Source organism: Rattus norvegicus, chromosome 1, assembly GCF_021556685.1.
Source record: "Rattus norvegicus strain SHRSP/BbbUtx chromosome 1, alternate assembly SHRSP_T2T, whole genome shotgun sequence".
In the NCBI taxonomy this organism is placed as follows: domain Eukaryota; kingdom Metazoa; phylum Chordata; class Mammalia; order Rodentia; family Muridae; genus Rattus; species Rattus norvegicus.
In genome coordinates this window covers 76,159,152-76,231,240 of record NC_141534.1, presented here as the reverse complement: position 1 = coordinate 76,231,240, position 72,089 = coordinate 76,159,152, and the positions used below count along the sequence as shown (strand labels likewise).

At 38.3% G+C, this 72,089-nt stretch overlaps 1 pseudogene; it reads left to right on the top strand.

Annotated features, from left to right (window-relative positions):
* Vom2r-ps41 (vomeronasal 2 receptor, pseudogene 41) lies at window positions 39,945-52,691 on the top strand (annotated as a pseudogene).

Below are 72,089 nucleotides of genomic sequence, written 5' to 3'. Positions count from 1 at the left end.
AGGTGTGTGGGTTCATTTCTGGGTCTTCAATTCTATTCCATTGGTCTATCTGTCTGTCTCTGTACCAATACCATGCAGTTTTTATCACTATTGCTCTGTAATACTGCTTGAGTTCAGGGATAGTGATTCCCCCTGAAGTCCTTTTATTGTTGAGGATAGCTTTAGCTATCCTGGGTTTTTTGTTATTCCAGATGAATTTGCAAATTGTTCTGTCTAACTCTTTGAAGAATTGGATTGGTATTTTGATGGGGATTGCATTGAATCTGTAGATTGCTTTTGGTAAAATGGCCATTTTTACTATATTAATCCTGCCAATCCATGAGCATGGGAGATCTTTCCATCTTCTGAGGTCTTCTTCAATTTCCTTCTTCAGTGTCTTGAAGTTCTTATTGTACAGATCTTTTACTTGCTTGGTTAAAGTCACACCGAGGTACTTTATATTATTTGGGTCTATTATGAAGGGTGTCGTTTCCCTAATTTCTTTCTCGGCTTGTTTCTCTTTTGTATAGAGGAAGGCAACTGATTTATTTGAGTTAATTTTATACCCAGCCATTTTGCTGAAGTTGTTTATCAGCTTTAGTAGTTCTCTGGTGGAACTTTTGGGATCACTTAAATATACTATCATGTCATCTGCAAATAGTGATATTTTGACCTTTTCTTTTCCAATCTGTATCCCTTTGATCTCCTTTTGTTGTCTGATTGCTCTGGCTAGAACTTCAAGAACTATATTGAATAAGTAGGGAGAGAGTGGGCAGCCTTGTCTAGTCCCTGATTTTAGTGGGATTGCTTCAAGTTTCTCTCCATTTAGTTTAATGTTAGCAACTGGTTTGCTGTATATGGCTTTTACTATGTTTAGGTATGGGCCTTGAATTCCTATTCTTTCCAGGACTTTTATCATGAAGGGGTGTTGAATTTTGTCAAATGCTTTCTCAGCATCTAATGAAATGATCATGTGGTTCTGTTCTTTCAATTTGTTTATATAATGGATCACGTTGATGGTTTTCCGTATATTAAACCATCCCTGCATGCCTGGGATGAAGCCTACTTGATCATGGTGGATGATTGTTTTGATGTGCTCTTGAATTCGGTTTGCCAGAATTTTATTGAGTATTTTTGCGTCGATATTCATAAGGGAAATTGGTCTGAAGTTCTCTTTTTTTGTTGTGTCTTTGTGTTGTTTAGGTATAAGAGTAATTGTGGCTTCATAGAAGGAATTCGGTAGGGCTCCATCTGTTTCAATTTTGTGGAATAGTTTGGATAATATTGGTATGAGGTCTTCTATGAAGGTTTGATAGAATTCTGCACTAAACCCGTCTGGACCTGGGCTCTTTTTGGTTGGGAGACCTTTAATGACTGCTTCTATTTCCTTAGGAGTTATGGGGTTGTTTAACTGGTTTATCTGTTCCTGATTTAACTTCGATACCTGGTATCTGTCTAGGAAATTGTCCATTTCCTGAAGATTTTCAAATTTTGTTGAATATAGGTTTTTATAGTAAGATCTGATGATTTTTTGAATTTCCTCCGAATCTGTAGTTATGTCTCCCTTTTCATTTCTGATTTTGTTAATTTGGACACACTCTCTGTGTCCTCTCGTTAGTCTGGCTAAGGGTTTATCTATCTTGTTGATTTTCTCAAAGAACCAACTTTTGGTTCTGTTGATTCTTTGTATGGTCCTTTTTGTTTCTACTTGGTTGATTTCAGCTCTGAGTTTGATTATTTCCTGCCTTCTACTCCTCCTGGGTGTATTTGCTTCTTTTTGTTCTAGAGCTTTTAGGTGTGCTGTCAAGCTGCTGACATATGCTCTTTCCTGTTTCTTTCTGCAGGCACTCAGCGCTATGAGTTTTCCTCTTAGCACAGCTTTCATTGTGTCCCATAAGTTTGGGTATGTTGTATCTTCATTTTCATTAAATTCTAAAAAGTTTTTAATTTCTTTCTTTATTTCTTCCTTGACCAGGTTATCATTGAGTAGAGCATTGTTCAATTTCCACGTATATGTGGGCATTCTTCCCTTATTGTTATTGAAGACCAGTTTTAGGCCGTGGTGGTCCGATAGCACGCATGGGATTATTTCTATCTTTCTGTACCTGTTGAGGCCCGTTTTTTGACCAATTATATGGTCAATTTTGGAGAAAGTACCATGAGGAGCTGAGAAGAAGGTATATCCTTTTGCTTTAGGATAGAATGTTCTATAAATATCCGTTAAGTCCATTTGGCTCATGACTTCTCTTAGTCTGTCGACATCACTGTTTAATTTCTGTTTCCATGATCTGTCCATTGATGACAGTGGGGTGTTGAAATCTCCCACTATTATTGTGTGAGGTGCAATGTGTGTTTTGAGCTTTAGTAAGGTTTCTTTTACGTATGTAGGTGCCCTTGTATTTGGGGCATAGATATTTAGGATTGAGAGTTCATCTTGGTTGATTTTTCCTTTGATGAATATGAAGTGTCCTTCCTTATCCTTTTTGATGACTTTTAATTGAAAATTGATTTTATTTGATATAAGAATGGCTACTCCAGCTTGCTTCTTCTGACCATTTGCTTGGAAAGTTGTTTTCCAGCCTTTCACTCTGAGGTAGTGTCTGTCTTTGTCTCTGAGGTGTGTTTCCTGTAGGCAGCAGAATGCAGGGTCCTCGTTGCGTATCCAGTTTGTTAATCTATGTCTTTTTATTGGGGAGTTGAGGCCATTGATATTGAGAGATATTAAGGAATAGTGATTATTGCTTCCTGTTATATTCATATTTGGATGTGAGGTTATGTTTGTGTGCTTTCATTCTCTTTGTTTTGTTGCCAAGACGATTAGTTTCTTGCTTCTTCTAGGGTATAGCTTGCCTCCTTATGTTGGGCTTTACCATTTATTATCCTTTGTAGTGCTGGATTTGTAGAAGGATATTGTGTAAATTTGGTTTTGTCATGGAATATCTTGGTTTCTCCATCAATGTTAATTGAGAGTTTTGCTGGATACAGTAACCTGGGCTGGCATTTGTGTTCTCTTAGGGTCTGTATAACATCAGTCCAGGATCTTCAGGCCTTCATAGTTTCTGGCGAGAAGTCTGGTGTGATTCTGATAGGTCTGCCTTTATATGTTACTTGACCTTTTTCCCTTACTGCTTTTAATATTCTTTCTTTATTTTGTGCGTTTGGTGTTTTGACAATTATGTGACGGGAGGTGTTTCTTTTCTGGTCCAATCTATTTGGAGTTCTGTAGGCTTCTTGTATGTCTATGGGTATCTCTTTTTTTAGGTTAGGGAAGTTTTCTTCTATGATTTTGTTGAAGATATTTACTGGTCCTTTGAGCTGGGAGTCTTCACTCTCTTCTATACCTATTATCCTTAGGTTTGATCTTCTCATTGAGTCCTGGATTTCCTGTATGTTTTGGACCAGTAGCTTTTTCCGCTTTACATTATCTTTGACAGTTGAGTCAATGATTTCTATGGAATCTTCTGCTCCTGAGATTCTCTCTTCCATCTCTTGTATTCTGTTGGTGAAGCTCGTATCTACAGCTCCTTGTCTCTTCTTTTGGTTTTCTATATCCAGGGTTGTTTCCATGTGTTCTTTCTTGATTGCTTCTATTTCCATTTTTAATTCCTTCAACTGTTTGATTGTGTTTTCCTGGAATTCTTTCAGGGATTTTTGCAATTCCTCTCTGTAGGCTTCTACTTGTTTATTAATGTTTTCCTGTGTTTCCCTAAGTGTATTCATGTCTTTCTTGAAGTCCTCCAGCATCATGATCAAATATGATTTTGAAACTAGCTCTTGCTTTTCTGGTGTGTTTGGATATTCCATGTTTGTTTTGGTGGGAGAATTGGGCTCCGATGATGGCATGTAGTCTTGGTTTCTGTTGCTTGGGTTCCTGCGCTTGCCTCTCGCCATCAGATTATCTCTAGTGTTACTTTGTTCTGCTATTTCTGACAGTGGCTAGACTGTCCTATAAGCCTGTGTGTCAGGAGTGAGGTAGATCTGTTTTCCTCTCTTTCAGTCAGTTATGGGGACAGAGTGTTCTGCTTTCGGGCGTGTAGTTTTTCCTCTCTACAGGTCTTCAGCTGTTCCTGTGGGCCTGTGTCTTGAGTTCACCAGGCAGCTTTCTTGCAGCGGAAAATTTGGTCTTACCTGTGGTCCCGAGGCTCAAGTTCGCTCGTGGGGTGCTCCCCACGGGCTCTCTGCAGCGGCAGCAACCAGGAAGACCTGTGCCGCCCCTTCCGGGAGCTTCAGTGCACCAGGGATCCAGATGGTCTTTGGCTTTTTCCTCTGGCGTCCGAGATGTGTGTGCAGGGAGCAGTCTCTTCTGGTTTCCCAGGCTTGTCTGCCTCTCTGAAGGTTTAGCTCTCCCTCCCACGGGATTTGGGTGCAGAGAACTGTTTATCCGGTCTGTTTCCTTCAGGGTCTGGCGGTGTCTCAGGCGCAGGGGTCCTGCCGCTCCTGGGCCCTCCCCCACGGGAGCCCAGAGGCCTTATACAGTTTCCTCTTGGGCCAGGGATGTGGGCAGTGGTGAGCAGTGTTGGTGGTCTCTTCCGCTCTGCAGCCTCAGGAGTGCCCACCTGACCAGGCGGTTGGGTCTCTCTCTCACCGGGTCTGGGAGCAGAGAGCTGCTGCGGGCCGGGCGCGTATCCAGTTTGTTAATCTATGTCTTTTTATTGGGGAGTTGAGGCCATTGATGTTGAGAGTTATTAAGGAATAGTGATTATTGCTTCCCGTTATATTCATATTTGGATGTGAGGTTATGTTTGTGTGCTTTCATTCTCTTTGTTTTGTTGCCAAGACGATTAGTTTCTTGCTTCTTGTAGGGTATAGCTTGCCTCCTTATATTGGGCTTTACCATTTATTATCCTTTGTATTGCTGGATTTGTAGAAAGATATTGTGTAAATTTGGTTTTGTCATGGAATATCTTGGTTTCTCCATCAATGTTAATTGAGAGTTTTGCAGGATACAGTAACCTGGGCTGGCATTTGTGTTCTCTTAGGGTCTATATGACATCAGTCCAGGATCTTCTGGCCTTCATAGTTTCTGGCGAGAAGTCTGGTGTGATTCTGATAGGTCTGCCTTTATATGTTACTTGACCTTTTTCCCTTACTGCTTTTAATATTCTTTCTTTATTTTGTGCGTTTGGTGTTTTGACTATTATGTGATGGGAGGTGTTTCTTTTCTGGTCCAATCTATTTGGAGTTCTGTAGGCTTCTTGTATGCCTATGGGTATCTCTTTTTTTAGATTAGGGAAGTTTTCTTCTATGATTTTTTTGAAGATATTTACTGGTCCTTTGAGCTGGGAGTCTTCACTCTCTTCTATACCTATTATCCTTAGGTTTGATCTTCTCATTGAGTCCTGGATTTCCTGTATGTTTTGGACCAGTAGCTTTTTCAGCTTTACATTATCTTTGACAGTTGAGTCAATGATTTCTATGGAATCTTCTGCTCCTGAGATTCTCTCTTCCATCTCTTGTATTCTGTTGGTGAAGCTTGTATCTACAGCTCCTTGTCTCTTCTTTTGGTTTTCTATATCCAGGGTTGTTTCCATGTGTTCTTTCTTGATTGCTTCTATTTCCATTTTTAATTCCTTCAACTGTTTGATTTTGTTTTCCTGGAATTCTTTCAGGGATTTTTGCGATTCTTTCAGGGATTTTTGCGATTCCTCTCTGTAGGCTTCTACTTGTTTATTAATGTTTTCCTGTGTTTCTCTAAGGGAGTTCTTCACGTCTTTCTTGAAGTCCTCCAGCACCATGATCAAATATGATTTTGAAACTAGATCATGCTTTTCTGGTGTGTTTGGATATTCCATGTTTGTTTTCGTGGGAGAATTGGGCTCCGATGATGCCATGTAGTCTTGGTTTCTGTTGCTTGGGTTCCTGCGCTTGTCTCTCGCCATCAGATTATCTCTAGTGTTACTTTGTTCTGCTATTTCTGACAGTGGCTAGACTGTCCTATAAGCCTGTGTGTCAGGAGTGCTGTAGACCTTTTTTTCTCTCTTTCAGTCAGTTATGGGGACAGAGTGTTCTGCTTTCGGGCGTGTAGTTTTTCCTCTCTACAGGTCTTCAGCTGTTCCTGTGGGCCTGTGTCTTAAGTTCACCAGGCAGCTTTCTTGCAGCAGACAAGTTGGTCTTACCTGTGGTTCCGAGGCTCAAGTTCGCTCGTGGGGTGCTGCCCACGGGCTCTCTGCAGCGGCAGCAACCAGGAAGACCTGTGCCGCCCCTTCCGGGAGCTTCAGTGCACCAGGGTTCCAGATGGTCTTTGGTGTTTTCCTCTGGCGTCCGAGATGTGTGTGCAGAGAGCAGTCTCTTCTGTTTTCCCAGGCTTGTCTGCCTCTCTGAAGGTTTAGCTCTCCCTCCCAGGGCATTTGGGTGCAGAGAACTGTTTATCCGGTCTGTTTCCTTCAGGTTCCCGCGGTGTCTCAGGCAGGGGTCCTGCCGCTCCTGGGCCCTCCCCCACCGGAGCCCAGAGGCCTTATACAGTTTCCTCTTGGGCCAGGGATGTGGGCAGGGGTGGGCAGTGTTGGTGGTCTCTTCCGCTCTGCAGCCTCAGGAGTGCCCACCTGACCAGGCGTTGAGGTCTCTTTCCCACGGGGTCTGGGAGCAGAGAGCTGCTTGAGTTTTATTTTTTATTCAGCCACTTTTGCAGTATTTGATTATAAGGATTAGGAATTCTTTGTTGGAATTTTTGGAATCTCTTAAGTATACTACCATATCTTCTACAAATAGTGGTATTTTGACTTCTTCCTTTCTAATTTGCATTCCTTTGACCCACTTTTGTTGTCTAATTGCTCTGGCTAGGACTGAAAGTATTATGCTGAATAGGTAGGGAGAGAGTGGGCAGTTTTGTTTAGTCCCTGATTTTAGTGGGATTGCTTCAAGTTTCTCTCCATTTAGTTTAAATTTGGCTACTGGTTTGCTGTATATTGATTTTACTACATTGAAGTATGAGGCTTGAATTCCTGATCTTTCCAAGACAATTAAGGGGTTTTGAATTTAATAAAATGCTTTCTCACCATCTAAGGAGATGATCATGTGGATGTTTTTCCTTTGAGTTTCTTTATGTAGGGGACTGTGTTGATGGATTTCTCAATATTGAGCCATCCTTGCATCTCTGGGATGAAGCCCACTTGATAATGGTGAATGACCATTTTGATGTGATTCATTTTGCCAGAATTTATTGAGTGGTTTTGCATTGATATTCATAAGGGAAATTGGACTGAAGTTCTTTTTCTTTGTATGATCTTTTGCAGTTTAGGTATAAATGTAATTGTGACTTCAAAGAATGAATTGGGTAGTGTTCCTTCTTTTTCTATATTGTGGAATAGTTTGAATACTATTGGTATTAGGTCTTCTTTAAAGGGGTGATATAGTTCTGCACCAAACCTATCTTTTCCTGTTTTTGTTTTTGTTTTTTTTTGTTGTTATTTTTGTTTTGTTTTGTTTGGGAAACTGTTTATGAGTGCTTCTATTTCTTTAGTATTACTTTGGGGATATGTGCCCTCGCCAGTGGGGACCCACTTATTCGTGAAGGTCGAGGGGGACCCATACCTGCCAGAGAATGGGCAAGAAAGAGGAGGAGAACAAGAGACCAAGCAGTGTCCTTGTCAAGGTCTGTTTATTGAGAGGAATGTACAGCATTTAAAGCTCTGAAGCAGGAATTGAAGCAGGAACTGAAGTGTAGGGCCAGGGGAATACTGGGAAGTGCCAAAGGACATAAGGTGAATCATTAAACCGCAAGATATTCTCCTTAGCTCCCAAACTCCGTGGGAGAGAGCACTCAATGCCTGGTCAGGTGGGCACTCCTGAGACTGCAGAGCGGAAGAGACCGCCAACACTGCCCACCCCTGCCCATATCCCTGGCCCAAGAGGAAACTGTATACGGCCTCTGGGTGCCCGTAGAGGAGGGCCCAGGAGCAGCAGGTCCGCTGCGTCTGAGACACCACCGGAACCTGAAGGGACCGACCAGATAAACAGTTCTCTGCACCCAAATCCCAAGGGAGGGAGAACTAAACCTTCAGAGAGGCAGACACTCCTGGGAAACCAGAAGAGACTGCACTCTGCACACATTACTGATTCCAGAGAAAAACACCAAACGCCACCTGGAACCCTGGTGCACGGAAGCTCCCGGAAAGGGTGGCGCAGATATTCTGGGTTGCTGCGGCCACGGAGAGCTCATAAGCAACACCCCATGAGCAAACTTGAGCCTCGGGACCACAGGTAAGACCAACTTTTCTGCTGCAAGCGACCTGCCTGGAGAACTCAAGACACAGGGCCACAGGAACAGCTGAAGACCTGTAGAGAGGAAAAACTACACGCCCGAAAGCAGAACACTCTGTCCCAATAACTGGGTGAAAGGAAACAGGAAAACAGGTCTACAGCACTCCTGAAACACAGGCTTATAGGAAAGTCTAGTCACTGTCAGACATAGCAGAACAAAGTAACACTAGAGATAATCTCATGGCGAGAGGCAAATGCAGGAACTCAAGCAACAGAAACCAAGACTACATGGCATCATCAGAGCCCAATTCTCCCACTAAAGCAAACATGGAATATCCAAACACACCAGAAAAGCAAGATCTAGTTTCTTTTTTCTTTTTTCCTCTTTTTTTTTTTCAGAGCTGGGAACCGAACCCAGGGCCTTGTGCTTGCTAGGCAAGCGCTCTACCACTGAGCTAAATCCCCAACCCAAGATCTAGTTTTAAAATCATATTTGATCATGATGCTGGAGGACTTCAAGAAAGACAGAAAGAACTCCCTTCGAGAACAAGTAGAAGCCTACAGAGACGAATCGCAAAAATCCCTAAAAGAATTCCAGGAAAACATAAATAAACAAGTAGAAGCCCATAGAGAGGAGACACAAAAATCCCTGAAAGAATTCCAGGTAAACACAATCAAACAGTTGAAGGAATTAAAAATGGAAATAGAAGCAATCAAGAAAGAACACATGGAAACAACCCTGGATATAGAAAACCAAAAGAAGAGACAAGGAGCTGTAGATACGAGCTTCACCAACAGAATACAAGAGATAGAAGAGAGAAACTCTGGAGCAGAAGATTCCATAGAAATCATCGACTCAACTGTCAATATAATGTAAAGCAGAAAAAGCTACTGGTCCAAAACATACAGGAAATCCAGGACTCAATGAGAAGATCAAACCTAAGGATAATAGGTATAGAAGAGAGTGAAGACTCCCAGCTCAAAGGACCAGTAAATATCTTCAAAAAAATCATAGAAGAAAACTTCCCTAACCTAAAGAAAGAGATACCCATAAGCATACAAGAAGCCTATAGAACTCCAAATAGATTGGACCAGAAAAGAAACTCCTCCCATCACATAATAGTCAAAACACCAAACGCACAAAATAAAGAAAGAATATTAAAAGCAGTAAGGGAAAAAGGTCAAGTAACATATAAAGGCAGACCTATCAGAATCACCCCAGACTTTTCGCCAGAAACTATGAAAGCCAGAAGATCCTGGACTGATGTCATATAGACCCTAAGAGAACACAAATGCCAGCCCAGGTTACTGTATCCTGCAAAACTCTCAATTAACATAGATGGAGAAACCAAAATATTCCATGACAAAACCAAATTGACACAATATCTTTCTACAAATCCAGCACTACAAAGGATAATAAATGGTAAAGCCCAACATAAGGAGGCAAGCTACACCCTACAAAAAGCAAGAAACTAATTGTCTTTGCAACAAAACAAAGAGAAGCACACAAACATAACCTCACATCCAAATATGAATATAACAGGAAGCAATAATCACTATTCCTTAATATCTCTCAACATCAATGGTCTCAACTCCCCAATAAAAAGACATAGATTAAGAAACTGGATAGGCATCGAGGACCCTGCATTCTGCTGCCTACAGGAAACACACCTCAGAGACAAAGACAGACACTACCTCAGAGTGAAAGGCTGGAAAACAAGTTTCCAAGCAAATGGTCGGAAGAAGCAAGCTGGAGTAGCCATTCTAATATCAAATAAAATCAATTTTCAACTAAAAGTCATCAAAAAAGATAAGGAAGTCACTTCATATTCATCAAAGGAAAAATCCACCAAGATGAACTCTCAATCATAAATATCTATGCCCCAAATACAAGGGCACCTACATACGTAAAAGAAACCTTACTAAAGCTCAAAACACATATTGCACCTCACACAATAATAGTAGGAGATTTCAACACCCCACTCTCATCAATGGACAGATCATGGAAACAGAAATTAAACAGAGACGTAGACAGACTAAGAGAAGTCATGAGCCAAATGGACTTAACAGATATTTATAGAACATTCTATCCTAAAGCAAAAGGATATACCTTCTTCTCAGCTCCTCATGGTACTTTCTCCAAAATTGACCATATAATTGGTCAAAAAACGGGCCTCAACAGGTACAGAAAGATCGAAATAATCCCATGTGTGCTATCAGACCACCACGACCTATAGCTGGTCTTCAATAACAATAAGGGAAGAACGCCCACATATACGTGGAAATTGAACAATGATAACCTGGTCAAGGAAGAAATAAAGAAAGAAATTAAAGACTTTTTAGAATTTAATGAAAATGATGGTACAACATACCCAAACTTATGGGACACAATGAAAGCTGTGCTTAGAGGAAAACTCATAGCGCTGAGTGCCTGCAGAAAGAAACAGGAAAGAGCATAAGTCAGCAGCTTGACAGCACACCTAAAAGCTCTAGAACAAAAAGAAGCAAATACACCGAGGAGGAGTGGAAGGCAGGAAATAATCAAACTCAGAGCTGAAATCAACCAAGTAGAAACAAAAAGGACCATAGAAAGAATCAACAGAACCAAAAGTTGGTTCTTTGAGAAAAGCAACAAGTTATATAAACCCTTAGCCAGACTAAGGAGAGGACACAGAGATTGTGTCCAAATTAACAAAATCAGAAATGAAAAGGGAGACATAACTACAGATTCAGAGGAAATTCAAAAAATCATCAGATCTTACTATAAAAGCCTATATTCAACAAAACTTGAAAATCTTCAGGAAATGGACAATTTCCAAGACAGATACCAGGTACCGAAGTTAACTCAGGAACAGATAAACCAGTTAAACAACCCCATAACTCCTAAGGAAATTGAAGCAGTCATTAAATGTCTTCCAACCAAAAAGAGCCCAGGTCCAGATGGGTTTAGTGCAGAATTCTATTAGACCTCCATAGAAGACCTCATACCAATATTATCCAAACTATTCCACAAAATTGAAACAGATGGAGCACTACCGAATTCCTTCTATGAAGCCACAATTACTCTTATACCTAAACCACACAAAGACACAACAAAGAAAAAGAACTTCAGACCAATTTCCCTTATGAATATTGACACAAAAATACTCAATAAACTTCTGGCAAACTGAATCCAAGAGCACATCAAAACAATCATCCACCATGATCAAGTAGGCTTCATCCCAGGCATGCAGCGATGGTTTAATATACGGAAAACCATCAACGTGGTCCATTATATAAACAAACTGAAAGAACAAAACCACATGATCATTTCATTAGATGCTGAGAAAGTATTTGACAAAATTCAACACCCCTTCATGATAAAAGTCCTGGAAAGAATAGGAATTCAAGGCCCATACCTAAACATAGTAAAAGCCATATACAGCAAACCAGTTGCTAACATTAAACTAAATGGAGAGAAACTTGAAGCAATCCCACTAAAATCAGGGACTAAACAAGGCTGCCCACTCTCTCCCTACTTATTCAATATAGTTCTTGAAGTTCTAGCCAGAGCAATCAGACAACAAAAGGAGGGCAAGGGGATTCAGAGCGGAAAAGAAGAAGTCAAAATATCACTATTTGCAGATGATATGATAGTATATTTAAGTGATCCCAAAAGTTCCACCAGAGAACTACTAAAGCTGATAAACAACTTCAGCAAAGAGGCTGGGTATAAAATTAACTCAAATAAATCATTAGCCTTCCTCTACACAAAAGAGAAACAAGCCAAGAAAGAAATTAGGGAAACGACACCCTTTTAATAGATCTAAATAATATAAAGTACCTTGGTGTCACTTTAACCAAGCAAGTAAAAGATCTGTACAATAAGAACTTCAAGCCTCTGAAGAAAGAAATTGAAGAAGACCTCAGAAGATGGAAAGATCTCTCTTGCTCATGGATTGGCGGGATTAATATAGTAAAAACGGACATTCTACCAAAAGCGATCTACAGATTCAATGCAATCCCCATCAAAATACCAATCCAATTCTTCAAAGAGTTAGACAGAACAATTTGCAAATTCATCTGGAATAACAAAAAACCCAGGATAGCTAAAACTATCCTCAACAATAAACGGACTTCAGGGGGAATCACTATCCTTGAATTCAAGCAGTATTACAGAGCAATAGTGATAAAAACTGCATGGTATTGGTACAAATACAGACACATAGACCAATGGAACAGAATTAGAGACCCTGAAATGAACCCACACACCTATGGGCACTTGATTTTTGACAAAGGAGCCAAAACCATCAAAGGGAAAAAAGATAGCATTTTTAGCAAATGGTGCTGGTTCAACTGGAGGTCAACCTGTAGAAGAATGCAAATAGATCCATGCTTATCACCCTGTACAAAGCTTAAGTCAAAGTGGATAAAGGACATCCACATCAAACCAGATACACTCAAACTAATAGAAGAAAAAGTAGGGAAGCATCTGGAACACATGGGCACTGGAAAAAATTTCCTGAACAAAACACCAATGGCTTATGCTCTAAGATCAAGAATCGACAAATGGGATCTCAGAAAACTGCAAAGCTTCTGTAAGGCAAAGGCCACTGGTTAGGACAAAATGGCAACCAACAGATTGGGAAAAGATCTTTACCAATCCTACAACAGATAGAGGTCTTATATCCAAAATATACAAAGAACTGAAGGAGTTAGACTGCAGGGAGACAAATAACCCTATTAAAAATGGGGTTCAGAGATAAACAAAGAATTCACAGCTGAGGAATGCCGAATGGCTGAGAAACACCTAAAGAAATGTTCACCATCTTTAGTCATAAGGGAAATGCAAATCAAAACAACCCTGAGATTTCACCTCACACCAGTGAGAATGGCCAAGATCAAAAACTCAGGTGACAGCAGATGCTGGTGAGGATGTGGAGAAAGAGGAACACTCCTCCATTGTTGGTGGGATTGCAGACTGGTACAACCATTCTGGAAATCAGTCTGGAGGATCCTCAGAAAATTGGACATTGAACTGCCTGAGGATCCAGCTATACCTCTCTTGGGCATATACCCAAAAGATGTCCCAACATATAAAAAAGACACATGCTCCACTATGTTCATCGCAGCCTTATTTATAATAGTCAGAAGCTGGAAAGAACCCAGATGCCCTTCAACAGAGGAATGGATACAGAAAATGTGTTACATCTACACAATGGAATATTACTCAGCTATCAAAAACAATGACTTCATGAAATTCATAGGCAAATGGTTGGAACTGGAAAATATCATCCGGAGTGATGTAACCCAATCACAGAAAAACACACATGGTATGCACTCATTGATAAATGGCTATTAGCCCAAATGCTTGAATTACCCTGGATGCCTAGAACAAATGAAACTCAAGACAGATGATCAAAATGTGAATGCTTCACTCCTTCTTTAAAGGGGGAACAAGAATACCCTTGGCAGGGAATAGAGAGGCAAAGATTAAAACAGACACAGAAGGAACACCCATGCAGAGCCTGCCCCACATGTGGCCCATACATATACAGCCACCCAATTAGATAAGATGGATGAAGCAAAGAAGTGCAGACCGACAGGAGCCGGATGTAGATCGCTCCTGAGAGACACAGCCAGAATACAGCAAATACAGAGGCGAATGCCAGCAGCAAACCACTGAACTCAGAACGGGACCCCTGTTGAACGAATCTGAGAAAGAACTGGAAGAGCTTGAAGGAGCTCGAGACCCCTTATGAACAACAATGCCAAGCAACCAGAGCTTCCAGGGACTAAGCCACTACCTAAAGACTATACATGGACTGACCCTGGACTCTGACCTCATAGGTAGCAATGAATATTCTAGTAAGATCACCAGTGGAAGGGGAAGCCCTTTGTCCTACTAAGACTGAACCCCCAGTGAAAGTGATTGTTGGGGGGAGGGTGGCAATGGGGGGAGGATGGGAAGGGGAACACCCATAAAGAAGGGGAGGGGGAGGGATTAGGGGGTGTTTGCTGGGAAACTGGGAAAGGGAATAATACTCGAAATGTAAATAAGAAATACTCAATTTAAAGAAAAAAAACCATGGGGCTGGGGATTTAGCTCAGTGGTAGAGCGCTTACCTAGGAAGCGCAAGGCCCTGGGTTTGGTCCCCAGCTCCGAAAAAAAGAACCAAAAAAAAAAAAAAAAGATATTCTCCTTAGACAATGAGGCAACAGTCTTCTGGGAACCTGTTCTTTCTTTGAAAAGGTCAAGCCCTTCTCAGCAAACTGCTCAGGGCAGGGCTCTAGCTTTGCCTAGTCTGGCAGTCTGTCCCTGACAGATATGGGATTATTTTGATGGTTTATCAAATTGTATTTTAACTTCTGTACGTGATATATGTTTAGAAAATTGTCCATTTCATCCAGATTCTCCTGTTTTGTTGAATATAGACTTGTTTTTGCATCTGATGATTTTTTGATTTCCTCAGTTTCTGTCGTTATTTCTCCCTTCTCTCATTTTGTTAATTTGGATACTGAGTCTGTGCTCTATGGCTGGTTTGGCTAAGGGTTTATCTATCTTTTTGCTTTTCTCAAAGAAGTAGCTCGTTTTGTCGATTCTTTGTATAGTCCTTTTTGCTTCTACTTGGTTGATTTCAGCCCTGAGTTTGATTATTTCCTGCCTTCTAATCCTCTTGGGTGCATTTGTTTCTTTTTGTTCTAGTGTTTTCAGATTTTCTCTCAAGCTGCTCGTGTACACTATTTCTAGTTTCTTTTTGGGGGCATTCAGAACTATGCATTTTGCTCTTAACTACTTCATCATATCCCAAATGTTTTTTGTATGTTTTGCCTTCATTTTCATTAAATTCCAAAGTCTTTAATTTCTTTCTTTACTTCTCTCTTGATCAAGTTGTCATTGAGTATAATATTTTTCAGCTTCCATGTATATGTGGGCTTTTATTGTATATGTTATTATTAAAGACCAGTCTTAACTCGTGGTGATCTTATGGGATGAAATGGATTATTTCAATGTTCTTGTATCTGTTGAGTTCTGTTTTGTGATCAATTATATAATCAGTTTAGAAGACGGAATCATGAGGTGCTGAGAAGAATGTATATTCTTTTGTTTTAGGGTGAAATGTTCCATAGACAGCTGTTCAATCCATCTAGTTCATAACTTCTGTTATTTTCATGTATATGTGTTTAGTTTCTGTTTCCATGATCTGTCCATTGATGAGAGTGCAGTGTTGAAGTTTCTCACTATTATTGTGTGAGGTGCAATGTGGGCTTTGGGTTTTAGTAGAGTTTCCTTTGTGAATGTGGGTGCCCTTGATGTTGGAGCATATATGTTCAGATTTGAAAGTTCATCTTGGTAGATTGTTCTTTGATGAGTATAAATTTTCCTTCTTTATCTTTCTCGATAGTTTTTGGTTGGAAGTCAATTTTACTTGACATTAGAATGACTGGTCCAGCTTGTTTCATTGGACTATTTGCTTGGAGGATTTTTCCAGCCTTTTACTCTGAGGTAGTATGTGTCTTTTTCATGGAGGTGTGTTTCCTTTATGCAGCAAACTGCTGAGAACAGTTGAAGTCTCCAGTCAGTTAGTCTATGTCTTTTTATTGGGGAATTGAGTTGATTGATGTTAAGTGATATTAAGGAACTGTGATTGTTTCTTTCTGTTATTTTTGTAGTTAGAGGTGGAGTTATGTTTGTGTGGCTATCTTCTTTTAGACTTGTTGAAAAAAAGATTACATTGTTGTTTTTCTTAGGGTGTAGTTTTTCTTCTTTTGTTGGAGTTTTCCATCTATTATCCTTTGTAGTGCTGGCTTAGTGTCAAGATATTGTGTAAATTTGTTTTTGTCATGGAATATCTGTTTCTCCATCTATGTTAATTGAAAGGTTTGCTGGGTATAGTTGCCTGTGTGGCATTTGAGTTTTCTTAGGGACTGTATGACATCTGCCCAGGGTCTTCTGGCTTTCATAATCTCTGGTGTGAAGTCTGGTGTTATTCTGAGAGGTTTGCCTTTATATGCTACTTGCCTTTATTCCCTTATGACTTTTAATATTCTTTCTTTGTTTTGTGCACTTGGTGTTTTGATTACTATGTGACAGAAAGGGTTCCTTTTCTGATCCAGTCTATTTGGAATTCTGTAGGCTTTGCCCTTTAAGTTGAGAATCTTTGCTTAGCTTCTGTTGTTATGTCTCCCTTTTCTTTTCTTTTTTAATTTACATTTCAATGTTATTCCCTTTCCCAGTTTCCTGTTTGTAAATCCCCTATATACCCTCCCCTTCTCCTTCTTCTATAAGGATGTTCCACTCCCAATCCACCCCCCTTCCAGCCCCCAGATATTACCTTACACTGGGGGTCCAACCTTGGCAGAACCAAGGACTTTCCCTTCCTTTGGTGCCCAAGAAGGCCATCCTCTCCTACACATGCAGCTGGAGTCATGGGTCATCTTTTGGGTAGTGGTTTAGTTCCAGGGAGTTCTGATTGGTTGGCATTGTTGTTCTAATGGGGTTGCAAGCCCCTTCAGCTCTTTCAATCCTTTCTCTAATTCCTCGAAAAGGGGTCCTGTTTTCAGTTCAATGTCTTTGCTGCTAGCATTCGCCTCTGTATTTGACATGTTCTGGCTGTGTCTCTCAGGAGACATCTATATCCAGGTCCTGTCAGCATGCACTTGTAACTTCATCAATCTTATCTAGTAGTTTTGGTGGATATATATATCACATGTGGGGCAGGTTCTGAATGGTCATGACTTCAGTCTCTGCTCCAAACTTTGCCTCCATATCCCCTCCTATGAATATTTTTGTTCCCCCTTTAAAGAAGGAGTGAAGCATCCACACTTTAGTCATCCTTATTCTTGAGTATCATGTGGTCTGTGGATAGTATGTTGGGTAATTCAAACATTTTGATTGCATAATATATAGATGTTGTAAAAATATAAAAAATAAAAAGGGTATCTTTTATCCCCACTAGGTCTGGCACTCCAGTGCCCCAAGATATCTGCTAGATATCTTGCCAGAATATCCCAATTCTCTGGTGGCCAAAATCAGCCCCTCCACACTCTCTTACACATAAATCACTACATGAAAGAACATAACAACACAATAACCTTTGGCTCAATTGATAAGATATAATTCGCCCCCTAAATATACAAAGTCCTGTACACATCCATTCCTTAAGAACATTCATAACAACCTGTAAAGGTACAGCATGGAATCTTAACGTCAGCCTCCATATTGTCTCCGCCAACTCTCTCCTCACTCTCTTCCATTCCCATCTCTTCCTCTTCCTTCAAACTTTTCTCTACCCATCCTTCTTTCTCATCCTATGACAGGCCTCATTCTATCTTGTACCTGCCTCACTTGTGACATCATCCCACATTTTATGCTTTTTGTCTAATTTAAAAAAACTTTTCTCTCAAATATAAGCTGAGCACAACTATTATCATTTAGTAATTAAAATCATAAAATACATCTATCACCCAGACCAACACTCTATCGGTTAAACAGAACATTTAGTTATCCATTCCAGCTTAAGAAAGGCTTAAAATATCTTGGCTAGCTTGTATACTATCTGATAACTATCCAATAAAATATGTATTTTCAGAGTTAAACAGCCTGATAGGCTATGAGACTATAATCAGTTTTCAACTCCATCAGAAATCTGAGAATGACCAAATAGCTATACACATAGGAAGCCTAACACGGCTTCCAGAACTGAAAGGTTGTAGAGTGTCAGAAAGGTTGTAGAGTGTCAGAGCCTCCTGTGTCCCCTGCTGAGCCCTGCTGATGCATGTGGAACCCTTTTTTTTCCGGAGCTGGGGACTGAACCCAGGGCCTTGCGCTTGCTAGGCAAGTGCTCTACCACTGAGCTAAATCCCCAACCCCTCTGGAAGCCTTGGCAATGGTCAATTCATTCCTGTCTTTTGCCTTCCCAGTCTTTTGTTTTGAGATTTAGGCTGGTCTTCCTGGATTTCTCCCTAGTAAATTCAGGGCACATATTTGGTCTTTTGTTACTGAAGTCTTGAGCCAGGGTTTCCCACTGTGCTTCCCAGATTTTTTCACCTGGTCAACTTGGGGTATATATTTGGTGAATAAAGCTACAGGAGCCCCTTCCTTTTTTTCTTTTTTTCTTTTCTTTTTTTTATTTCTATATTTTTTTTTTATTAACTTGAGTATTTCTTATATACATTTCAAGTGTTATTCCCTTTCCCGGTATCCGGGCAAACATCCCCCTCCCCCCTCCCCTTCCTTATGGGTGTTCCCCTCCCAACCCTCCCCCAATTGCCGCCCTCCCCCCACCAGTCTAGTTCACTGGGGGTTCAGTCTTAGCAGGACCCAGGGCTTCCCCTTCCACTGGTGCTCTTACTAGGATATGCATTGCTACCTATGAGGTCAGAGTCCAGGGTCAGTCCATGTATAGTCTTTGGGTAGGGGCTTAGTCCCTGGAAGCTCTGGTTGCTTGGCATTGTTGTACATATGGAGTCTCGAGCCCCTTCAAGCTCTTCCAGTTCTTTCTCTGATTCCTTCAATGGGGGTCCTATTCTCAGTTCAGTGGTTTGCTGCTGGCATTCGCCTCTGTATTTGCTGTATTCTGGCTGTGTCTCTTAGGAGCGATCTACATCCGGCTCCTGTCGGTCTGCACTTCTTTGCTTCATCCATCTTGTCTAATTGGGTGGCTATATATGTATGGGCCACATGTGGGGCAGACTCTGAATGGGTGTTCCTTCAGTCTCTGTTTTAATCTTTGCCTCTCTCTTCCCTGCCAAGGGTATTCTTGTTCCCCTTTTAAAGAAGGAGTGAAGCATTCACATTTTGATCATCCGTCTTGAGTTACATTTGCTCTAGGCATCTAGGGTAATTCAAGCATTTGGGCTAATAGCCACTTATCAATGAGTGCATACCATGTGTTTTTCTGTGATTGGGTTAGCTCACTCAGGATGATGTTTTCCAGTTCCAACCATTAGCCTACGAATTTCATAAACTCGTTGTTTTTGATAGCTGAGTAATATTCCATTGTGTAGATGTACCACATTTTCCATTCCTCTGTTGAAGGGCATCTGGGTTCTTTCCAGCTTCTGGCTATTATAAATAAGGCTGCAATGAACATAGTGGAGCACGTGTCTTTTTTATATGTTGGGGCATCTTTTGGGTATATGCCCAAGAGAGGTATAGCTGGATCCTCAGGCAGTTCAATGTCCAATTTTCTGAGGATTCTCCAGACTGATTTCCAGAATGGTTGTACCAGTTTGCAATCCCACCAACAATGGAGGAGTGTTCCTCTTCCTCCACATCCTCACCAGCATCTGTTGTCCCCTGAGTTTTTGATCTTAGCCATTCTCACTGGTGTGAGGTGAAATCTCAGGGTTGTTTTGATTTGCATTTCCCTTATGACTAAAGATGTTGAACATTTCTTTAGGTGTTTCTCAGCCATTCGGCATTCCTCAGCGGTGAATTCTTTGTTTAGCTCTGAACCCCATTTTTTAATAGGGTTATTTGTTTCCCTGCGGTCTAACTTCTTGAGTTCTTTGTATATTTTGGATATAAGGCCTCTATCTGTTGTAGGATTGGTAAAGATCTTTTCCCAATCTGTTGGTTGCCGTTTTGTCCTAACCACAGTGTCCTTTGCCTTACAGAAGCTTTGTAGTTTTATGAGATCCCATTTGTCGATTCTTGATCTTAGAGCGTAAGCCATTGGTGTTTTGTTTAGGAAATTTTTTCCAGTGCCCATGTGTTCCAGATGCTTCCCTAGTTTTTCTTCTATTAGTTTGAGTGTGTCTGGTTTGATGTGGAGGTCCTTGATCCACTTGGACTTAAGCTTTGTACAGGGTGATAAGCATGGATCGATCTGCATTCTTCTACATGTTGCCCTCCAGTTGAACCAGCACCATTTGCTGAAAATGCTATCTTTTTTTCCATTTGATGGTTTTGGCACCTTTGTCAAAAATCAAGTGACCATAGGTGTGTGGGTTTATTTCTGGGTCTTCAATTCTATTCCATTGGTCTATCTGTCTGTCTCTGTACCAATACCATGCAGTTTTTATCACTATTGCTCTGTAATACTGCTTGAGTTCAGGGATAGTGATTCCCCCTGAAGTCCTTTTATTGTTGAGGATAGCTTTAGCTATCCTGGGTTTTTTGTTATTCCAGATGAATTTGCAAATTGTTCTGTCTAACTCTTTGAAGAATTGGATTGGTATTTTGATGGGGATTGCATTGAATCTGTAGATTGCTTTTGGTAAAATGGCCATTTTTACTTTATTAATCCTGCCAATCCATGAGCATGGGAGATCTTTCCATCTTCTGAGGTCTTCTTCAATTTCCTTCTTCAGTGTCTTGTAGTTCTTATTGTACAGATCTTTTACTTGCTTGGTTAAAGTCACACCGAGGTACTTTATATTATTTGGGTCTATTATGAAGGGTGTCGTTTCCCTAATTTCTTTCTCGGCTTGTTTCTCTTTTGTGTAGAGGAAGGCTACTGATTTATTTGAGTTAATTTTATACCCAGCCACTTTGCTGAAGTTGTTTATCAGCTTTAGTAGTTCTCTGGTGGAACTTTTGGGATCACTTAAATACACTATCATATCATCTGCAAACAGTGATATTTTGACTTCTTCTTTTCCGATCTGTATCCCCTTGACCTCCTTTTGTTGTCTGATTGCTCTGGCTAGAACTTCAAGAACTATATTGAATAAGTAGGGAGAGAGTGGGCAGTCTTGTCTAGTCCCTGATTTTAGTGGGATTGCTTCGAGTTTCTCTCCATTTAGTTTAATGTTAGCAACTGGTTTGCTGTATATGGCTTTTACTATGTTCAGGTATGGGCCTTGAATTCCTATTCTCTCCAGGACTTTTATCATGAAGGGGTGTTGAATTTTGTCAAATGCTTTCTCAGCGTCTAATGAAATGATCATGTGGTTTTGTTCTTTCAGTTTGTTTATATAATGGATCACGTTGATGGTTTTCCGTATATTAAACCATCCCTGCATGCCTGGGATGAAGCCTACTTGGTCATGGTGGATGATTGTTTTGATGTGCTCTTGGATTCGGTTTGCCAGAATTTTGTTGAGTATTTTTGCATCGATATTCATAAGGGAAATTGGTCTGAAGTTCTCTTTCTTTGTTGTGTCTTTGTGTGGTTTAGGTATAAGAGTAATTGTGGCTTCGTAGAAGGTATTCGGTAGTGATCCATCTGTTTCAATTTTGTGGAATAGTTTGGATAATATTGGTATGAGGTCTTCTATGAAGGTTTGGTAGAATTCTGCACTAAACCCGTCTGGACCTGGGCTCTTTTTGGTTGGGAGACCTTTAATGACTGCTTCTATTTCCTTAGGAGTTATGGGGTTGTTTAACTGGTTTATCTGTTCCTGATTTAACTTCGGTACCTGGTATCTGTCTAGGAAATTATCCATTTCCTGAAGATTTTCAAGTTTTGTTGAATATAGGTTTTTATAGTAAGATCTGATGATTTTTTGAATTTCCTCTGAATCTGTTGTTATGTCTCCCTTTTCATTTCTGATTTTGTTAATTTGGACGCACTCTCTGTGTCCTCTCGTTAGTCTGGCTAAGGGTTTATCTATCTTGTTGATTTTCTCAAAGAACCAACTTTTGGTTCTGTTGATTCTTTCTATGGTCCTTTTTGTTTCTACTTGGTTGATTTCAGCTCTGAGTTTGATTATTTCCTGCCTTCTACTCCTCCTGGGTGTATGTGCTTCTTTTTGTTCTAGAGCTTTTAGGTGTGCTGTCAAGCTGCTGACATATGCTCTTTCCTGTTTCTTTCTGCAGGCACTCAGCGCTATGAGTTTTCCTCGTAGCATAGCTTTCATTGTGTCCCATAAGTTTGGGTATGTTGTACCTTCATTTTCATTAAATTCTAAAAAGTTTTTAATTTCTTTCTTTATTTCTTCCTTGACCAGGTTATCATTGAGTAGAGCATTGTTCAATTTCCAAGTATATGTGGGCATTCTTCCTTGATTGTTATTGAAGACCAGTTTTAGGCCGTGGTGGTCCGATAGCACGCATGGGATTATTTCTATCTTTCTGTACCTGTTGAGGCCCGTTTTTTGACCAATTATATGGTCAATCTTGGAGAAAGTACCATGAGGTGCTGAGAAGAAGGTATATCCTTTTGCTTTAGGATAGAATGTTCTATAAATATCCGTTAAGTCCATTTGGCTCATGACTTCTCTTAGTCTGTCTACATCTCTGTTCAATTTCTGTTTCCATGATCTGTCCATTGATGAGAGTGGGGTGTTGAAATCTCCCACTATTATTGTGTGAGGTGCAATGTGTGTTTTGAGCTTTAGTAAGGTTTCTTTTACGTATGTAGGTGCCCTTGTATTTGGGGCATAGATATTTAGGATTGAGAGTTCATCTTGGTGGATTTTTCCTTTGATGAATATGAAGTGACTTCCTTATCTTTTTTGATGACTTTTAATTGAAAATTTATTTTATTTGATATTAGAATGGCTACTCCAGCTTGCTTCTTCTGACCATTTGCTTGGAAAATTGTTTTCCAGCCTTTCACTCTGAGGTAATGTCTGTCTTTGTCTCTGAGGTGAGTTTCCTGTAGGCAGCAGAATGTAGGGTCCTCGTTGCGTATCCAGTTTGTTAATCTATGTCTCTTTATTGGGGAGTTGAGGCCATTGATGTTGAGAGATATTAAGGAATAGTGATTATTGCTTCCCGTTATATTCATATTTGGATGTGAGGTTATGTTTGTGTGCTTTCATTCTCTTTGTGTTGTTGCCAAGACGATTAGTTTCTTGCTTCTTCTAGGTTATAGCTTGCTTCCTTATGTTGGGCTTTACCATTTATTATCCTTTGTAGTGCTGGATTTGTAGAAAGATATTGTGTAAATTTGGTTTTGTCATGGAATATCTTGGTTTCTCCAACTATGTTAATTGAGAGTTTTGCAGGATACAGTAACCTGGGCTGGCATTTGTGTTCTCTTAGGGTCTGTATGACATCAGTCCAGGATCTTCTGGCCTTCATAGTTTCTGGCGAGAAGTCTGGTGTGATTCTGATAGGTCTGCCTTTATATGTTACTTGACCTTTTTCCCTTACTGCTTTTAATATTCTTTCTTTATTTTGTGCTTTTGGTGTTTTGACTATTATGTGATGGGAGGTGTTTCTTTTCTGGTCCAATCTATTTGGAGTTCTGTAGGCTTCTTGTATGCCTATGGGTATCTCTTTTTTTAGATTAGGGAAGTTTTCTTCTATGATTTTGTTGAAGATATTTACTGGTCCTTTGAGCTGGGAGTCTTCACTCTCTTCTATACCTATTATCCTTAGGTTTGATCTTCTCATTGAGTCCTGGATTTCCTGTATGTTTTGGACCAGTAGCTTTTTCAGCTTTACATTATCTTTGACAGTTGAGTCAATGATTTCTATGGAATCTTCTGCCCCTGAGATTCTCTCTTCCATCTCTTGTATTCTGTTGGTGAAGCTTGTATCTACAGCTCCTTGTCTCTTCTTTTGGTTTTCTATATCCAGGTTTGTTTCCATGTGTTCTTTCTTGATTGCTTCTATTTCCATTTTTAATTCTTTCAACTGTTTGATTGTGTTTTCCTGGAATTCTTTCAGGGATTTTTGCGATTCCTCTCTGTAGGCTTCTACTTGTTTATTAATATTTTCCTGTGTTTCCCTAAGGGAGTTCTTCACACCTTTCTTGAAGTCCTCCAGCATCATGATCAAATATGATTTTGAAACTGGATCTTGCTTTTTGGTGTGTTTGGATATTCCATGTTTGTTTTGGTGGGAGAATTGGGCTCCGATGATGCCAAGTAGTCTTGGTTTCTGTTGCTTGGGTTCCTGCGCTTGCCTCTCGCCATCAGATCATCTCTAGTGTTACTTTGTTCTGCTATTTCTGACAGTGGCTAGACTGTCCTATAAGCCTGTGTGTCAGGAGTGCTGTAGACCTGTTTTCCTCTCTTTCAGTCAGTTATGGGGACAGAGTGTTCTGCTTTCGGGCGTGTAGTTTTTCCTCTCTACAGGTCTTCAGCTGTTCCTGTGGGCCTGTGTCTTGAGTTCACCAGGCAGCTTTCTTGCAGCAGAAAAGTTGGTCTTACCTGTGGTCCCGAGGCTCAAGTTTGCTCGTGGGGTGCTGCCCACGGGCTCTCTGCGGTGGCAGCAACCAGGAATACCTGTGCCGCCTCTTCCGGGAGCTTCAGTGCACCAGGGTTCCAGATGGCCTTTGGTGTTTTCCTCTGGCATCCGAGATGTATGTACAGAGATCAGTCGCTTCTGGTTTCCCAGGCTTGTCTGCCTCTCTGAAGGTTTAGCTCTCCCTCCCACGGGATTTGGGTGCAGAGAACTGTTTATCCGGTCTGTTTCCTTCAGGGTCCGGCGGTGTCTCTGGCAGGGGTCCTGCCGCTCCTGGGCCCTCCCCCATGGGAGCCCAGAGGCCTTATACAGTTTCCTCTTGGGCCAGGGATGTGGGCAGGGGTGAGCAGTGTTGGTGGTCTCTTCCGCTCTCCCTTCCTTTTTTTCTTAACACGAATAACCTCTGTGTGTGTGTGTGTGTGTGTGTGTGTGTGTGTGTGTGTGCGCGTGTGTGTGTTCTCTTTAATCCCACAGGCTTACGCCGGATTGTCGGTGCCGTGTCGGTGCGGGTATCAACAGTAGAGACAAATCTCCACTAGCACAGTCCCCTGTTAGCAACATGTGAGCACAAGTATTCAGCCTTCTGGCCCAAAATCAACTGACAGACTCTTGAAATGCAGATTTTGAAGGGCTGATCACCCTGTCTTGGCAGAGTTTATCAGTCAACTATTCTGCATAATTTGTCCTTTTCTGGACAGTATTAGTCTGCAGATGAAACAGGCAGTTTTGTCCAGTGGCTGCCTAGCCACAAAGTATTGCCTCACCTGGAGATAGAGATGTTCAAATTCTTCATTAAATCTGCTAAAGGGAAACTGTTAGGAACAGATATGTCTTAACAAAAGATAAATAATTTTAAATCTCAAATTTTGTGAATTTCTGATTTTTTGAAAATTATCTATATAAGACAATCTGGATTGTTGTCTTTATATCTTAATATTATCTTGAACATACTCTCACAAAGTCAGAGCCATGAGTTTTCTGTTTGGCCCTTAACTCATATGTGTAATCAACTCAGAAGTTTGTAATGACATCAATAGAAGGACTGGCTCTAAATCTTGTACTTTTAAACTTTTTCAACAAATAAATTCCATACCAAAGCAAAGATGATTTTAGCTTAGTTACCAAATGAGATTATGACTGTACAACTCAATCTACTAATTCCTCCCTGTTAAATTATAACTAATCTTAAATTCCTCATTAAAAAACTTTAGTATAACCACTTACAGCCCCCAAAAAGTCCAGGGAATTGGGGCGACGACTCCTCCATAACTTCTTCAAGCTGTACATGGGTGTTTAGATTACCCTAGAGGGTAGGGGGTAGGAAGAATGAAGCAAATACTGTAGCAGAATGTGTCCTGACTATACCCAGCTGAAAGTCCTTGAGACCAGGAATCCTAGTAGTCACACTCTGTAAAATACAACTCTCAAGACAAAAGTTTAGAATCAATATATCTTTTTGGTTGATTCTTTGGTTGAATCAATATTTTCAGGTGCTCTACCTCTATTAAATCTAATCAGCATGACTCCATGAGGTTTCCAGAGCCTAATCAAACTTATTAAAAACACAAAGACAAAATCTTTCTTCCCAAATACTGTATTCCTTAGTCTGTAACCAGAAAAGCTTGTATTTTGCACTCTCTCCCAGAGTAACAATAAAACCATAAAACTCAAAGTCACACCCATTATGAAGATTAAACAATTTTTTTAAAAAAATGTAAGTAAGCTAAACAATGAGCCTGACAGGCTTTTGTACTCAATGATATCAGGACATGAACCTAAAATTCCCGTGGAGTCCACATTAAGAGAATCTGAGCTTCCTGTTATGGCAAATATCAAAAGTAACCACAAACCCTTGCTAGCCAGCATCAATGAGCCATATGGCCTTTAGCGGGGTAATTCATAGAACAAACTAAACACCTTTTATCAATTCTAATACCAATAAGCAATGTATAAAACCAGGATTTTAGCCCAAAATATATCCATCTTTTAAGCTTTCTACCCAGAGCCACAGATTTTTACTTAACCTTAATAACTTGTAAATATCATACCACTCTACTTGGAGTCATTGAGTAATTTTTCCCTAAATTCCGAATCAAGGATGGAAATCCCCACATGATTTAGGTAATCTCTGTACTCTCCTTAAAACAAACTGAAACATCTTATATAATTCTAATACCAACAAGCAACTTATCAAACCAGGACTTTAGCCCAAAATATATCGATCTGTCAAACACTCTACCCGGAGCCACAGATTTTTATTTAACCTTAATAACTTCTATAATATATGTCTTTATTCACTTTGCCTGGTGTTACAGACATTTATCACAACTCTCTACTTGGAGTCAGTGACTAATTTTCCTTAAGTTCTCAACCATGGGTGAAAATGCCGATGTGATTCGGGTAATCTCTGTACTCTTTCCTTAAAGTCAAACTTATATCAGCTTCTAATAATACCTGTTATTAAGTAGCTTGTCTAACTAGTATTTCAACCCAAAATTCCTGTGTAGCCCATGTTAGAAGGAATATGAGTATCCTGAAAGACTTTCTAAACAACTTTCATTAGAAAGCAGCTATTAATCTCTAACTCTCTGATCTGCCATTACTTATCACACAGCAGGGGACTTACAGCCTGTCAGCCCAGGCTACTTCCCTCTTCACTGTTTCTTTGTTTAAATTCCCACGCTTGAGATATCACATGACTTAACATGGTGCTGGCCTCCTCTTCCTTAGAAAATAAAAACTTTCTCTCAAATCTTAAGATTACTAGTGGATTCTTGCCCATCACATTGGTTCGACATCTGTTGTTGTAAAACAAAAAAAACCAAAAAATGTATCTTCTAATACGGGTGGCACCCCAGTGCCCCAAGATATCTGTTAGATATCTTGCCGGAAGGACACATCCCAACTCTCTGGTGGCCCAGACCAGCAGCCCCACACTCTCTTACACTTAAATCGTTACATGAAAGAACATAACAACACAATAACCTTTGGCCCAATTGATAAGATATAATTCCCCACCTAAATATACAAAGCCCTGTACACATCCATCCTTTAAGAACATACTTAACAACCTGTAAAGGTACAGCATGGAATCTTAACGTCAGCCTCCATATTGTCTCTGCCAACTCTCTCCTCACTCTCTTCCATTCCCATCTCTTCCTCTTCCTTCAAACCTTTCTCCCATCCATACTTCCTTCTCATCCAATGTCAGGCCTTATTCTATCTTGTACCTGCCTCACCTGTGACATCATCCCACATGTATGTTTTTCTGTGATAGCATTACCTCACTCAGGATGATATTTTCTAGTTCTATCCATTTACCTATAAATTTCATGAAGTCATTGTTTTTGATAACTGATACTTCATTGTGTAGATATAGCACAATTTCTGTATCCATTCCTCTGTTGAAGGGCATCTGGGTTCATTCAATGTTCTGATATTATAAATAAGGCTGCTATGAACATAGTGGAGCATCATTTGGGTGTATACCCAGGAGAGGTATAGCTGGGCCCTCAGGTAGTGCAATGTCCAATATTCTGAGAAGACTGCAGACTAATTCTCCAGAGTGGTTGTGTACCAGTTTGTAATCCCTCCAACAACAGAGGAGTGTTCCCATTTCTCCACATCTTAGCCAGCTTCTGCTGTCACCTGAGTTTTTTATCTTAGCCATTCTGACTGATGTGAGGTGGAATGTCACGGTTGTTTTGATTCTCATTTCCCTGATGACTAAGGATGATGAACATTTCTTTAGGTACTTCTCAGCCATTCAATATTCCTCAGCTGAGAATTCTTCATTTAGCTATGTAGTTTATTTTTTCCTCTGTCTTTATTAAATAGGGTATTTCTTATTTTCGTTTCAACTGTTATTCTCTTTCTGGGTTTCCGGGTCAACATCCCCCTAACCCCTCCACCACCCCTTCTTTTTTTCCCCCATCTTTATTAATTTGAGTATTTCTTATTTACATTGCGATTGTTATTCCCCTTCCCAGTTTCCAGGCCAACATCCACCTAACCCCTCCCCATCCCACTCCCCTTCCATATAGTTGTTCCCCGCATAATCCTCCCCCCATAACTGCCCTCCCCCCAAAAAATCACGTTCACTGGGGGTTCAGTCTTGGGAGGACCAAGGGCTTCCCCTTCCACTGGTGCTCTTACAAGGCTAATTATTGCTACCTATGAGGTTGGAGCCCAGGGTCAGTCCATGTATAGTCTTTGGGTAGTGGCTTAGTCCCTGCAAGCTCTGGTTTCTTGGCATTGTTGTTCATATGGGGTCTCAAGCCCCTTCAAGCTCTTTCAGTCCTTTCTCTGATTCCTTCAATGGGGGTTCCTTTCTCAGTTATGTGATTTGCAGCTGGCATTCGCCTATGTATTTGCAGTATTCTGGCTGTGTCTCTCAGGAGAGATCTACATCCGGTTCCTGTCAGCCTTCACTTCTTTGCTTCACCCTTCTTATCTAATTGGCTGGCTGTACTTGTATGGACCACATGTGGGGCAGGTTATTAATGTGTGTTTCTCCTGCCTCTGTTCTAAACTTTGCCTCCCTATTCCCTCCATAGGGTATTCTTGTTCCCCTTTTAAAGAATGAGTGAAGCATTCGAATTTTGGTCATATTTCTTGAGTTTCATGTGTTCTGTGCATCTAGGATAATTCAAGCATTTGGGCTAATAGCCACTTATCAATGAGTGCATACCACATATGCTTTTCTATGATGGGGATACCTCACTCAGGATGATATTTTCCAGTTCCATCCATTTGCCTATGAATTTGAAAAAGGCATTGTTTTTGATAGCTGCGTAATATTCCATTGTGTAGATGTACCACATTTTCTGTATCCATTCCTCTGTTGCAGGGCATCTGGGTTCTTTCCAGCTTCTGGCTATTATAAATAAGGCTGCTATGAATATAGTGGAGCGCGTGTCTTTTTATATGTTGGGGCATTTTTGGGTATGTGCCCAAGAGAGGTATAGCAGGGTCCTTCGGTAGTTTAATGTTCAGTTTTTTGAGGAACCTCCAGACTGATTTCCAGAATGGTTGTACGAGTCTGCGATCCCACCAACAATGGAGGAATATTCCTCTTTCTCCACATCATCGTCAGCATTTGCTGTCACCTGAATTTTTACCTTAGCCATTCTCACTGGTGTGAGGTGAAATCTCAGGGTTGTTTTGATTTGCATTTCCCTTATGACTAGAGATACTGAACATTTCTTTAGGTGTTTTTCAGCAATTCGGCATTCCTCAGATGTGAGTTCTTTGTTTAGTTCTGAACCCCATTTTTTAATAGGGTTATTTGTCTCCCTGCTGTCTAACTTCTTGAGTTCTTTGTATATTTTGGGTATAAGCCCTCTATCTGTTGTAGGATTGGTAAAGATCTTTTCCCAATCTGTTGGTTGCTGTTTTGTCGTAACAACAGTGTCCTTGGCATTACAGAAGATTTGCAGTCTTATGAGATCCCATTTGTCGATTCTTGATCTTAGAGCATAAGCCATTGGTGTTTTGTTCGGGAATTTTTTCCAGTGCCCATGTGTTCAAGATGCTGCCCTAGTTTTTCTTCTATTAGGTAGAGTGTATCTGGTTTGATGTGGAGGTCCTTGATCCACTTGGACTTAAGCTTTGTACAGGGTGATAAGCATGGATCGATTTGCATTCTTCTACATGTTGACCTCCAGTTGAACCAGCACCATTTGCTGAAAATGCTATCTTTTTTCCATTGGATGGTTTTGGCTCCTTTGTCAAAAATCAGGTGCCCATAGGTGTCTGGGTTCATTTCTGTGTCTTCAATTCTGTTCCGTTCGTCTATCTGTCTGTCTCTGTACCAATACCATGCAGTTTTTATCACTATTGCTCTGTAATATTGCTTGAGTTCAGGGATAGTGATTACCCCTGAAGTCCTTTTATTGTTGAGGATAGTTTTAGCTATCCTGGGTTTTTTGTTATTCCAGATGAATTTGCAAATTGTTCTGTCTAACTCTTTGAAGAAATGGATTGGTATTTTGATGGGGATTGCATTGAATTTGTAGATCGCTTTTGGTAAAATGGCCATTTTTACTATATTAATCCTGCCAATCCATGAGCATGGGAGATCTTTCCATCTTCTGAGGTCTTCTTCAATTTCTTTCTTCAGAGTCTTGAAGTTCTTATTGTACAGATCTTTTACTTGCTTGGTTAAACTCACACTGAGGTACTTTATATTATTTGGGTCTATTATGAAGGGTGTCGTTTCCCTAATTTCTTTCTCGGCTTGTTTCTCTTTTGTGTAGAGGAAGGCTAATGATTTATTTGAGTTAATTTTATACCCAGCCATTTTGCTGAAGTTGTTTATCAGCTTTAGTAGTTCTCTGGTGGAACTTTTGGGATCACTTAAATATACTATCATATCATCTGCAAATAGTGATATTTTGACTTCTTCTTTTCCGCTCTGAATCCCCTCGCCCTCCTTTTGTTGTCTGATTGCTCTGGCTAGAACTTCAAGAACTACATTGAATAAGTAGGGAGAGAGTGGGCAGCCTTGTTTAGTCCCTGATTTTAGTGGGATTGCTTCAAGTTTCTCTCCATTTAGTTTAATGTTAGCAACTGGTTTGCTGTATATGGCTTTTACTATGTTTAGGTATGGGCCTTGAATTCCTATTTTTTCCAGGACTTTTATCATGAAGGGGTGTTGAATTTTGTCAAATGCTTTCTCAGCATCTAATGAAATGATCATGTGGTTTTGTTCTTTCAGTTTGTTTATATAATGGATCACGTTGATGGTTTTCCGTATATTAAACCATCGCTGCATGACTGGGATGAAGCCTACTTGATCATGGTGGATGATTGTTTTGATGTGCTCTTGGATTCAGTTTGCCAGAAGTTTATTGAGAATTTTTGCGTCAATATTCATAAGGGAAATTGGTCTGAAGTTCTCTTTCTTTGTTGGGTCTTTGTGTCGTTTAGGTATAAGAGTAATTGTAGCTTCATAGAAGGAATTCGGTAGTGCTCCATCTGTTTCAGTTTTGTGGAATAGTTTGCATAGTATTGGTATGAGGTCTTCTATGAAGGTCTGATAGAATTCTGCACTAAACCCGTCTGGACCTGGGCTCTTTTTGGTTGGGAGACCTTTAATGACTGCTTCTATTTACTTAGGAGTTATCGGGTTGTTTAACTGATTTATCTGTTCCTGATTTAACTTCGGTACCTGGTATCTGTCTAGGAAATTGTCCATTTCCTGCAGATTTTCAAGTTTTGTTGAATATAGGCTTTTATAGTAATATCTGATGATTTTTTGAATTTCCTCTGAATCTGTAGTTATCTCTCCCTTTTCATTTCTGATTTTGTTAATTTGGACACACTCTCTGGGTCCTTTCGTTAGTCTGGCTAAGGGTTTATCTATCTTGTTGATTTTCTCAAAGAACCAACTTTTGGTTCTGTTGATTCTTTCCATGGTCCTTTTTGTTTCTACTTGCCTGATTTCAGCTCTGAGTTTGATTATTTCCTGCCTTCTACTCCTCCTGGGTGTATTTGCTTTTTTTTTGTTCTAGAGCTTTTAGGTGTGCTATGAAGCTACTGATATATGCTGTCTCCTTTTTCTTTCTGCAGGCACTCAGCGCTATGAGTTTTCCTCTTAGCACAGCTTTCACTGTTTCCCATAAGTTTAGGTATGTTGTACCTTCATTTACATTAAATTCTAAGAAGTCTTTAATTTCTTTCTTTATTTCTTCCTTGATCACGTTATCGTTGAGTAGAGCATTGTTCAACTTCCACGTATATGTGGGCCTTCTTCCCTTATTTTTATTTAAGACCAGCTTTAGGCTGTGGTGGTCTGATAGCACACATGGGATTATTTCTATCTTTCTGTACCTGTTGAGGCCCATTTTTAAACCAATTATATGGTCAATTTTGGAGAAAGTACCATGAGGAGCTGAGAAGAATGTCTATCCTTTTGCTTTAGGATAGAATGTTCTATAAATATCTGTTAAGTCCATTTGGTTCATGACTTCTCTTAGTCTGTCTATGTCTCTGTTCAATTTCTTTTTCCATGATCTGTCCATTGATGAAAGTGGGGTGTTGAAATCTCCTATTATTGTGTGAGGTGCAATATGTGTTTTGAGCTTTAGTAAGGTTTCTTTTACGTATGTAGGTGCCCTTGTATTTGGGGCATAGATATTTAGGATTGAGAGTTCATCTTGGTGAGTTTTTCCTTTGATGAATATGAAGTGTCCTTCCTTATCTTTTTTGATGACTTTTAGTTGAAAATTTATTTTATTTGATATTAGAATGGCGACTCCAGCTTGCTTCTTCTGACCATTTGCTTGGAAAGTTGATTTCCAGCATTTCACTCTGAGGTAGTGTCTGTCTTTGTCTCTTAGGTGTGTTTCCTGTACACAGCAGAATGCAGGGTCCTCATTGCGTGTCCAGTTTGTTAATCTATGTCTTTTTATTGGGGAGTTGTGACCATTGATGTTGAGAGATATTAAGGAATAGTGTTTATTGCTTCCTGTTATATTCATATTTGGATGTGAGGTTATGTTTGTGTGCTTTTCTTCTCTTTGTTTTGTTGCCAAGACGATTAGTTTCTTGCTTTTTCTAGGGTGTAGCTTGCCTCCTTATGTTGGGCTTTACCATTTATTATCTTTTGTAATGCTGGATTTGTAGAAAGATATTGTGTAAATTTGGTTTTGTCATGGAAAATCTTGGTTTCTCCCTCTATGTCAATTGAGAGTTTTGCAGGATACAGTAACCTGGGCTGGCATTTGTGTTTTCCTAGGGCCTGTATGACATCAGTCCAGGATCTTCTGGCTTCCATAGTCTCTGGCAAAAAGTCTGGTGTGGTTCTGATGCCTTTATATGTTACTTGACCTTTTTCCCTTACTGCTTTTAATATTCTTTCTTTATTTTGTGCATTTGGTGTTTTGACTATTATGTGTCGGAGTTGTTTCTTTTCTGGTCCAATCTATTTGGAGTTCTGTAGGCTTCTTGTATGCCTATGGGTATCTCTTTCTTTAGGTTAGGGAAGTTTTCTTGTATGATTTTGTTGAAGATATTTACTGGTCCTTTGAGCTGGTAGTCTTCACTGTCATCTATACCTATTATCCTTAGGTTTGATCTTGTCCTTGAGTCCTGGATTTCCTGTATGTTTTGCATCAGTAGCTTTTTCCGCTTTACATTATCTTTGATTGTTGAGTCGATGATTTCTATGGAATCTTCTGCTCCTGAAATTCTCTCTTCTATCTCTTGTATTTTCTTTGTGATGCTTGTATCTATGGCTCCTTGTCTCTTCCTTTGGTTTTCTATATCCATGTTTGTTTTCATGTGTTCTTTCTTGATTGCTTCTATTTCCATTTTTAATTCCTTCAATTGTTTGATTGTGTTTTCCTGTAATTCTTTCAGGGATTTTTGTGATTCCTCTCTATAGGCTTCTACTTGTTTATTTATGTTTTCCTGGAATTCTTTCAGCGATTTTTGTGATTTCTCTCTGTAGGCTTCTACTTGTTTATTTATGTTTTCTTGTGTTTCTCTAAGGGAGTTCTTCATGTCTTTCTTGAAGTCCTCCATCATCATGATCAATTATGATTTTCAATCTAGATCATGCTTTTCTGGTGTGTTTGGATATTCAGTGTTTGCTTTGGTTGGAGAATTGGGCTCCTATTATGCCATGTAGTCTTGGTTTCTGTTGCTTGGTTTCCTTTGTTTGCCTCTCACCATCAGGTTGTCTCTGGTGTTACCTTGTCCTTCTATTTCTGACAGTGGCTAGACCATCCTATAGGCCTGTGTGTCAGGAGTGCTTTAGACCTGTTTACCTGTTTTCTTTCAGCCACTTATGGGGACAGAGTGTTCTGCTTTCGGGCATGTAGTTTTTCCTATCTACTTGTCTTCAGCTGTTCCTGTGGGTCTGTGTCTTGAGTCCACCAGGCAGGTCGCTTGCAGCAGAAAAGTTGGTCTTACCTGCGGTCCCGAGGCTCAAGTTTGTTCGTGGGGTGTTGCTTATGAGCTGTCCGCGGCGGCAGCAACCAGGAAGATCTGCACTGCCCTCTCTGGGAGCTTCTGTGCACCAGGGTTCCAGATTGTGTTTGGTGTTTTCCTCTGGAGTCAGAGATGTGGGCCGAGTGTAGATTCTTCTGGTTTCCCAGGCGCGTCTGCCTCTCTGAAGGTTTAGCTCTCCCTCCCATGGGATTTGGGTGTAGAGAACTCGTAAGGTTTCTTTTATGTTCGTGGGTGTCCTTGTATTTGGAGCATAGATATTTGGGATTGAGAGTTCATCTTTGGGATTTTTCCTTTGATGAATATGAAGTGTCCTTCTTTATCTTTTTTGATGACTTTTGGTCAAAAACCAATTTTATTCGATATTAGAATGGCTACTCCAGCTTGCTTCTTCCGACCATTTGCTTGGAAAGTTGTTTTCCAGCCTTTCACTCTGAGGTAGTATCTGTCTTTGTCTCTGAGGTGTGTTTCCTGTAGGCAGCAGAATGCAGGGTCCTCATTGCATATCCAGTTTGTTAATCTGTGTTTTTTTATTGGGGAGTTGAGTCCATTGATGTTGAGAGATATTAAAGAATAGTGATTGTTGCTTCCTGTTAAATTCGAATTTGGATGTGAGATTATGTTTGTGTGCTTTTCTTCTCTTTGTTTTGTTGCAATTAGTTCCTTGCTTTTTGTAGGGTGTAGCTTGCCTCCTTATTTTGGACTTTACCATTTATTATCTTTTGTAGGTCTGGATTTGTAGAAAGATGTTTCGTACATTTGGTTTTATCATGGAATATCTTGGTTTCTCTATCTATGTTAATTGAGAGTTTTGCTGGATACAGTTACCTGGGCTGGCATTTGTGTTCTCTTAGGGTCTGTATGACATCTGTCCAGGATCTTCTGGCTTTCATAGTCTCTGGTGAGAAATCTGATGTGATTCTGATAGGTCTGTCTTTATATGTTACTTGACCTTTTTCCCTTACTGCTTTTAATATACTTTATTTGCTTTGTCCATTTGGTGTTTTGACTATTATGTGATGAGAGGAGTTTCTTTTCTGGTCCAGTCTATTTGGCGTTTGTAGGCTTCTGGTATATTTATGGGCATCCCTTTCTTTAGGTTAGGGAAGTCTTCTTCTATGATTTTATTGAAGATATTTACTGGTTCTTCGTGCTTGGAGTCTTCTCTCTCTTCCATATCTATTATACTTAGGTTTGATCTTCTCATTGAGTCCTGGAAATCCTGTATGTTTTGGACCAGTAGCTCTTTCTGTTTTACATTATCTTTGACAGTTTTGTCGATGATTTCTATGGAATCTTCCGCTCCTGAGATTCTCTCTTTTATCTCTTGTATTTTCTTTGTGATGCTTGTATCTATGGCTCCTTGTCTCTTCCTTTGGTTTTCTATATCCAGGGTTGTCTCCCTTTGTGCTTTCTTTATTGGTTCTACTTCCATTTTTAATTCCTTCACCTGTTTGATTGTGTTTTCCTGGAATTCTTTCAGGGATTTTTGTGATTCCTCTCTATAGGCTTCTACTTGTTTATTTATGTTTTTCTGAATTTCTCTAGGGGTGTTCTTTATGTCTTTCTTGAAGTGATTCATCATGATCAAATGTGATTTAGAATCATGATCTTGCTTTTCTGGTGTGTTTGGATATTCAGTGTTTGCGTTGTTGGGAGAATTGGGCTCTAGTGATGCCATGTAGTCTTGGTTTCTGTTGCTTGGGTTCCTGTGCTTGCCTCTTGCCATCAGGTTGTCTCTGGTGTTACCTTGTTCTGCTGACTCTGACAGTGGGTAAACTGTCCTATAGGCCTGTGTGTCAGGAGTGCTGTAGACCTGTTTTCCTGTTTTCTTTCAGCCAGTTACGGGAACAGAGTGTTCTTCTTTCAGGCGTGTAGTCTTTCCTGTCTACTGGTCTTCAGCTGTTACTGTGGGTGTGTGTCTTGAGTCCACCAGGCAGGTCACTTGATACTGAAAATTTGGTCTTCCTTCTGGCCCCTGGCCGGAAGTTTGTCCTGCGGGCTGCATTGGAGCTCTCCCTGAGTTCAGCAACCAGAAGGGCCTGCCCTTACTTTTGTCGGGCCCCTGTGCACAGTTGTCCCAGATAGAGTTAGGGGTTTTCCTCTAGAGTCAGAGACGTGGGCAGAGTGTAGTCTTTTTTGGCTTCCCAGGGGTGTCTGCCCCTCTGAAGATTTAACTCTCCCTCTCACAGGATTTGGGTGTAGAGAGCCATTGACCGAGTCCCTTCAGATTCGGGCAGTGTCTGTACTGCAGGGGACCTGCCCCTTGAATGCCCCTACCTTCCTGTTCCTAGAGGCCCTATACAGTTTCCTCTTGGGCCAGGGATGTGGGGAGGGGTGGGCAGTACTAATGGTCTCTCCTGCCCTACAGTCTCAGGAGTGCCCACCTGTCTGACCTGTGAGCTCTCTCTCCCACAGGTTTTGGGAGCAGGGTGCTGTGGGCCGGGATCAGTTAGGTTCGGGCTCCAGCTAAAAACCGAAAGAGTACAATCCCAGAGGAATTTTGCCTCTGTGTGTCCTGAGTCCACCAGGCAGTTCACTTGGAGCAGAAAATTTGGTCCTACCTCTGGTCCCTGGCCAGAAGTTGCTCCTGGGGAGCTGCGTTTGAGCTCTCCGTGAGGGCAGCAACAAGAAGGGCCTGCCCTGCTGTTGTTGGGACCCTGTGAACAGGTGCCCTAGATGGCATTAGGTGTTTTCCTGTAGATTTGGAAATGTGGGAAGGGGGTCATCTCCTCTGGCTTCCCAGGCATGTCTGCCCCTCTGAAGGTTTAGTTTTCTCTCCCACAGAATTTGGGTGTAGAGAGCTGTTGACTGGGTCCCTTCAGGTCCAAGAGGTGTCTGGACTGCAGGGTAACATTTCTAATTTTGACATCTTTTAAAAGAGTGCCTAAGTTTTACTTCAAGTTTTAAAATAATTGAGAATTACATGAGTTAGTGTGGTGCATTTAGTATGAATAAATAAAATCGCAGTTGAGTTAGATGTTCATCTAACCTCACTTTGGGATATGGTAGATTAACAGGGATTAAACAACATATTAAGCACGAAAATTTCATGCAAAGTCTCACAAAAGATTCCAATATGAGAGGCAGTACATTTAGGAGTATGTTATATTTTATTCACAGATCTGGTGCAATTTTCTGGAAGCAAACATGAGTGAGCAACCACATAGGTAATTTTCTGTTAATGTGTTTTGTTTAGTGATTATTTATGATATGTAAGATGAGATGAATCTTAATGCATTTTAACAAATGGACAAAAGCATATCTTATAAAATTTAGTTATTTTACTTTCAAAAATAGATAATCATTATTGTTATTTAAGCTGCATTCTTAGAATTTTAATAGCGCAATCCAATGAATTTCTTTGCTTTAATATAAACAATTACACTAAAACTTCCAAACAAATTTTATAAATATTTAAGTAAATAGACCTTACGTAATACAGAAAATATTGAAAAAATAGATGAAATTAAATAAATAAGATTTCTGGGTTCACAGTTCTCTTAGTCATATTACAATTTAAATTACAGATGTGGATTGTTTATATACACATAAGGAACTTTTCTCCATCCTACAATTATTATATGACCTTGTTAACAAGAATTTTTGATTTTATAGGCGGCACACCATTTCAAATTAAAGACTGACTGTGGAAATTCAGACTTCCCTGAGTGTTTATGTAATCGTGTGTGTCTTTTTATCAATGGTGTGTGTGTGTGTGTGTGTGTGTGTGTGTGTGTGTGTGTGTGCATGTGTGTGTGTATGTATGTATGTATGTATGTATGTATGTATGTATGTATGTGCATGTGTGTTTGCACATCTTTGCACAAAGAAGGTAGGAGAGGTATTATTTGAAAACCGTAAAGGCATGAAGGAATTGAGAATAGTTATATCAGGTGAAGGTGGTAGTAAGAAAATATAGATTAAAATATCACTCTTGAATTTGAAATTGAGCATGTAGCACAGCATGTCATGAAAAGAAAATGAGGTTGATTGAGCTGAGGAAAGAGTCACTAGCAAGGTGGCCAAAAGACAGTGATGATGGAGGTGAAGATATCAACAAAATACATGCTACATTTCTGTTAGTGTGCCATAATGAAACCCAAAATAATGTATGGTGTTTTCAAAAGAAATAATAAATATCAAACACAAAAATATGCATACTAAATTTGAAGTACTGCAAATTTTATTTGCACTCATTTTCTTGTTTTCATTGGTTACTTTATTTATTTACATTTCAATTGTTATCCTTCTTTCCAGTTTCCCCTCAGCAAAAACCTCTGCCATCTTATTAGTATCTTAGAAGCAAATAATGACTGTGACTATGATACAACACTGTGTTCTAATTTCTTATAAAATCATTCTACCCATCTATTCTTGTTTGCATTCTAGAATCAACACTGACCATCAGAGAGTTTGCTGAAGTTTGGACACTCATGAACCTCTTTCAGCAGATTTGGACTGAAAAACAGCAGAACCATAAGCAACACACTGGTTAGGGTGAAGATAATTCTAAACAACACTTCCTCACAGCCACTACTGCAGTATAAAAAGAGCAAAACCAACGTATGAAAACAAAGAAAATACAGGATAGATGGGTCAGCATAAGTTATTAAATTGAAACAAACCAAGGATCAGGGAGGAAGATCATGATTTGGAATTCAAATATTAATATTACTTTCTCATTAGTATTGAATGCTTGTAACATAGAGTCCCAATGACAAAACCACAAATGAAAGAGTACACAAGAAAAGACCCATGGTTCTATCGGAGTATATAGCAAATGACTGCCTTATCTATCATTACTAGAAGAGGAGTCTCTTCGTCCTATGGAGGATAGATGACCCAGTGTAGGGTGGTAAGTGGGGATGAGTGGGATTTTAGGGGAGAGCACACATAGAGACAGAGGGAGGGTGCCAGACAGAGGGTTTGTGTATGAGAAACTGGAAATGGGTGTAAAATTTGACATATAAATAAGTAAAATAATCAATAAAAAGGAAGAAAAAAGAGGAAAGAAAAAACAAATGATGGCTTTATCTCTGGATCTTGTTGAATCTTTAAACATCAGTCTTTATCATGTAAATTAAGTCTGAATCTCTGAAGAACTGTATAATTTTTCATAGAGCTGGATTAATTATATTTTTGATTTGAACAATTTGCTAGTCCTATAGACAGTTGAAGAATGGGCCTTGTTTAAGTAATCTGTTCATTTCATTGGTGTGACATAGTCTATACTATACATGGTCTGTGTTTTTCAGTGAGTATAAACACAAGACTGCCTCTCCCTGACTTGGATTTTTTTAATAAAATGTCCTGTGTGTCCTGAGTAGCTCTGATTGTATTATTACTGGATATATCACTATGAGTCATCTGAAATAATCCACTGACATAATTTTTAATTTTGTTAACATAATCAGCTTGTTGAAAGTTTCTAAAAACCAAATTTGAACAAGTTGTCTTCCTTCCAGTTATTCACAAACATGAGTGATGTCATGGAGACTGGAAATGAATTATCCTCCTAAACATTTTCCTACCCATGTTTATTACATGGGCTGTGGACTCCAGTTGCAGAGCCCCAGGAAAGAAAGCATTTAAGTTTCCTCCAGGGCTCAGGATCAATCTGTAACAAAATGCATCATGAATAGGCCACAAAGTTCTCCTTTGTCTAGAGAAATAAAAGCTTGTAGTGATTTGTTGTGCATGGTACTTCACAATCCACACTGCCCAGGTTTAAGGCAAGAAAAATATGTTCAGTTTGATGGTGGTGTTATTCCTTCTCAATATTTCACTTCTCATAGCAAATGTCATTGATCCCATGTGCTTTTTGAGAATAAATTTGAATGAAGTCAAGGATGAAGAGTTGGGGTCAACTTGTTCCTTCATTCTTGCAGCAGTTCAGATCCCTATGGAGAAAGATTATTTCAACCAGACTCTGAATGTCCTATAAGTGCACTTGTATTATCAATGTAAGTGACAACTTGAATATTTCTTGAGTGCTCTGAGAATGAAGATTAGACTAATCCTTGAGTCTTCTGTCCCATTGGTACTTTGGAACACCAAGAAACAAACAATTCTTTTACAGATTCAATTCTTTGTACTCCTTTTGATTAATCCAGTGAAGGTTTTGTTTTTCTTCCAGGAGACCTCTGACTTAAAGCCTGGAGGCTGAAGAATAAAGTACTATCAAGATTGATTCTTTCCATAAAGCCTTCCTAATAATTATATTGCACTCTAAATAAGCCTGACTTATTAAAATTTATCCATAATATTTCATTGTGTTTTATGGCAAGAAAATGCAAATAAATTGTCATAAAATTTGTTGACAGTCCTTTTATCAGTTCATTTCTCATAGAACATATGTGGGTTCCATATTATTCATGGCATATATACTTGTCAAAAACTTTGCAAACATAGAAACTTACTCTCTCAAATTCATTGCTAGAGCTCATGTCTTGCCTTGTAAAGGTCCATCAAATTTGGAAAGAGAAATTCTTTACATTCAGAATTTCATACCTCGTATGATGTTTGGATAATACTTTTTACGTATATGAGCAAGAAATATTCATTCATTATGGGGCAAGACAATCAAGTATTTTAAAAGATAAAATCCAAAAGAACTGTGGCTTTGTGCTTCATATTATTTATGTACAATCACTGGCTTTTATGTTTTATAAAATTCAGTTTGGCACTCTCTTTTTAGAGTAAAACATAATTCAACATATAGAATCAAATAATATGTTTACATTCTTTGAATGGTGAGGCTATCAATAACAGTGGGGATTGCTTATGTTCCTTGTCACTGGCATGGGTGACAGCTGTGTTTAAGGAAAGTTGCAACATTTGATAACAGGCATATAGGAGTTTTCTATTAAGTTTTTTTAATATTAAACAAACAAGTCTTCTTTTCTCAGGTATAATTAGGTAAATCTCTGATCTTTTTCTAATATTTATATCTTGTGGGATTTTTTCAGCAATGTTAATAAATATAGGTTCACATGTTACCAATATGGTGGCAATATCCGTTTTTATGTTTTGCTGATAGTCATTTTAAAACACAGTCCTTCAGACTATTAGATTATACATCCAGAATATGTAACTGATGTTTCCTAAACTTTAGTTGTAGGAAGTAGTTTGAGCATTGCATAAAGTGTATTTTCAAATTTCTTTTTGTATTAGTAAAATTGTAAGTGAGATTTTTTTGTCTGTGGTAATAAATAATATTCAAAAATATACTATTTTATGAAGTGAAGAGTAAAAGCACTACAGTGGTATAGTTTTTGTTGAAAACCTGATTGTATTTACTTCAAATTTAATCATTAAATATATAGGTGCATGTTTAGTGTTTATTGATCAGATTATATGAAATGGCAAGGTTAAGATAAGAGATATTACTTTTTTCATAAATATGAACAAAATAGGTTATAATTTTATTCCCACTGTCTTATTGCTTACTTTTATTTTTTAAAAAAATGAACATTGTCTTCATAATTTACACCAAAGACTCTTCTTCTGTGTTACAAACATATAATACTGGCACATGCGAACATCACTGAAATTTCCTTATTGTCCTAGTTCTCACTAGGATGGTAGTGCTGATTTAGTGTACCTGGAAAGGTTATCAATGATATATTTAAAAATTTATTTATAATTATGAGAAGAATTCAGAGTGAATATATTATATTTCTTTGTAAATAGAAAGTATGAAAATGATACTTGGGTCTTGGAATTAGCCCTTACTCTCTGCATTAGTGTAGTAGTGTATTTGTACTTGGCACAAGTATATACCTGCACATTTGAAGTGAGGATGGTCTCTTGGATGTATTGCCATCTTATGACCTAAATAACCTAAAACATAAGCATAGACATGTATCATTTAACCAATGCATGTTTGATATGTGAATTTACTTAAGAGTAAATCTTTAGAAAAGATTTTCTTTCAGCAAAAGATTGAAAGAAAAATTGACAAGATGAAGATAGATATGAGGGGACATGTTAAGAATATTGACAACTAAATATAAGTGATTTTAAGTACAGTAACAAAATCTTGCTGCAGAAAAAATATTATGCTCTGATAAGTCATGATGAATCATCTTTAACCCATTCAGTTAATTTCACAATGAAATATCGTGAATGCAATGGGTCACATAGCACATGTATTTTTATATTGCTCAATAATTTCAAAATGAAGAAATGATCAGAATCACTGTTTTGTCAATATCTGAGGTTTCAGCTTTACCTTCTGATCAGGGACTAAAAACACACAAAGAAATATTCTGTGTATGAGTCAATACCATATCTTATTTATGGGAGACACACTGTTATGAACTTTTAAAGTGTTTACTATTTTCCAGGTTCTCATGTCAATCTAGTCTCACAACAAAAGCCCTTTGTTCCCTCTTTGTAGGTCAGATGCAGAAAGTCCCAGTATAGAATCTTGCTTCTATTCAGTACAAATGATCATGCATAGGCATTTGTTCATAAAAAAACCACTGTACTCTTTTACAGAAAAACAACTAAAAACCACAAATATGCTTTGACATTGGCCTTTTCAATAGATGAAATCAACAGGAATCCTGATCTTTTACCAAATATGTCTTTGATTATAAAATACCCTTTTGGCTATTGTGATGGAAAAACTATAATGCCTACACCCTATTTATATCACAAAGATTTTGATAAACCTATTCCTAATTATTTCTGTAAGGAAGAGACCAAGTGTACATTTCTGCTTACAGGACCACATTGGGGGACATCTTTACTTTTTTTGACAAACCTGGACATCTTCTCATCTCCACGTGTAAGATATCATAGACCAGAATTCTTAATATTATGTTACTTTGGAGGACTTTGATAGATATGAAACTAGATGGATGAGATTGGATTTATGCTTTTGGCAACGTATATTTCAAATATATCTACTCATTAGAGACATGATAGACCTTCTGCGAAGGGCCACCTCCAGAAGTTGACAGATTCCAGAGAGGAGAAATAGAGGATACCATGAAGAATTGATTTTAACATGGTGGTACAGAGAATCTTGCAGACTTGTCTGACTGGCATTCAGAGTGCTTATTTATACAAATTTAAGTAAGCAGAGATTGAGTCATGTTGTACCAAAAATTAGAACATATTATTTGTGTTTCCTGATACGTGTTATCCTCCTCTTGGTCGTAAGTTTAGATAATCATTGGTAAAACGTGAAATTACAGAGTTATCATTTACCAAAATGGTGGTGTTATAAGTTTACTCATCAGTGATAAATTGTGAGGTAACACAGAATTTTATTTTACAAAGATTTTCTCACTAGCACAAATTTTATGTATCTGGGGTATTTTTACAAAGGCATGACACATGAATCATTTTTATCCTGGCAGCTCATGACATTTCAGTGGCATAAGACAGGAGGAAAACCTGCAATTCCTTCTGAGGAGTTCACCATTTTACTAGCAATGACTGCATGACCAACCATTAAAGACAGAGTACCAATTGTCATTAGATCTTCTGACAAAAATTCCAGCAACATACTGCTATAGTTATTATAAATCATTTTCTTTAATAATACAATGATTATGTCATATATTTTTGGAACGTATTCGTATGTCTTATCTTGTTTTTCTTTTGTTTCCTCATCATGAAATACAAGAATGGACATTCACATGTGAACTGTCCAAGAAAGAATGGTTATGGGATTCTGATAACTTGCTCTTTCATATTTTTCCACATGATTATTTTTCCATAATTATAAGAAACTTCATGGAGGAGATAACTCCATCCAATCTAATTTTGTTGCTGTATATTTTCTTCAAGAGATACAACTTATGAACCCTATACATTTTGCCCCATAATTGCCTGAGTATTTAGTAAGATGAGTTTTTAATCTGATCTGTTGCTAATATATGTACACTGCCAAATCTTGATGAATATTTTAAAATTTACTTTGTTCTAATTATCTGTTTCCTGAGGTGGCACAGAGGCAGATATTCCCAGAGTATTTTGGAGCCTTATTCTAAAAAGGAAACCTCTGGAATCTTTATGTGAGTCTCAACCTCTAGTGTACAAGGAATACCTTATTGTAGGACAAGATAAGAATATTTTTTTCTAAATATTAAAGCAGTATTATACCTAGGGTTTTACTGTTAGATCTTAGGAGAAGTTTTTTTGGATTAAAGCATAATTGTCTTTTTTATAAATATATTAGTCAAATAACCCCAAGTATTAATTATATTAAAATCCCTTCAAACACTGAAAACACAGATATCAAGACTGTTTCCATTAAAAGTAGATTTGCCAGTCTTCCATATTTGCTCATTTGAATAAGACATGAGAGGAAAAGTCATAGGTAATATGACTTTGCAGGTAAATATGATTACAGGTTTTTAAGTGCACTACACCTCATGTTTCTCTCTGTGTTTTAGTTTCTTCAGCTCACATATGGACCTTTTCATTCCATCTTGAATGATAATGAACAATATCCCTATCTCTATCAAATGGCCCGAAAGGACACATCACTAGCATTGGCAATGGTCTCCTTCATACTTTACTTCAACTGGAACTGGGTCGGCCTTTTCATCTCAGATGACGATCAAGGCAATCAATTTCTCTCAGAGTTGAAAAAAGTGAGTGTAAACAAAAATATTTGCTTTGCCTTTGTGAGCATGATGTCAATCTATGAGGTTTCATTCTACCATAAAACTGAAATGTACTACAGACAAATTGTGATGTCATCCACAAATGTTATTATCATTTATGGGGAAGCAGACAGTATCATTGAATTGAAGTTCAAAGTGTGGGAATATCCAGTTAAACAGAGAATATGGGTTACTACAAAACAATGGAATTTCCCTACCAGTAAGAGAGAATTAACTCATGACACATTCTATGGGACCTTTACATTTCTACAACACCATGGTGAGATTTCTGGTTTTAAAAATTTTGTACAGACATGGTACCATCTTAGAAGCACTGATTTATATCAAGTAATACCAGAGTAGAAGTACTTTAACTATGAAGCCTGAGCATCTAACTGTAAAATACTGGAGAACTATTCATCCAATTCCTCATTGGAATGGCTATTGGAACAGAAGTTTGACATGGCTTTTAGTGATTACAGTTATAATGTATACAATGCGGTTTATGCCATGGCTCATGCATTCCATGAAATGAATCTGCAACAGGTTGAAGATCAGGCCATAGACATTGGGAACGGAGCCACTTCTCACTGCTTGAAGGTAGAGTTTCTTCTATTGGATGATGTTTGGTATCTTCAATTGCATAGCTGTTTAAAGTCTCTCAGATGCCCACACTTAGCAGAATACGAAATATTTCCCAAAATATGTAGGTTTCTGAACTTTTTTCATAAAGAAGAACAAAATCGAATGACTGTTAATAAATGTGAGTGGGAAAACAAGACAATTTATCAATGAAAATTTGTGATTTAATATAGAGTACCCAAATATCCTTCAGCATACCACTTCTAATATTTGATATAAAGAGTACTTCCTCATGAATTTTCTCTATGATGAGATGAGTTTTTATATATATTTTTCAATTATATAAAAATCATTTTAAGGAATGTTTTTTATTTGGGTGCTGTCCCCAGTGTAGGCACTGGTTAACGTACTTGGTTTTCTGAGAGTATTTAAAGAAGAAACAGTCCTGTTATTTAGTTCCATCTATACAAATATGTTTATATATGTGAATTTATCTTCCCCACTGTGCACTTGTATATATCATACACTTTCCTTGTATCTATGATTATATTTGTATTGCTTTGTACTTACACGTTTATCTCTCTGTATGTCTGAGGAAGTGAGCAACAATTTTTTATGTCTGCATTTCTTTCCATAGGTGTGATATATGTGTGTGTAGTTTTTTATTTGTGTATTTGTCTGAGTATTTGCCTCTGTGTACCATTGTATGTATTTTGTGAGTGTTCATTTGTACTTATACATATTGGTTTCTGTGTATGTGTTTTCCTATGTATATGCTTGGCTTGGCATTTGACTGCCTTTTTATTATTAGGTTTGTGTGTCAATATAATTCTGGGCTGGCATATATATATCCCAGTGTATTGCTGCCAATTTCTCTCTCTCTCTCTCTCTCTCTCTCTCTCTCTCTCTCTCTCTCTCTCTCTCTCTCTCTCTCTGTGTGTGTGTGTATGTTTGTATGTGTGCCAGGGTAGGTGTTTTATTTGAGTGCATATGTATGTGGTTTTTTTTGTTCCTGAAAGCTTACATATGTATATCAACATGTATATATATATATATTTGTGTAAATAAATGTATAGCTGTAATATATGTGTGATTTTGAAAAAATGTGAGGCTCTTTCTGTGTTAATGTGTGTGTGAAAGAGAAAGAGAGAGAGAGAGAGAGAGAGAATATGTGTGTGTTGTTTATCTCTACTTGGTTCTACATTTTTTTCTGTTTGTGTTCAGTAGTCTTCTTTGAGAGAACTGAAATTCTTGGAATACTATGGTAATTTCATTTATCCAATTGCTCTTGTTGTGGTCTCTTTCATTCTTTAAATGATGTTGCCTTTACTATGAAATCAGAATACATTTTATGGCTTGAAAAATGGCATATAAAGTATAGTTAATGCTTGTCTTTTAGGTAAACTCCTTTCTGAGAGAGACCCACTTCATTAATCCTCTTGGGGACAAAGTGATTATGAAACAGAGAGAAATACTGCAGGATGACTATGACATTTTTCACATACTGAATTTCTCACAACATCTTGGGATTAAGGTGAAGATAGGAAAATTCAGCTCATATTATTCACGTGGTCAACACTTTCACCTATATGTAGACATGGGTGAGTTGGCCACAGGAAGTAAAAAGGTGTGTGCGTACTAACTTATTGATTTGTATACACTGCAGTAAACACTGTCAAGTGGATACACTACAACATATTGAAATAAAATATTTTGTCACATCAGGAACCAATTTCTAGTCTCCTGTAATATTTTTTATTATTTATTTTTTGACATATTTTTACTAATTTTTGAACATTTCATATGTGTTTAAAATATACCTTTGTCTTATCAGAACCATTTTCTGAAATTTAATGAATATAAAACTGTTCTTTCCCATTGTTTGATATTCTTTCCTTTAAAATGAACAATATTCTCCCATATGATTGTTGTTAGTGCACAATGTCTCCTCCCTTACTTTAAGACTCTGCTGTGATTTTGATAAGAGTGAGACTAATGTTACAGTAATGAAATACTTGGAGTCATAATTGCTAACTTTGTCATTATACCCCAAAATGTTTTGCCATATAATAGAAGGAAATTTACAAAGTACACTAGTGAACACAGAGAAATTCATATTATAAAACACCACTTTTTAGTAAACTTGAAGAATACTTGCATACTTTAATGTGAGATAAACAAAATGTCAAATGAACTAATAGACAGCACTTGAATAACAGGCAAAGAAATGACTATTAAAATTCATCAAATGCAGCAATAACAGCAAATAACAGACAAAAGTAACACAATTTTCAGGTATAATCAAATAGTTTTGGTAACATTATTTATTTAAAATCAAACACAGCAAGGCTGATTTATTTCTAAGACATTCCTTAGTTGCCTGCAGAGAGTAAAGAGACTCAATCACAGACAATAGGAGTACTTCCTTTTATAAAAATGGAGGCAAGTATTATAATGTGTTAAAAGAGGGGAAAAGGAAATTAGGGAACAATACCTTTGATGGACAGCTACGATATAATTCTTGACTAAAACATCACCAAAAAACAAAACACACAACAGAAAGATCATTCTCTGAGAACAGGGAAAATTTAATCCAGTATTTCAAGTGTGGTTCAACATATGCAGGTCCATTAAATGTAATATACCACACAATATAGAATAATATTATTTTCCAAAAACTTTCAAAATGGCTCTTACCAAAGCCTAACATTTATTAAGAGTTAAAGAAACAAAATAAGTGATAAAGCAGAAAGAACATAGATTGATAAGATAACATTTTTTCACAAACCTATTAGGAATATTATAATACATGAAAAGATAATTATTATCCATGAAATTTAGAAATAATGTCAAGTAGTTTTTTTTTTCAGTTCATGTTTTTATCCAAACACTTTAGAAACAGAGGTCTGAAAGTCTCTGTTTCTTGCAGGTCTGCCCTATATTGTAAGTCTAAACCACTTACATCTTAAAATAAATTGACATAAAGAACAAAAGTATGCACATTTTCATTACTCTAACTCAAAATAGCCTTTAAAATATTTCTAAATGTTACCATATATTTAAAGAAAAGGATGGGAAAAAAGAGAATAGGTACTCTGATCTTCATTGGGAGTATTAATCTACTGATGCTTCATGGTAAGACCCTGTTTCCACATTATCAAAAAAGTAGGAAGAAGTCTTAAAATCTTCAATTAATTTTAAACACTCTAATTTTTGTCCAGATCCTCCCAGTATTTACAGCCATTGTAAGAATTTTGACAATATTTTCCAGATTCAAGTGTCTCCAAATACTAACTTGCTTCTCTGTTGCTTTAATTAAATTTTATCTTAAAGAAAGTGAGGAGGAAGGGGTGAGTGGACATATGGCTTATAGTCATGAAACAACAAGTGTAGTTATCTGGCGACTTGAACTAAAGCACTGATCTTAAAAGAACTCTATTTACTGGCTCTACTGAATACATTAGGATGTGAACTTTTTTATAAATAACAAATTAAGAAAATGCTTTAAAGGTATGAGGACAAGCTAGTGTTGGCTGAGAACATATCTCAATTTAAGTTTCCTTGTCTTCTCATTGTGCTTAGTGCCATATTGAAAATAATTATTAAAAAACATCAGGTTGCAATCTCTGTAGTTTTTATACACAACTCACTATCATCTTGTTTTACTGAATTACTAGACATTCAGAACTATTCAACAGTTGTTCAATGCATTTCCAATATTCATAATTGGTTATTAAACAATGGACAGAGTGAAATGTCTATATGCATACATTAAGCTCATTGCAAAATTAATATGCTGATATAATACATAAAATTAATAGCTAAATCTCATTATCAGTATGTGTCTCATTTTTCTCAGATGCCATTCTCTGTGTGCAGTGAAGACTGTGGTCCAGGATTCCGAAGGTTCTGGAAGGAGGGAATGGCAGCCTGCTGTTTTGTTTGCAGACCCTGCCCTGAAAATGAAATTTCTAATGAGACAAGTGAGTGATTATTGCTCTGATAAATCCTGCAAATATATTTTCCTCTTGTACTACACTTAGAAGATGAAGTAAACTAAAAGACAACTACAGATAAAAAATATCACTTTTCTAGTTTTCTAGCTGAAGATAGAAAAATCATTAATAAAATCTTGTGAAAAACAAAGAAACAAAGAAACAAACATACAAACACATATACCTTGTGCCTTGAACCACACATTGTTTCACTGAAAATTCATGCCAGATTATATTTTCACAAATAAATACTTTAGAAAAGAAAACTGCAGTTTGATGGAATTTAACCAATAATCAATCTATTGAAAACTATATGTACATTAGATTTTAGTCAGGATTTTAAAAGGAATTAATTAATCATTTTTCATGAATTTGCCTGTCATAACTATGATTATTCACGCCATGTACATATAGGAGGTCATGAAGAACCAAGTACAATATCAAATATACTGGACTAAGTCATGAGACTTCTAGGTACAAAATTCAGGTTCTCTGTAAGATTAATATAGAAGACAAAAGTATTTGCAAATTTATAAGAAACCACTAAGTGTGTAATACATTGTGGGCCATGTTCAAAGCCAGATGTGATATGAGTCCAGGAAATAGGGGATAAGAGTTGACCCATGATATAAAATACATGACTGGAGTCGTGTTACGTATATTTATTACATATCTTACCCATTATTAAAATAGTTATTCACAGTAGGTAAAATACAATAAATTTTTGGTTAGCTTTTAATTATTTTGACTTTCATTTTATACAATGAATTAAAGTTCTTAAAAGGCATAGCATGCCTGTAAGATGGCTCAACGCTTAAATCATGTATTGCTAAGGTTTACAGTCCAAGTATAACCCATGGTGGATTTTGTAGAACCATGCAACCTACTCAAATGACGTCTTTTGAAGACATGCATTCTAACATACTCTATACTTGAAAATAATTTTTAAAAGTACACTGAAATTGTTTTCGATGTTAAAACAGATATGAATTTATATTCACATCAATTAATTCCACAGAAATTCCACAAAATGTTTTTATTACATAAATTGCTTATGTTTGTGGGATGGGTAATACACGTACATGTACCCATATGAGCAAATAATACCCCCATAGTTACATTTACATGCACTTTTGAGACAGCTGACATGGGTGCTGGGATCTGAACTCAGGTTCTCCTGTAGAGCATCATATTCTATTCATGCTATTCCAATTTCTTAGTCTTTTATGCAACTTATCAAATAAAAATTTCTACAAATGCATTGTTCTAGATAAGACTTCTGAAAACGAAGGAAACACATCTACATTTTCTGAAATGACATAAAAATTAAGTGCAATTACAATCACAATTCATATTGTAGCCATGATTGGAATTGCAACTTTGAAATGGGGTACTATTGCTTAAGACAAACCATCTGGGTTACCACTCTTGCTCAAGTAGTCCTCTGATGTATTGCTCACTCTATTTGTCAATACTGACTTTATCCTTGAACACATTCACAAATGCTGAGTCAAATAGAAATGGAGATCAGGCAAGGATGAAAGTGCTTAGCATTCCAAATGAAGAAGGAATAGAGGTAAAGGACATCTTAGTACAAAGAATCTACAGAGGATTTTTTTCCTTCTTCAGTCTTAATATTAGTGCATCTCATGAACAATAACCAGAAATTCTGGTTACTTATTGCCACATAAGAATACAAGTGAGGGCTTATTACTTGAATATTTTCTACTTTTCAAACATTAATATTATATTACCTTTCAGTCTCCAACTTCTTCTTATGACTTATGACAGGAATCAACACAGGTCAATAATGTAATTGTTACTTTTACATGTACAATACATATAAATATGTGTAAATACACACAGCCTACCTGTTCTGTTTCTTGTTTCTATGTCAATGAGTTTAAGTTAGTGTATCCTCAAGTACCTATTACAGGTCTTGTACCAGTAGAAGTCAGAGTCTCAATGTGTCATAAGGAACAAATTCATAAAAGAGTCAATAATCTCAGGAAATAATGAATGTAGAATTCTGTATTTATAAAATATACCCAACCACATTGTGGTATATGACTGTATCTTGTCTGAATTCAATGATATTCTTGTTATCAGCATAGAAACAAATAGTTTAAGAAATCTTTGCTTTCAGATAGTGTTAAAAATGATATAATCAATGAAGTTAAATAGACAAAGAAACAATTGCTTGATTTTATTTTCTGTCAAATCTTTATGAACAATATGAATTGAAAGTAACTCTGCACAGCAATGTTCTTGAAATTGCATTGTCAGCATCAAAGCCTGCATTGCAAGGCTTATTTCGGCACTCTCACTCAAAATACCTTTTCAATAACATTTCTAAAGCAGCACTAACTAAACTTTCCTTTGGACATTAGATATGGATCAGTGTGTGAATTGTCCAGAATACCAGTTTGCCAATATGAAACAGAACAAATGCATCCAGAAAGGTGTAATATAAGGTATGAAGACCCATTGGGAATGGCTCTTGCCTTAGTAGCCTTCTGTTTCTCTGAAATCACAGCTGTTGTACTTTGGATCTTTGTGAAGCACCATAACACTCCCATTGTGAAGGCCAATAACAGAAACCTGAGCTACTTATTACTCATGTCACTCATGTTCTGTTTTCTGTGCACCTTTTTCTTCATTGGCCATCCTAACAGAGCAACCTGTCTCTTACAGCAAATCACATTTGGAATTGTATTCACTGTGGCTGTTTCCACAGTTCTAGCCAAAACAATCACTGTGGTTCTGGCTTTCAAAGTCACAGACCCAGGAAGAAGGTTGAGAAATGTTCTGGTGTCGAAGACACTCAACTATATTATTCCCATATGCTCCCTATTCCAATGTATTCTGTGTGCAATCTGGCTAGCTGTTTCTCCTTCCTTTGTTGATATTGATGAACACACGGAGCATGGCCACAGCATCATTGTGTGCAACAAGGGTTCAGTTACTGCATTCTACTGTGTCCTGGGATACTTGGCCTGCCTGGCACTTGGAAGCTTCACTGTGGCTTTCTTGGCAAAGAATCTGCCAGACATATTCAATGAAGCTAAGTTCTTGACCTTCAGCATGCTAGTCTTCTGTAGTGTCTGGGTCACCTTCCTCCCTGTCTACCATAGCACTAAGGGCAGGGTTATGGTTGTTGTAGAAATCTTCTCCATCATAGCATCTAGTTCAGGGATGCTTGGATGCATCTTTGCACCCAAGATCTACATCATTTTAATGAGACCAGACAGAAATTCTATTTTAAAGATCAGAGAGAAATCAGATTTTTAAACAAATATTTCAGGAATTCTGTCAAATGTAAAGTTGGCACATAGGCACCAAATATTGTGATACAGTACATGTATCTAGTTTTAGAATCATTCTCGCTGGTTTCTTTAGTATTGTCTAGAAGTATCATATTTACTGATCTTGCATACATTGTCCATGAAATCTTACCCTAATTCAGTTGCTTAGTTTCCTCTAGGAGAAATAAAATTCTCAAATTTTCACTACAATTGTATTCATCATTTTGATTACATGGTGATTTCCCCGCTGGTAACTTCCAATAAAAGTTGATAAGGCAGTTGGATATGTGACCTATATAGAAAGTGAGTTCCAGAACAAACATGACTACACATAGAAACCATCTATCAAATCAAAGAATTAATCAGAGAAACAAACACACTAAAGAATCAATGATAAAATCAGAACAGCATTTCTTTTTTCCAGTAGGAGCACATACAAGACAGAATATTCCATGCTTTTTCAGATGCTTTTCAAGATACTGTCCAAAAGTCTAAGGTTTAAATGTTCTTTTCTGTTCTGAAAGACAAAAGTTATATCCTAGAATGGATTGATGCCAGGGAGACCCCCTCCCCGAGATCTCCACACCTCTTAAGTCCTCAAGTCTCTTGAGGGTTAGGTGCATTTTCTCTGACTGAGTGAGACCTTGTAGTCCTCTGCTGTTTATATACTGGGAGCCTCCTATCAGGTGGTTAGTGCTGTCTAGTTGGTGGCCCAGTGTCTGAAAAATCTTCAGCTTCCTGGTTAGTTGAGACTGTTGGTTCTCCTACAGGATTGCTGTCCTTATTAACTTCTTCTAGCTTTTCCCTAATTCAATCACAGGGTTCACAAGCTTCTGTCCATTAATTAGGTTTAAATATCTGCATCTGCCTCTTTCTGCTGCTTGTTGCATCTTTCAAAGCATGTCTTGAACTTGTTACAATAGGGATTACATCCAATGAACGTGGTAAGAATGCTGAACACATATATTCTGTTTTATCCCTCTTGCTTGATTGTTGGTTTTTTTGATATGGTAATTTATCAATATCATCTTAATTATAGTACGCCAAAGTGTAGGACTCTTAGAGAAGGAAATTTGCGAAAGATAATGTAGATGACTGAGCCTAAAGCCAATAACATCAGGATGTAGGGTAATGAAATTTAATGAATAAAAGAGAATGGGAAGGTGGGTGAGGAGTACCTTTCTGGAGGCAGGGGTGGGGGTAGAATGGCGGTTTTTGGAGGGTAAACTTGAAATGGGAATAACATTTGTAATGTAAATAAAGATAATAACCAATCAAAAAGAAAGAAATAAGGAACAGACATTTCTCCAATTAGTGATAAAGTTACTGATACCTTTTAAAAAGACTAAGAGTTCAGTGCCTCTAATATCAGAAGAAGATGCAACTGAGTGCATTTTATTTATAATTTTTCAGTTTTCAAAGATTAATATTATAATTTTATAACATTCATCTCTCACATTTTTAGTACTCCTGAGTACATGTAAAACTCAATAATTCCCAGGTTTATCAGCACATTCATTATGTTTACATGCACACAGACAATCTCAAACATACACAAACACACACATAAACACAAAATTTTCAAATTCATAAGCACTTATTATGTTTACATGTACAAAGACAAACACAAACACACACACGCACACAAACACACACACACAAACCCTACTGACTCCATTTAGTACGGCTTTGTATGTCAGTGTGTTTGGGCAGGTGAATTCAGACTGGGAAACCTATTCCATGAATTTGCTCCAATATAATATAGAGCTTCCTATATAGGGACAGCATTCATAAAAAAATGAGAAATACCTTAGGAGGCACTGTATGAATATGCACTGTAACATTAAAATATATTAAGTATGATATTAGCTCTTATGAGTTTATCAAGCTAGATCAATTCATAATAGCTTTGCTAATGTACTAAAATTTGTGATTTCTGAAACTTAATGAATGATATCATCATCAAAATAGACTGGAATAGACAAAGAAATGGTGAATTTATTTGATTTTCTGTAAAGATGATGAGCATTATGACACTGAATCCTTGTTGTGCATACGTGTTTGTATGTGTGTTTGTGTGTGTGTGTGTGTGTGTGTGTGTGTGTGTGTGTGTGTGTGTGTTTGCCAACATAAAGCAGAAACATGCATTCACAAAACTGTGGACTTTCTCACTCGTGAAGATACTTTGGAGAGGGCTTTGCCATAATTACCTTTTGTTTATCTACATTCACAATTGTGCCTCAAGATATTTTAGATCACCACAGAAAGGTAGTTGTGAATTCTAGCTAACTGATTGTTAAATTATGTAGTCCTCATATAAATAAAAATATATTTTTGTGCTCCTTTCTCTGTTTTCTTGGGAATAATAAAACAATTTATCTCCAAGATAATCATTATCATACATCTTACATTTCACAATAAGAATCTAGATTTTACAAAGGAATATAACTAAGAAATTGAATAACTGCATTTCCACAAATATATTATGTACAAAAGTTTTTACTAATATTTGATCGTTGATAGTAGTACTATATATTTTTTGATTTTTTTTATTTTTTGGATATTTTATTTATTTACATTTCAAATGCTATCTCCATACCCGGTTTCCCCTCCAGCATCCCTTCATCCCCCTGCTTCAATGAGTGTGCTCCCCTCCCCCCCCCCGACATCCACTCCCTTTCTCCTCGCTACCCTGGAATTCCCCTACACTGGGGCATTGAGCAATTATAGGACCAAGGGCCTCTCCTCCCATTGATGTCCAATAAGGCCATCCTCTGCTATATATGCAGCTGGAATCATGGGTTTCTCTATATATACTCTTTAGCTGATGGTTTAGTCCCAGGGAGCTCTGGGGTGTCTGGTTGTTTGATATTGTTGTTCTTCCTATGGGTGCAAACCCCTTTCATTTTTTCAGTCCTTTTTCTAACTCCTCTACTGGGGACCCCATGCTCAGTTCAACCATTGGCTATATGAGCATTCGTCTCTGTATTTGTCAGGCTCTAGCAGAGCCTCTCAGGTGACAGCAACATCATGCTCCTGTCATCATGTACTTCTTTGCATTCACAATAGTGTTTAATTTTGGTGTCTGTATATGGGATGAACACCCAGGTGTGCTCCTTACTCTTAATTGGCCATTCAAACTCAGGTTCCTGGAGACTGCAGTGAATGATATTTTTGAGTTATAATTCCTCTTTCAATTTAGATTGTGCTAGATAAAACTATTAGTAGGTGGCTATCAAAGTCATAGCCACTGAAAGAAAGATGAAGTACACACTGGTTTTACAGGTAACAAGCTCTTATTCTCGTGCATTCTTTCATCTAAATTATTCTCTAAGCAATCTTCCTGGGGATTTCCATTCTCTCTATTGATACTGATGTACACTTTGAACACACCCATATCATAGGGTAAACCAAGTTTACAGCACTTTATCCTGTCTTGGGATTGGTCTCTCTATCCTTAATAATATAAACTCGGACATTCTTGGCTAGGACTCTCCCTGACATACTCAATTAAGCCACGTTTTCCTTTCAGCATGCTGGTCTTCTGCACTGGCCAGGATACATTCCTTAATGTCCACCAGAGAACTCAGTGAAAGAACATGGAGGCTCTTGAACTCTTCATCATATTAGCATTCCATGAACACTCAAAGTGGTTCAACATTATTCTGATATGCTTTGCAATTTTTTAAAGACAGAGAGAAATTCTCTTCAAGATTTAAGGAAAAAATTCTCTAAACACATATTATGGATTATAACTGAGAAACATAATATTGATTTGGAAGCACTTATTAGGATTCAATTCAAGATATATGCATTAGAAACTGTTTCTCAGGGTTTCTTTTAATGATTGTGTGTAATGGAAAAAACACAAAGCAAAACAAAACAAAATAAAAAGAAACAACCTTTCAAAGACATTGTCTCATATTATCATCTACTGATTCTCTGATTTTTTAAAGGCCCTACTCTTGGATATTACTGCACATTGGAAGTTTTCTTTTCCTACTCCAATCTAGAATAACATTAACATGAACTCAGGTACCTTTATTTTTGGTATCGATGTGAATGTGTGACTCTGATATTAGTTGATTGCTAATAGAAAACACAGAAAATGAATAAATGTTGCAGATGTCATGCCAATAACTTCCTCTTTATAGAAAATAATATAAGTGAATATTCATTATTCATGGTATGTGTTAGAGAAGCAGAATTTAAGAAAGAGAAATATTCCCTGCGGTCCAGACACTGCCCGGATCTGAAGGAACCCGATCAAAAGCTCCCTGCACACAAATCCTGTGGCCTCCCACGGGATTTGAGCTAAACCTTCAGAGGGGCAGACACACATGGGAAGCCAGAAGAGACTGCACTCTGCCCACATTTCTGAATCTACAGGAAAAGACCTAATGCCATCTGGCACCACGATGCACGGCGTCCCCGGGAAAAGACAGCACAGGCCCTCCTGGTTGCCGCCCTCAAGGAGAGCTCAAAAGCAGCCCCCCAGGAGCCACTTCAGCTGAGAGACCACAGGTAAGACCAACTTTTCTGTTCCAAGCAACCTGCCTGGTGGACTCAGGACATAGGCTCTGAAGACCAGTAGACAGGAAAGACTACATGACAGAAAGCAGAACACTCTGTTCCCATAACTGGCTGAAAGAAAACAGGAAAACAGGTCTAAAGCACTCCTGACAGACAGGCTTGTAGGACAGTCTAGCCACTGTCAGAAATAGCAGAACAAGGTAACACCAGAGACAACCTGATGGCGAGAGGCAAGCGCAGGAACCCAAGCAACAGAAACCAAGACTACATGGCATCATCGGAGCCCAATTCTCCCAAGAACGCAAATACTGAATATCTAAACACACCAGAAAAGCAAGATCTTGATTTTAAATCACAGTTGTTCATGATGATGGAGGACTTCAAGAAAGACATAAAGAACTCCCTTAGAGAAACTCAGGAAAACATAAATAAACAAGGAGAAGCTTATAGAGAGGAATCACAAAAATTCCTGAAGGAATTCCAGGAAAACACAATCAAACAGGTGAAGGAGTAAAAAATGGAAATAGAAGCAATAAAGAAAGCACAAAGTGAGACAACACTGGATATAGAAGGAAGAGACAAGGAGACGTAGATAGAAGCATCACCAAGAGAATACAAGAGATAGAAGAGAGAATCTCAGGAGCAGAAGATTCCATAGAAATCATTGACACAACTGTCAAAGAAAATGTAAAACAGAAAAAGCTACTGATTCAAAAGATACAGGAAATCCAGGACTCAACGAGAGGTCAAGCCTAAGGATAATAGATATAGAAGGGAGTGAAGACTCCCAGCTCAAAGGACCAGTAAATATCTTCAACAAAATCATAGAAGAAAACTTCCCTAACCTAAAGAAAGAGATGCCCATAAAATATAAGAAGCCTACAGAACTCCAAATACATTGGACCAGAAAAGAAACTCCTCCAGTCACATAATAGTCAATACACCAAATGCACAAAACAAAAACAGAATAAGAAAAGCAGTAAGGTAAAAATGTCAAGTAACATATAAAGGCAGACATATCAGAATCACACCAGACTTCTCACAAGAGACTATGAAAGCTAGAAGATCCAGAACAGATGTCATAAAGACCATAAGAGAACACAAATGCCAGCCCAGGTTACTGTATCCAGCAAAACTCTCAATTAACATAGAGAAACCAAGATATTCCATGACAAAACCAAATTTACACAATCTCTTTCTCCAAATCCAACCTTACAAAGGATAATAAATGGCAAAGTCCAACATAAGGAGGCAAGTTCCACCCTAGAAAAAGCAAGAAACTAATCTTCTTGGCAACAAAACAAAGAGAAGACAAGCACACAAACATAATCTCACATCCAAATACAATTATAACAGGAAGCAACAATCACTATTCCTTAATATCTCTCAACATCAATGGACTCAAATCCCCAATAAAAAGACATATATTAAGAAACTGGACAGGCAATGAGGACCCTGCATTCTGCTGCATACAGGAAACACACCTCAGAGATAAAGACAGACACTACCTCAGAGTGAAAGACTTGAAAACAACTTCCCAAGCAAATGGTCTGAAGAAGGATGCTGGAGTAGCCATTCTAATATTGAATAAAATCTATTTTCAACCAAAAGTCATCAAAAGATATAAGGAAGGGCACTTCATATTCATCAAAGGAAAAGTGCACCAAGATGAACTCTCAATCCTAAATATCTATTCTCCAAACACAAGGGCACCTATATACATAAAAGAAACCTTACTAAAGCTCAAAGCACACATTGCACCTCACACAATAAGAATAGGAGATTTCAACACACCACTCTCATCAATGGACAGATCATGGAAACAGAAATTAAACAGAGACATAGACAGACTAAGAGAAGCCATGAATCAAATTGACTTAACAGATATTTATAGAATATTCTATCCAAAAACAAAAGGATATACCTTCTTCTCACCACCTCATGGTACTTTCTCCAAAATTGACCATATAATTGGTCATAAAACAGGCCTCAATAGATAGAGAAAGATAGAAATAATCCCATGCGTCCTATCAGACCACCACGGCCTAAAGCTTGTCCTCAATAACAATAAGGGAAGAACGCCCACATATACGTGGAAGTTCAACAATGCTCTACTCAACAATAACCTGGTCAAGGAAGAAATAAAGAAAGAAATTAAAGACTTCTTAGAATTTAATGAAAACGAAGGTACAACATACCCAAACTTATGGGACACAATGAAAGTTGTGCTAAGAGGAAAACTCATAGCTCTGAGTGCCTGCAGAAAGAAACAGGAGAGAGCATATGTCACCCGCTTGACAGCACACTTAAAAGCTCTAGAACAGAAAGAAGCAAATACACCCAGGAGGAGTAGAAGACAGGAAATAATCAAACTCAGAGCTGAATTCAACCAAGTAGAAACAAAAAGTACCATACAAAGAATCAACAGAACCAAAGTTGGTTCTTAGAGAAAACCAACAAGATAGATAAACCCTTAGCCAGACTAATGAGTGTACATGGAGTGTGTATCCAAATTAACAAAATCAGAAATGAAAAACGAGACAGAACTACAGAATCAGAGGAAGTTCAAAAAATCATCAGATCCTACTACAAAAGCCTATATTCAACAAAACCTGAAAATCTGCAGGAAATGGACAATTTACTAGACAGATACCTGGTACCAAAGTTAAATTAGGAACAGATAAACCATTAAACAACCCCATAACTGCTAAAGAAATACAAGGTGTCTTTAAAGGTCTCCCAACCAAAAAGAGTCCATGGTCCAGATGCGTCAGTGCAGAATTCTATCATATCTTCATAGAAGGCCTCATACCAACATTGTCAAAACTATTCCACAAAACTGAAACAGTGGAGCACTACCGAATTCCTTCTATGAAGCCACAATTACTCTTATACCTAAACTACAAAAAGACCCAACAAAGAAAGAGAACTTCAGACTGATTTTTCTTATGACTATCGACGCAAAAATACTGTATGTAATTCTGGCAAACCGAATCAAAGAGCACATCAAAACCATCATCCATCATGATCAAGAAGGATTCATCCCAGGCATGCAGGGATGGTTAAATATATGGAAAATCATTAACACAATCCATTATATATACAAACTGAAAGATAAAAACCACTTGATCATTTCATTAGATGCTTAGAAAGCATTTGACAAAATTCAACACCCCATTATGATAAACGTGCTGGAAAGAATAGGAATTCAAGGCCCACACCTAAACATAGTAAAAGTCATATACAAGAAACCAGTACCTAAGCTTATACTAAGTGGAGAGAAACTTGAAGCAATCTCACTAAAATCAGGGATTAAACAAGGCTGCCCACTCTCTCTCTACTTATTATATAGAGTTCATGAAATTCTAGCCAGAGCATTCAGAAAACAAAAGGAGGTCAAAGCAATACAGATTGGAAAAGAAGAAGTCAAAATATCACTATTTGCAGATGATATAATAGTATATTTAAGTAATCCCAAAAGTTCCACCAGAGAACTACTAAACCTGATAAACACGTTCAGCAAAGTGTCTGGGTATGAAATTAACTCAAATAAATCAGTAGTCTTCCTCTACACAAAAGAGAAACAAGCTGAGAAAGAAATTAGGGAAATGACACCCTTCATAATAGTCCCAAATAATATAAAATACCTCGGTGTGATTTTAACAAAGCAAGTGAAGGTCCTGTATGATAGGAACTTCAATCCTCTGAAGAAAGAAATTAAAGAAGACCTCAGAAGATGGAAAGATCTCCCATGCTCATGGATTGGCAGGATTATAATAGTAAAAATGGCCATTTTACCAAAAGCACTCTATAGATTCAATGTAATCCCCTTCAAAATACCAATCCAATTCTTCAAAGAGTTAGACAGAATGATTTCCAACTTCATCTGGAATAACAAAAAATCCAGGATACCTAAAACTATCCTCAACAATAAAAGGACTTCTGGGGGAATCACTATCCCTTAACTCAAGCAGTTTTACAGAGCAATAGTGATAAAACCTGCATGGTATTGGTACAGAGAGAGAGACAGAGAGACCAGTGGAATAGAACTGAAGACCCAGAAATGAACCCACACACCTATGGTCACTTGATTTTTGACAAAGGAGCCAAAACCATCCAATGGAAAAAAGATAGCATTTTCAGCAAATGGTGCTGGTTCAACTGGAGGTCAGCATGTAGAAGAATGCAGATCAATCCATGCTTATCACCCTTTACAAAGCTTAAGTCCAAGTGGATCAAGGACCTCCACATCAAACCTGATACACTCAAACTAATAGAAGAAAAATTGGGGAAGCTTCTCCAACACATGGGCACTGGAGAAATTTTCATGAATAAAACACCAATGGCTTATGCTCTAAGATCAAGAATCGACAAATGGGATCTCATAAAACTGCAAAGCTTCTATAGGACAAAGGACACTGTGGTTAGGACAAAACGACAACCAACAAATTGGGAAAAGATCTTTACCAATTCTACAACTGATAGAGGGCTTATATCCAAAGTGTACAAAGAACTCAAGAAGTTAAACTGCTGGGAGACAAATATCCCTATTAAAAATGGGGTTCAGAGCTAAACAAAGAATTCACAGCTGAGCAATGCTGAATGGCTGAGCAACACCTAAAGAAATGGTCAACATCTTTAGTCATAAGGGAAATGCAAATCAAAACAAACCTGAGATTTCACCTCACACCAGTGAGAATGGCTAAGATCAAAATTCAGGTGACAGCAAATGATGGCGAGGATGTGGAGAAAGAGGAACACTCCTCCATTGTTGGTGGGATTGCAGACTGCTATAACTATTCTCAAAATGTCTGGAGGTTCCTCAGAAAATTGGACATGCTACTACCTGAGGACCCAGCTGTACATCTCTTGGGCATATACCCAAAAGATGCCCCAACATATAACAAAGACACGTGCTCCACCATGTTCATTGCAGCCTTATTTATAATAGCCAGAAGGTCGAAAGAACACAGATGCCCTTCAACAGAGGAATGGATACAGAAAATGTGGTACATCTACACAGTGGAACATTACTCAGCTATCAAAAACAATGAGTTTATGAAATTTATAGGCAAATGGGTGGAACTGGAAAATATCATCCTGAACGAGGTAACCCAATCACAGAAAAACACACATGGTATGCACTCATTGATAAGTGGATATTAGCCCAATGTTCGAATTACCCTAGGTCCACAGAACACATGAAACTAAAGAAGGATGACCATAATGTGAATGCTTCACTCCTTATCTAAAAGGGAACAAGAATACCCTTGGGAGGGAATCTGGAGGCAAAGTTTAAAACAGAGGCAGAAGGAACACCCATTCAGAGCCTGCCCCACATGTGGCCCATATGTATATAGACACCAAACTAGACAAGATGGATGAAGCAAAGGAGTGCTCGCTGACAGGAACTGGATGTAGATCGCTCCTGAGAGAAACAGCCAGAATACAGCAAATTCATATGTGAATGCCATCATTAAACCAGTGAACTGAGAAGCGGACCCTTTTGAAGGAATCTTAGAAAGGACAGAAAGAGCTTGAAGTTGCTTGAGACCCCATATGAACAACAATGCCAACCAACCAGAGCTTCCAGGGACTAAGCCACTACCCAAAGACTATACATGGACTGATCCTGGGCTCCAACCTCATACGTAGCAATTAATAGCCTAGTAAGAGCACCAGTGGAAGGGGAAGCCCTTGGTCCTACCAAGATTGAACCCCCAGTGAACGTGATTGTTGTGGGAAGGGCAGTAATGTGGGGAGGATGGGGAGGGGAACACCCATAGAGAAGGGAGTGAGAGGGGATTGGGTGATGCTGTCCTAGAAAATGGGAAGAGCAATATCAGTTGAAATGTAAATAAGGAATACTCAAGTTAATAGGGATGAAAAAAGTGACATCATGAAAAGCTTATGAAAAAAAGGAAGAGAAATATTTTAAGTATCCCATATAATATTGTAGAACATTGACAAAAATCTCACTAATTATGTCGTGTATTGCTTTTGCAGAGGACCTTGTTGCAGTAGGCAGCTTCTGATTTGTGAATTCATATACTTGTAGGGATATTAATTCCCAAAGAATCATGGGTCCATTATTCCAAATCTTGATTGAAAGTCCTACTGACATATTTAAATAACAACACACTCAAAACACACACACACAAAACTGAAGTTACATGGTTTTAATTGATATTGCAAAGAATCAACACTGGGGCACTGGTTTTCTTTTCTCCCAATCCTCAAATATACATTTTATTACCTAATATACCTTGAATTTGTTCTTCCTATAGACCTCCCAGATCCTCTCAACCTAACTTTTCATTTGGATCAACTTCAATTATATCCTTGATTATAATGTAATCAGAATTGTATCTGATACAAATTAAATTTATATTTTAAAACACAGTAAATTGGTGTAAGGTCGAAGTAAGGTAAAAAACCAGAGTCTATTTGGTTTTCACTTCCGTAATGACTCCGAACTTTCAAAGGTTAAGACCAAAAAAATCAAGTAATATATCATATTGGTGAGTACTTGGAGAAAGATGAATACTCATCCATTGCTGCAGCAACAGCTCTGGAAATCAGTTTGGAACTTCTTCCAAGTATTGAAAATAGATGTATCAGAAGGCCCACCTGTACAATTCCTTGGTGTGTGCCCAAAAGATGACCCACCATACCACAAAGATTTGTGTTCCACTATGTTATGCTGTGTTACAAATAGCATGCTGGGAACTGGGAACAACAAGCAGACATCCCTCAATAGAAGAATGAATAGGGAAATTGTGGTTCATTTAAATAATGAAATACTAGTCATCTACTGTAAATGAGGACATCATAAATTTACAGTCAATTGAATGGAACATGAGAATATCAACCTGGGTCAGGTAACCTAGTCCTCCCAAAGACACGCATTGCATACACTTACTGATAAGTGGCTATTTGCCAAAAAGTAAAGAATGTTCAATATACACTCCACAGACCTTAAGAACTTTAAATTCAGGAAGGCATTGCGAGAATGTTTCGATTTCTCTTAGAAGGAAGAACTTAGAAAATAATCACAGGAAGCAGGAAGAGGGAGGTATTAGACTGGAAATGGAACTATCTCTAGTGCTTTTGGATGGGGGTGCTAGAGATGAGTCCTTGGAGCAAGGAGAATGAATTGAAATTTGTAGCTTCTGGGGGATAGAGGTGGGTGGACAAATTTGACCTACAGGATTCTGTAGACCTGACCTTAGCCAAGTTGCCCAAAAGTGGGGAGAGGGAATTCAAAGAGTCCTTTTCTAGTAGACAGAAAGTGTCTCGAGTGGAAAAGACATGGTTATAAACCCAGAGTCAAGATTTCTGACTCAGAAATTCTCCTATCCATCAAAGATGTAATCCACAGACTACATGAATCTCAAGAAGGATGAACAAAGTGTGGATGCTTCAGTCCTTCTTAGAATGGGGAAGAAAAATATTGATTGAAATAGATATGGAAGCAAAGTTCGAAGCAGAGAGTGGAGGAATGGCTATTCAGAGCTTGTACAATGTGGGGATCCAGCCCATATACATAGAGTCTCCAAACCCAGACAATATTTCTGATGCCAAAAAGTGCATTCTGACAAGAGCCTGATAAGGCTATATCCTGAGAGGCACTTCTAGAGTATGACAAATGCAGAGGTTGATGCTCACAGGTAACCATTGAACTGAGAAAGGGGTCACCATTGGAGTAACAAAAGAAAGGATTGAAGGAGCTGAAGAAGTGCAACCTCATACAAAAATGGACAGCAATACCAACCAACCAGAGTTCACAGGGACTAAACCACCATCCAAAGAGCACACATGGACAGACCCATAGCTAGAGCTGCATGTGTAGTGGAGGATGGGCTTGTTGGGCACCAATGAGAGTAGAAGCCCTTGATCCTGCCAAAGGTCCATGCCACAGTATAGAGAATGTCAGGGTGGGGAGGCAGACAGGTGTGGAGGGGTAGGTGGGTGGGGGAAGACCCTAATAGAAGCAGGGAAAGGGGGGATGGTATAATGTATTTATGGAGGGGAAACTGAGAAAGGGGATAATATTTGAAATGTTAACAAAATTTAAAATTAAGAAAAAAATAAAAGAAATGCAGTGACAACAATGGAAAAGAGACTGAAAGAAAAGTGGTTCAGTGACTGGCTCAACTTGTGACACAACTCATTGGCTGTTTGGGGGAGAATTCAAGCCCTGGCACTATTACTGATGCTACAATGTGTTACAAACAGCAGACTATCATTGGTATCTTCTGAGATGTCCTACAAGCAGCTGACTGAGACATACGCAGATATGTAAACCCAAACATTAGACTGAAGTCAAGGACCCCTAGTTTTGACTAAAAGGAAGGTTTTAAGTAGTGGAATATGAGGGCATATGCATAGGAAGGCCAGAAGTCTCACTTAAATCAGTTCCCTGAGGACTCCCAGAGACTGAAAGACCAACCTGGCAGCATATATGGGCAAGGGCCACAGGCACATGAATAGCAGAGTACTGCCTGGCCTAACCTCAGTGGAGAAGATGGGCCTCCATTGGCAGTGTATTCATGTGGTGCACAGACACAGTTAGGCAAAAATACATACACAGAACATGCAAATAAAATACATTTTTAAAAAAGAAATTGTCATGCTGGCGAGGATGTGGAGAAAGAGGAACATTCCTCCATTGTTGGTGGGATTGCAGACTGGTACAACCATTCTGGAAATCAGTCTGGTGGTTCCTCAGAAAATTGGACATTGAACTGCCTGAGGATCCAGCTATACCTCTCTTGGGCATATACCCAAAAGATGCCCCAACATATAAAAAAGACACGTGCTCCACTATGTTCATTGCAGCTTTATTTATAATAGCCAGAAGCTGGAAAGAACCCAGATGCCCTTCAACAGAGGAATGGATACAATAATGTGGTACATCTACACAATGGAATATTACTCAGTTATCAAAAACAATGCCTTTATGAAATTCATAGGTATGCACTCATTGATAAGTGGCTATTAGCCCAAATGCTGGAATTACCCTAGATGCATAGAACACATGAAACTCAAGACGGATAATCAAAATGTGAATGCTTCACTCCTTCTTTAAAAGGGGAACAAGAATACCCTTGGCAGGGAATAGAGAGGCAAAGATTAAAACAGAGACAGAAGGAACACCCATTCAGAGCCTGCCCCACATGTGGCCCATACATATACAGCCACCCAATTAGACAAGATGGATGAAGCAAAGAAGTGCAGGCAGACAGGAACTGGATGCAGATCTCTCCTGAGAGACACAGCCAGAATATAGCAAATACAGAGGCGAATGCCAGCAGCAAACTACTGAACTGAGAATAGGACCCCCGTTGAAGGAATCAGAGAAAGAACTGGAAGAGCTTGAAGGGGCTCGAGATTCCATATGAACCACAATGCCAAGTAACCAGAGCTTCCAGGGACTAAGCCACTACCTAAAGACTATATATGGACTGACCCTGGACTCTGACCCCATAGGTAGCAATGAATATCCTAGTAAGATCACCAGTGTAAGGGGAAGCCCTGGGTCCTGCTAAGACTGAACCCCCAGTGAACTAGATTGTTGGGGGGAGGGCGGCAATGGGGGGAAGATGGGGAGGGGAACACCCATTAAGAAGGGGAGGGGGAGGGGCTAGGAGGATGTTGGCCCGGAAACTGCGAAAGGGAATAACACTCGAAATGTAAATAAGAAATACTCAAGTTAATTAAAAAAAAAGAAATTGTCCATAATTGGTTAAAAAGCAGGCCTTAACCATTACAGGAATAGAGAAATAATCTCATGCATCCTATCAGATCATCAAGAATTAAGGCTGGTCTTTAATAACAACAATAAGGACAGAACTCCCACATGTACATGGAAGTTGAAGAATGCTCTACTCAATGATAACCTGGTCACTGAAGAAAGAAAGAAAAAAATTAAAGACTTCTGAGAATTTAGTGAAAATGAAGGTACAACATACCCAAACGTGGGACAGAAAGAAAGCTGTGCTAGGAAGAAAACTCATAGCTCTGAGTTCCTGCAGAAAGAAACAGGAGATGGCATACATGAGCAGTTTGGCAGCACAACTAAAATCTCTAGAACAAAAGGAAGCAAACAAACCCAAGAGGAGTAGAATGTAGGAAATAGTCAAACTCAGGACTGAAATGAACCAAGTAGAAACAAAAAGTTCGATACAAAGAGTCAACAGAACCAAAAGCTGGTTCTTTGAGAAAATCAACAAGATGGATGAAACCTTAATCAGACTGACCAGCGGGCACAGAGAGGTGTCCAAATTAACAAAATCAGAAATGAAAAGGGAGACATAACAATAGAATCTGAGGAAATTCAAAAAAAATCAGATTTTACTGCAAAAGCTTATATTCATCAAAACTTGAAAATGTGGGGGAAATGGACAATTTTCTGGACAAATACCAGGTTCCAAAGTTAAATCAGGAACACATAAACCATCTAAACAACCCCATAACTCCTTAAGAAATAGAAGCAGTCATTAAAAGCCTTAACCAAGAAGAGCCCAGGACGAGATGTGTTCAGTGCAGAATTCCATCATATCTTCATAGAAGACCTCATACCAATATTATCAAAACTATTCCACAAAATTGGAACAGATGGAGCACTACCAAATTCTGTCTATGAAGCCATAATTAGTCTTATACTGAAACCACACAAAATTCCAACAAAGGAAGAGAACTTCAGACCAATTTCCCTTATGAATATCAACAGAAAAATACTCAATGAAATTCTTACAAACCAAATACAAGAACACATCAAAGCAGTCATCGATCATGATCAAGTAGACTTGATCCCAGGTTGCAGGGATTGTTTAATATATGGAAAACCATCAATGTAATCCATTATATAAACAAACTGAAAGAACAAAACCACATGATCATTTCATTAGATGCTAAGAAAGCATTTGACAAAATTCAAAACCCTTCATGATAAAAGTCCTGGAAAGAACAGGAATTCAGTACCATATGTAAACATAGTAAAAGTCATATTCAGCAAACCAATAGCTAACATTAAACTAAATGGAGAGAAACTTGAAGCAATCCCAATGAAATCAGGGACTAGAGGAGGCTGCCCAGTCTCTCGCTACTTATCCCATATAGTCCTCGAAATCCTAGTCAGAACAAACAGACAACAAAAAGAGGTCAAAGGCACACAAATTGGAAAGTAGGAAGTCAAAATATCACTATTTGCAGATGATATGATAGTATACTTAAGTGACCCCAATGTTCCACCAGAGAACTACTAAGCCTGACAAATAACTTCAGCAAAGTACCTGGATATAAAATTAACTAAAACCAATCAGTAGCCTTCCACTATGCAAAAGATAAACAGGTTGAAAAGAAATTAGGGAAACAACACCCTTCATAATAGTCCCAAATACTATAAAATACCTCGGTGTGATTTTAACTAAGGAAGTGAAAGATTTGTATAAGAACTTCAAGTCCCTGAAGAAAGAAATTGAAGAATACCTCAGAATATGGAAAGATCTCCCATGCTCATGGATTGACAGGATTAATATGGTAAAATAGGCCATTTTCTCAAAAGCAATCTACAGATTCAATGTAACGCCCATCAAAATTTCAATCCAATTCTTCCTAGAGATAGAAAGAACGATTTGCAAATTCATCAGGGATAACAAAAAATCCCAGATAGCTAAAACAATCGTCAACAATAAAAGGATGTCTGGAAGAATCACCATCCCTGACCTCAAGTAGTATTACAGAGCAATAGTCATAAAAACTGTGTGGTGTTGGTACAGATATAGGTAGATAGGCCAGGGGAATAGAATTGAAGACCCAGAAATGAACCCACAGACATATGGTCACTTGATTATTGACAAAGGAGCCAAAACCATTCAATGGAAAAATGATACCATTTTTAACAAATGCTGTTAGTTCAACTGGAGGTCAGCATGTAGAAGAATGCAAATCAATCCATTCTTATCGCAGTGTATAAAGCTTAAGTCCAAGTGGAAAAGGACCTCCACATCAAACCAAACACACTCAAACTAATAGACGAAAGAGTGAAGAAGAGTGTCGAACACATGGACACTGTAAAAATTTCCTGAACAGAACACCAATGGCTTATGCTTTAAGATCAAGAATTAACAAGTGGGACCTAATAAAACTGCAAAGCTTCTGTAAGCAAAGGCCACTGTTATTAGGACAAAACAGCAACCAACAGATTGGGAAAAGGTTTTTACCAATTCTACATGTGATAGAGGGCTAATATCCAAAATATACAAAGAACTCACGAAGTTAGACTCTAGAGAGCCAGATAACCCTATTAAAAATGGGTACAGAGGTAAACAAAGAATTCACAGCTTAGGAATACTGAATGGTCAAAATCACCTAAAAATGTTCAACATCCTTAGCCATCATGGAAATGCAAATCAAAATAACCCTGAGATTCCACCTCCCACCAATCGGAATGGCTAAAATAAAATACTGAGGCTATAGCAGATGCTGGCGAGGATGTGTAGAAAGAGGAACACTCCTCCATTTGTTGGTGGGATTGCAAACTGGTACAACCTCTCTGGAAATCAGTCTGGAGGTTCCTCAGAAAATTGGATTTTCCACCTACTGAGGACCCATCTATATGTCTCCTGGGCATATACTCAAAAGATCTTCCAACTTACAACAAAGAAACATGCTACACCATGTTCATAGCAGCCTTATTTATAATAGCATGAAGATGGAAAGAACTCAGATGCGCTTCAACAGAGGAATGGATACAGAAAATGGGGTACATCTACACAGTGGAGTACAACTAAGGTATCAAAAACCATGACTTCATGAAATTCACAGGCAAATGGATAGAATTAGAAAATATTATCCCGAGGGAGGTAACCCAATCACAGGAAAACACACATGGTATGCACTCTTTGATAAGTGAGTATTTGCCCAAATGCACGAATTACCCACAATTCAAAGATGCATCTTTAGTCATAAGGGAAATGCAAATCAAAACAACCCTGAGATTTTACCTCACACCAGTGAGAATGGCTAAGATCAAAAACTCAGGTGACAGCAAATGCTGGCGAGGATGTGGAGAAAGAGGAACACTCCTCCATTGTTGGTGGGATTGCAGACTGGTACAACCATTCTGGAAATCAGTCTGGAGGTTCCTCAGAAAATTGGACATTGAACTACCTGAGGATCCAGCTATACCTCTCTTGGGCATATATCCAGAAGATGTCCCAACATATAAAAAAGACACGTGAATACTGGGAATTGAACCCTAGTCTTCTGGAAGTACAGTCAGCTCCTTTTAACTGCTCCTATGTCTCCCCAGAACCCTGTGTACATCTTTTGAATGATATAACAAAATAGTCGGGCTTAGGAATACTGCTTGAAATTCAAGTTGTTAGAAAGCTGAGGTGGTTGGATCTGATTCACCATGAGATGATGTATCCAGCCTCAGCTACATAATTAAGTTCCAGGTCAACATGAGCAACTTTAGCCTCTCCTTAAAATAAGCCCATCAAAATCCTATACAGAGCTGTTATTTCTAGACTTACAGGATATAGGAACTTTTTTCTTATTTCTTTTTGTTGTCTGTGTTAAGGTTTCTCAGTGTAGCCCTGCCTGTTCTAGAACTTACTCTGTAGATAAGGCTAGTCTCAAAGTAAAGAAAGTAATCTGCCTCTGTTTCCTAAGTAGTGGGAAGAAAGGCATGAACTGCTACCTCCACATGGCTGAAAGCAGTGTTTAATAACCTTTATTTCAAGCTGCACAGATGGTACAACAGTTAAGAGCATTGACTGTTCTTCAGGTTTGGTTCCCAGATTCAACATGTTAGCTGTAACTCTAGTTGCAAGGGATTCCACATCTTTTTCTGACTGAGACAATTCATTCATAGAAAACAAGTAAAAATTTGAAAATAAATGAAATTTATTTCTATTATTTTAGTAAAATACTTATTAATATGTGTGCAAATTTCTGCCAGTCTCTGTATGTATGTATATGTACTACATATTCCTGGTATGTAGGAGGACAGAAAAGAGGTCTGACCCCCTGGAACTAGACTTGCAGATAGTTGTTGGCTGTCATATGGGTGATAATAATTGAACTTGGGACCTATAGAACAGTCAATGATTTAACAGATAAGCCATGTCCTCAGGACCTTAAGGAACTTAAAAGTATTTCCTTATGTTGGTCACACACAGACAAGTTCAAGACCTTCCGGGCTAGCAATGGGCAGTATCAAACTTAAAGGCTCAAAGGACAATAGTAGAGAACTTACAAAATGTAAAATGTGTATTCTGGTTAGTTTTTGTCAACCTAATATCAACTAGAGTTGAATTTTGAAGAAGAAACATTAAATGAAGGATTGTTTCCATCCAAGTGACATTTGGGCAAGTCTCTGAAACAATTTCTTGATTCATCAATCAAGAAGTGGGAGTGTGCAACCCACTGATCCTGGAGTGATTTCTGAGTGGTGGTCTTGGATTCTATAAGAGCATAGGGAGAGAAAGTCAAAGAAAGCAAGACTATCAGAAGTATTTCTCCACGCCTCTTCCTCCAGGTTTCTTGGCTTTTATCATAGACACTGTTCTATTGCTATGAAGAGACACCCTCATCACTGCAACCAACATAAAGGAAAGCACTTAATTGGTGCTGTCTTCTGAGGTTCAGTCATGGTCAGGAGTACAGAACTTGAGAGTATTAGAAAGTCCTATGTCTACATCAGCAGGAAGCAAGAAGATAGAGACATAGGAACAGTTTTGAACATTTGAAACATTGATGCTTATCTCAGTGACAGAGTTCCTCTAAGTAGAAACTAATGTAATAAAACTCTCTGTTGACGAAGCATTCAAACAAC